The following is a 72,089-nucleotide window of genomic DNA, read 5'->3' as shown; positions in this document are numbered from 1 at the left end:
ATGGCCTCCTTGATAACTTCGCCATCATTGAATGGTTTCTTACGTTTTGCCAGCAGATGGCTAATGCGAAAAGACGCCTCTGTGCTAGCCTTGACTTTCGCCACAAATTTTGGAAAGAGTGGCTATTGAGCTTTCAAAATTATTTTTAACTCTCCAACTTTCTTCGTCTGAATTGCATTGTTTAAAGGAAAATTTTCTGGAAATTTTGCATGCATTGTCTTATGATGCCATTCCAAATTACCTATTTTACTCAATGTTCTGCTCTGGTGACAAATGATAGATGTTCTTGTGTTGGATAGTTGTAAAAAGAAATTCACTTTTCCATTCCTGGTGGAAATTGTTGGTTTTTCCCTCATCTTGGACGGACCTGGCTCCTCACTCGTCATTTTGGCTTTAGGAAATAAATCTTAGAAACAAGAAAAAATGAAAAATCCCAGCTTATTCCATGTTTTGGGGAATTGACAACAGGTAATGAGCAACTGACAACTGCACGGTGGGCACAGCAGTACAGTGACTGCGTCACATATGGATAATTGACTTGTTTAAACACAAATCATTTCTGATTAGTCTGTGCACCGACATTTAGCTCTTTTATTTTAAACTCTCCAGCAGCCTGTATTTGCAACTCACAGCAACCACAGTTTTAAATACAACAACCGTACAGAATCTCAGCTTTTTCCAATCTCTCACTGTATAGAAAAAAAATGTAAATTTTTTTATTTTTTTAAGATCGACTGTTCAAGACTCTGGGATTGATCTATCAATCGTGATCGATTGGTTGGAGACCACTGGGTTTGAGCATCTGCTCTGAATTCAGGAAGTCAGTGGTTCAAACCCTGTCTGAGTCATACTAAAGACTCTTCCTTGGTATGATGTGGCCAGGGTTTGAACCACTGACTGTGCTGCTTCCTTGCTTGATTCTCAACATTTAAAAGGATAGAGCACAAAGAACGCTGGGAAGGCAATGGCAAACTACCCAGTATAACCCTCATCCTGGGAACCCTCAAATAACCAACATCAACTCATCCTGGGAATTCTTTCAAAGAAACTTGCTCTCCCTCATGCACAGATTTATCCCCTCTTTTCTTCAATTGTCCTACCCTTCCTCCCACCCTTGGTTCACTGAAGCTTGTGGTGAGGCAGTTGTCATGAAACAACTTGCCTTTGCTTCATCCCAACTGCGGGTAATCTCAGTTCCTTCCATAAAGCTCGGAACAAGTGTGTATCTATCCTCAGGAGAGCCAGAAAACAACATCTTTCTAAGCTCAAGTCTGAACTTTCAAACCTCTCTCCCTCCTCAAAATCCTGGTGGCATCTAATTAAATCTGTTTCTGGTGTATGTTCCCCATCCATCCCCTCCCTTACCTCAAACGGCAGCACTGCTGATACCGCACATGAAAAGGCTTAATGCCTAAACTCGGTGTTTGCAGCTAAATCTTGTGTCCAAAACCCATCGCTTTCTCTACCCACCTTACCCAGTCGCACCCAACTGTCCCTGGACTCTGTGTCCTTTTCTCCAAACAAGGTGGAGAGCTTGCTGTCAAATCTCGACTCAGATTCTGCAACCGGTCCAGACAGCATCAGCCCACGTGTCTGAAAAACCTGATCTTCTGCTCTTGCTCACCCTCTCTCTGTTCCATTCACCCTCTCATTTGCTCAAGGTCATCTGCCATCTGCTTGAAAATCAGCAAACATTACTGCCCTGCATAAAAAGGAGCAAAAACAGATCCCTGCAACTACAGACCAATCAGCCTTCTCCCAATCATCAGCAAGGTTATGGAATCCATCATCGCTTCAGACATTAAATCCTTCCTCTTCTCCAATGGCTTGATTTCCGATCATCAATTTGGTTTCAGACCAGGTCACTCTGCCCTGGATATGTTGCTTCTGCTCTCCCAACAATGGATGGAGGTCCTCAATTCCAGACATGAAATCCGAGCCACATCCCAGGACATATCACATGCTTTTGATATGGTCTGGCACCCTGCCCTGCTCACCAAACTCTCTTCCTATGGTATCCAAGGCCATCTACACTCATGGCTCGCAGACTTCCTCTCCTGTCGCAGTCAACGTGTGGCCCTAAATGGATTTCTTTCATCCTCTCTTCCTGTCCAGGCTGGAGTTCCTCAAGGTAGCGTTCTGGGCCCTGTTCTTTTTCTGGTTTTCATCAATGATCTCTCAGACTCTGCAAAATCCTCTCTATCTCTTTGCTGATGACTCCACCCTCTGCCATACCATATGATATGTCATCCCTCAGACTGGCAAGCAGCAGCTTCTTCGCACACTGCAGATCTGGATAAAATCACAAACTGGTCCAACACGTGGAACATGTCTTTCAATTCGGACAAATCTCACACTCTCGCTATGTCTCTCTGAAAGGACCGTTTAGAAAGCCCCCCCCCCGTCCACTTTCTCAACAATCCTCTGGAAGAAGTCCTTTCTTTGAAGCTTCTGCGTCTCACTATCTGCCATGACCTTTCCTGGGAAAGCCACATTTCAAACCTCGCCTCTAAAGCCAGTCGCCGACTGGGAATCCTCCGTCGTGCAAAGTCCTTCCTCGGCCCACATGAGCTCCTGACCACTTACAAAGCTTTTGTCCGCAGCCTGATGGAGTACTGCTCTCCCCTCCGGGCTCCCACCTTTCTCGGCTTCATGCTGTCGAAACTAAGGCATTTCTGATCATTGGCATCTCCCGCAATGAGGCTGAGTCTTTGGGCCTCTCACTCTTTCACTGCAGGCTGCTTGGTGGTCTTTCTGTCTTCTACCGGCCCCTCTCCAGCTTCACCCCCCCCCCGCCGCTTTCTCTCTGCGATTTGCCCCCACCACATTTCCGCAGGGCGCTCAAGGTCCGCCAACAACCCCCTTCTGGTAAAACTACCAAAATCACGAATCACTGCTCACCTTCACTCTTTCATTCCTCTTTTTTCCCGCCTTTGGAATGAACTCCCTCACTCTATTCAATCCCATTCTTCCCTCCAGGCCTTCAAAACAGCTGTTCACCACGACCTCTTATCATCCCCCATCCAAATCTTCGATCTTTTCTACCCCCGATAATGCACCCAAGCCCACCTCCTTCAAATTCCCTGCTTTCCTTCCTGAAAGTCCCTGTAATGTCCATCTTGTATTCTCCATGTTCCCCACCCCATCCCTCTCCCTTCCACAGATCTCCTAATGTCTGTTCCCCACTGTTTTGTCCGTCCCACTCCCACCCCTCTTGTCTCATGCCCCCCTTGCTGTGCGTTGTGTGTTATCTCTCACACGAGCCTCAACAAAATATACAAAAATTAAAAATAACCCTCGCCAAAAAACTACTTCAGCAGCATCATTGCTCTGTAAAGAGTATGGTTCATCATCATCATCATCATCATCATCATCATCATCACAGACAGGTGACTGTCTTGGTGGCAGATAAACAGAGATATCTTGCTTTGTCAACGAAGTTTATGGCCCATTCATCAGCATTTAATGTGCTTACCTTTTCGTGGCATGTGGCACAGCCCGTCACATGTTGCATTTTAATTGGATCCTATTGTTTGCCCCTAATTGCGTATGTGGAAGGTGCTGTATTGAACGCACACACACAGAGACACACACACACACACACACACACACACACACACACACACACACACACACACACACACACACACAGCATTATTTGCTCAAGTGGAAAATGGAACATCGCATAAAATGTCACACTTCTGTGCGATTTCAGCATCACTTCATGCTTTAGCATCTTGACATTTCATTTGATCGATTCGCTCCGGGGAAAGTCTATTTTCGGGCAAATGTATCGAAGTGGGGCATGAGGAAACAGCTGCTAAAACAAAGGAGGGATGGTGGGGTTCGGGGTGGGATGGTGGGGTTCGGGGTGGGATAGTTACTGGATCGCAAGTGTGCAGACAATATGTAAATCAGAATCAAAATGCACAATGAATGTCAAAAATATCTACGCAATTAATGTTTTGGGTTGGGGGAGGAGGGTGGGGTGGGTGGATGGTGGGATTGTGGAGGGGGGATGCGCATTTATTTTGAAAATGATTCAGCGAATTGGTGAAGCAGCACAAATTACAGTAAAAGAGGGTCCATCCAAACCAGTCGTCTCATAGCCATGGCCCATTAAGGTAATCTACTGGAAGAATTAATATTGCCAGGAAACCAGCCGGAAATCTGCAGCAACATCTTTTAGGCAATGTGCGACAGTTCTCCACGGTACACCGCCCCCTGCTGGCACCCAAATATGATTCCATTCTGCTCGAGGTCGAATCAAGCTCGTAGCATGATAGCTCAGCTTCATATCACCAATTCGAGCAAGCTACCAACTGAGCTCTCCCGCCTCTCTGACTAGCCATGCCGCTCCAGTATTTTGTGTCTGTTTGCTGATGCAAGCAGATCATAATGCAAAGTCTGCATCTCAATTTCCTTGTAATTGCAGGAGCATTATCTCGCAACGAGTCTTTTTGCGGCAAGAACAAATTATAGATTTAGCATATCATAATACAATCTACTCTGATTCTCATCAAACATATAGCATAGCAAAGAGCTGGGATGAGGAACATGAAAAAGAACTAAAGCATCCATTGTTTCATTTCAAAATTGTATAATATGAAAAAGAAAGGGAAATGCAGAGCTTCAAAATGCATATATTATAAAGTCATGGCGGATCTAAAACAGAATGGTTAAAAAAAAATGTGTGTCCTGATCATGTATCACAATTGTCCTTTGTCGTTGAAGATAGTCGTTCACACGTGATATCTGAATAACCTGGGAAGATGATTTGTTCATAGCAGGAGCTGCTCATCCAAACAGCCACACTGAGATAGCAACCAGTGAAACCTGGAGTCAAGGGATATCCAAAATAATTAGACCACTTGCTACCCACAGTTTAGGCAGGAATTTGTAATTTTATCAGTGCCAAGATAACTCACCTACTTGTCGCGAAATACTCCGTGGGATGTAATATATTACTCGTCCTAACTTGTGAATGCTTCATTCACAGGGCAAATTGTGCTTGTGCATAACAGAAAGAACAAGAGCGCAAATTGCTTTTCAATACATGTCCCCTACCGATCTGATATTTTCTAAGTCCATAAAGGGCATAACTCTGTGAAAAATTGACGAAACACCCTGAAACTCGAACTTGTTGTGTAACTTGTCATAATAAAGTCATGTATCGAGTTTCAGTTGAATATGTCAAAGAGGATGGGGAAAAGACAGAAAAACCACAGATGGGATGGACAGGCTGACGAACGGACGGAAAGCAAAGTCCCCTCTGTTGAAACTGGTAGGAGACTAATAAAGTGCAACCCAGGTTTAAAATTACAAACGATCCTTTGAGCTGCGAACACTTTTCCACGAATGGATGATCGTGCCACCATGCAGCACACTTAGTGCCTCAATGACCTTTCTCTGACCACTAATATCATCAAGCCTCAAAATCGTTAGCAAATCCTGCCTTCTGGTGTGAATTGCCTCATGAATGGTACATGTTGGATAATGATGAAACTCGTTGTAGGTACAAATTTACAGTAAATTGCAAAAAGCTAATAACAAAAGCTGGGAATGCCAGAGCATCGATTATTCTGTCACAGTTTCAAAATGCTCACAATATTTTACAAAACAATTATCGATGATATGTAAAGAAACAAATTGTAAAATAAAATTGACTTTTCAAATAAGCATCTGTTTGCTCTTTGGATTTGATTTAATGACTGACAATCTGATTTTAGAAATTATATTGCATTGTGACATCACAATATCGGTGACTCCACGAAACCCACCATGATCCAAACCCCCAAAATACCACCAGTTTAGATTTTGTCCTGTGGATTGCTCAAATGTCAAAATAAAACAAAAACTGTGACTTCAATAAAAATGGAAAAACAATACAAGTCATAGTTATTGGTTTGCTGTATCATCAGCTAGCAACTCATGGAGTCGATTAATCTTGGTCTGACACCAATAAAACCTGCATCGAGAATGGAACCTTCTCCCTTCATTTTCACGTTAAAAAAACGTCATTTTTGCTTCATTCCAAAATTATTTTACCATATTTTCTCCAACCAATCAAATGACAGAGCATCGGTGCTGTTGAATCAGTTCCTGGGCTGAGGTTTTATTCAACTGGGCTGAGCGACTGCCTTCCCAGCAGTCACTCAGTGCAATAATTTGTAATTAATTGTTCAGGGTGTGGGTGTTAATTCACCTACACTTCGCGAATGACACAGTGGGATCTTTAATGTTCACCAACAGACAGTGTTGGCAGACAGATCCTCCGGTTTGATATACATCAGATGGACAAAAATCTCTTTGCATGTGAAACACCAGTGATGACTTACAGCTGGGCTGAGATTCAAACCCAGTTGAGATAACTCAAAGGCAAGTCTGTCCACCTCAAAGTGATCCTGCCAACCAGCAATTCTCACGATGTACCTCTAATGTTCTAAATAAATTCATAGCAGTTTTAGGACACAAAGCATTTTTTGAAACTCCTGGATCAGCCTCTGACCAGGTGGATATCTCATGACTATCAAAGTAATGTTAATTTTTTTTGTTTGAACAGAACAGCAGATAAATTATGAAACACAACCATAAAGCCGTCGTATTTCCAAAAGGTTTGCAATATATTTTCAGAGATATTCTTTTCATTCATGTTTGCAATGTTGAAGTTCTTTATGACAAAGAGCATTACAATTTATCAACAATTGATGCTGCGCTTCGCTGACGGGTTTAATCAAAGAGAGCATGTTGTACTTCACAAACATATTGCATGTCTGTCTGTGTGTGTCAATGATGATGTAAAATGAAGTAAAACACACAAAAATTATCTTTTTATAACAAGTGATTGTTGCCACTGTGGCTGATGTAATTGGTGTTTGAATGCTCCTTCTGTGTACTTTTATATCATTTTCTATTGCTTTGAGAGGTATTACTATATTTCCTTTTGTCCTATTACACATTGGGAATTTAAACTGCCCTGACTGAGCATTCTCTGAAATTGTTGAAGATTATACAATAAATGCTCAAAACGCTTAAAATAAAAATAAAATGTTATACAACTCCCAGTTGGGGGAGCACCAAACAATCGCACATCCAAAAATACTCAAAAAAAAATGACAATGGAAATAAATACAAGTAATTAGGTGACAACAAATACAACTGCCAATTAGTATGGTAAATGCGCAGTTTATAAGCAGGGTACTCACTGAGAATTGAACAAAGTGATCCATACTCATATCAATACATAGTCAGCAACCACTGCAAAAATAAGTATTTTAATGGTTAGATTTCAAAAATTCATGCTGACAAAGGTTGAGTGAGTAGATGGACTCGTTTTGATTATTCAGTTGTAAACCACTGAGAACGAGGATTCAATGCCAAAGTGGGGGGTGGGTTCGTGGCAAAGCCAAGCGGAGTTTGTACTGCTGCTGTCTCTGCAGCAGCGAATGCAATGAGGGAGCAATGAAAGAAACATTGCATGGGAGGTGTGTGGACTACACCCCACGAGAGTTCACAGCATTGAGCTGTGAGAAGGGAAAATACATTTGTCCAAGGTGGAATGACCTGGGTGGAAGTCAAAGTGACGGTCAAGGGTCATCGGTGTTCGAGAAAAGATGAGTTTTGTTCGACAGGATGGTGCAGAGGGAACGCATTTACCTTTGAACCATCAGGCTTGGGTCCGACTCACATGCCAACGATAAACTTGGACTGAAAACGTTACTTGGTCTACTCCACAAGAAGATGGGAATAATTTGGGATGTGAAAAAAGAAGTAGAAGTAGAAGTAGATGTAGACGTAATAGTAGTATCGAGAAAAGATGAGGCTTGGGGTTTGTTGCAATTATGGATTCTATAACCATACTTTCCTGACAGTATGATGGGGAGATGGTTGGTGGTGGTGGTGGTCGTATGGAAGCTTAGCTGCCGGGGTAGCTATCATTTCTTGGAGCGCGACTGTCATTGATGCAGTGCCCCTCTACCAGTACACACACTGGAACTGGTACTCATTTTGCCGACCTCAGAAGGATGACAAGCTGAGTCAACCCCCTGGTGTATTAATTCAGAGGCCGACGGGACATGAACTCAAGACCCTAGGACCCCAAGCCACCACCCTAACATCTGAGCCAACACTAGGCTAGGGAGATGGTTGACAGGTCTATTGTTAAGATGATCAAATGAGGCACCATTACGATAGATTATGAATTGATGCAACATTGGTGATTTACATAATGCAGGAAAATAGCCCTCGGAAAATACTCTTGAAAAAAACACAAAGGGAAACATAAATAGACAACAATGACACTCGGTACGGCACATACATACCGCGACGCTACAACCGGCTGAACAGTTCACGTTTTGTATGCCACTCATAAGCCTGATCTACATCATAAATCATCCACAACATTTTGATATATCTTATTCTTCTTCTTCTTTCGGCTGCTCCCGTTCGGGGTCGCCACAGCGGATCATCCGTGTGATCCGCATAGTGATTTGGCACATGTTTTACGCCGGATGCCCTTCCTGACGCAACCCTGGTCGCCTCTTACGAAACAGGGATATGGTACACCTATTTTAACCGGGATATACACCGGCCCAGTACACTGGTACTCATTTCGCCAACCTCGGAAGGATGACAGGCTGAGTCAACCCGACGGTGTATTAATTCAGTGGCCCAACGGGGCTTGAACTCAGGACCTTTTGGATCCCAAGCCGCTGCAGGAACCACTGCGCCAACACCAGGCTAAACATTTTGATATATCTCTCAATGGTGAAAAATCACTTTGAAAATTCGAGTATCCAGATCCGGAGCATTACCAAAGTCTAATCAATTTATCCTTGTCACACACCAAACTGTCAATCAAGTTTCGTCCGAATCTGTCCACAACTTTTTGAGATATCACTCGCAGACAGACAAACAGGAGTGAAATCATCATCTTCATTGGTGGAGGGTAACAAGGCAGATGAACAGTTTTTAGCTTACCAGAACATAGTTCCAGGAAGCTTATTGAATGGTGCATTGTCTGTCCGTCCGTCCACAAATACTTGCAACTTCTTCTCTGAAACTACACACATGATTTTGATAAAACTTCACCACATCGTCATCACCGTGTACGTACCAAAGTTTGGTCATGGCATTAATATATATATATATATATCGGCCCTTAAGAGGGTCTATGTGGGTTGCTCCCAAAATAGGTATTTGCTTTCTTCTCAGAAACTCCACATGCAATTCTCATGAAACTTGACCGCCACCTTCATCAGCTGCAATGTACCAATGTTTGTTCACCCCATAAAAAATATCAGTCTAAGGTGTCTATGGGGAGGGGGGAGGGGGTTGCCCCGTAAATATGCATTTACTTTCTTCTCTAAAACCACAAACACAATTTTAATGAAACTTGACCACAACCTTTATCACCCGTGATATACCAAAGTTTGTTTATGGCATTAAAAAAAAATCCACAGGTATTTACTTTCTTCTCTGTTACATATCTTGGGGGAGTTGTGGATCATCCTTGCCTACCAATGGTTCCCTGGTTATCTTATCCAGCCGCTACCAGGTGAGCACCCAGGAGTATTGCCCCTATGCTTGAGTAATAGGATAATGATGCTGTCAGCACCAGTAGCAGTGGAACATTCAAGAGAGGCCAGTACCTTGGCAGGAAGGAAATTCACAGGATTTTTTTTTCACCGGAAGATCTTTCCATTGAGGAGATGTTGGATGCATAAAGGACACCAAACAGTCCTTTTCTTTCCTTTACTGATTGCAACTGGGTTTCAGTGCACTTCTTGAGACCCGGCTTTCACCCTTATTTGACAATTACTATCCTCATGTTGTGGTTCATCTGATTTTTGTCATCACACTGTTTTACCTTTTTCCGAATTTGGCTGTTGATCTATTGTCCCCTGTCGATCTGCTCTTCCATGTGCCTCAATACTTGTGTGTAATACTAACTAACTAATTAACTAAACAAACAAACAAACGAGTAAACAGCACCAATATCAGTAGATTAAATACAACTAGAACTGCCATTTTAAACTGCTGGCAGTAATGACCGGGTACCAAGACGTCCGGCTTTGATACAAATACCACCCTCTTTGACACAATGCGGGACTGATGAGTTACAGACTGAATAACACGAAGTGTTCAATCTATTTATTTACGTATGCAGTTGGCCCTTTTTCCTGGGGACATTGTTGGTATGAATTGAATTGGTATTTAAATTACCTGAATACGAAGTAATAAATGTGCGGAAAATGTCACCATGTGTTCACAGAGTAAACCGAAACTCCACCGAGCAATACAAGGCCCCCCAATGCATCTCTCTACTACATGGGACTGATGACTTATGGACCCAGTAACATTCCGCATTCAATCTATTTATTACGTATGCAGTTAGCCCTTTTTTCCTGAATACATCGTTGGTATCAATTGCATTGGTGTTTAAATAACCGAAACACAAAGTAATAAATGTGGACACCATCAGTGCAAAGCGTAAAGGGGGATTCCCCTGAGTCAAATGAGGCCCTACATGTTTCTCCACGATGCGAGATTCACAAGTTATGGACCGAGGAACAGGCCACGTTCCATCCATTTATTATGAACATAGATGACCATTTTTCCTGGGGCCATCATCGGTATCAATTAAATTGCTACTCCTCTACCCTCAAATGCATCCAGGCACAGCCAAGTGAGCCTTATGCAAAAAAAAATTCTAAAAGTTCTCAGATTCAAATAATTAAATAATTTGAGCTACCATACCTTGCGGCCAATCAGGTTTAAGTTTGAAATGTACATTCCACATGTTCGCTTGATCATAAGTGTGAAGTTCACATTGAATGATGAAGCAGTTCCAGAATAAACATTATTTAATATTTTTCCTTCAATCCAATATGGCTGCCAAACCACGTGACCTATCAATTAGAAATTAACAAACTATATCTCCTTGCCTTGTAGAATATATGCCTGGTGTTGGCTTAATGGTTAAGGTGGTGGGCTTTGGATCTGTGGGTCCTGAGTTCAAATCCTGCTCAGCTGTTGAATTAATACCAGGTGGGGTTAACTCGACCTGTCATCCTTCCGAGGTCAGCAAAATGAGTGCCAGCATGCTAGTACACTGTGTTGGAGTGGCGACCCGTCCAGGATTGTGCCCAATAGCCAGAGACTGCTTAGGCAGCGCCAAAGCTCTGCACAGAGTATGGTCCCAATCTCCTCGTCCTCCTTGTAGAATGTGTGTGAAGTTTCCCCTTGAACTGACCAGCCATTCTGGAGAAGATGTTTGGAGGTTTTAGGGTAAATTCAACATGGCTGCCAAACCATGTGACCTATCAATTAGAAATTAGCAAACTTGTTCAAGCATGTCTGGGGGAATATATGTGTTAAGTTTCGCCTCAATCTGCTCAGCCATTTCGGAGAAGAAGATGTTTAAAAGTTTTAGGGTATATTCAATTTGGCCAATAAACGATGTGACCTATCAATGAGAAAATAACAAACTTGCAAAATAATGTCTTGGGGAAAGGGTGTGTGAAGTTTTGCCTCAATCTGTCCAGCTGTTCTGGAGAAGAAGGTTTTTTAAAATTTTTAAATTTTCAATCCAATATGGCTGATGAACCATGTGACCTATGACATCATAAATTTAGATTTTGCCTCTATTGGGGTAGGGAATCATGCTTGTGAAGTGTCGTATTAATCGGATGAGGTGAGTTATTCTATCCAAGATGGCCACCAAACCATGTGACATGTGATGTCATAATTTTTTGCCATATATGCAGCCAGGGCGGTAGATGATAGTTGCAAAGTTTTGCTTCGATAGGTTAAGTGGTTCTAGAGAAAACATTATTTAATATTTTTCTTCAATCCAATATGGCTGCCAAACCATGTGACCTCTCACTTATTCATGAGCAAAGTTATATTTCCTACCCTTGAAAAATGTGCGTGAAGTTTCCCCTTGATCTGACCATCCGTTCTGGAGATGTTTGAAGGTTTTAGGGTAAAATCAATATGGCCACCAAACCATGTGACCTATCAATTAGAAATTGACAAACTTGCAAAAGGATGTCATGGGGAATTTGTGTGTAAAGTTTCGCCTCAATATGTCCAGCCGTTCTGGAGAAATGATTTTTATTTTTAATTTCAAAACAATATGGCTGCCGAACAACATGACCTATGATGTCACAATATTTTTTTTCTTCAGTGAATGATGCTCAATAAATTTCAATTTTTTCTGATGCAGCATTCTCCCTGTCGAATTTTCACTGGGATACCACTTCACCGATGATGTCATGAAAAATCGTACGTATTCCGCATGAGGAGTTCTTGCCATGTGCGAAGTTAAAAAAAAAATTTCATTGTGCAGTTTCAGAGATACAAAGCTCCAAAAGTTTTGGGTTTTTCAAAGATGACCTATGACATCATAATTGTCAATTGAGTATGCTACCAAAAAAGATACATGCGAAGATGAAAATTTAGTGTCGATTGGACTTACAGTTGCGATAAAACGAGTTTTAAAGCAAAAAAAAGCATGCAAATTGCTGGCGGAAGAAACATAAATAAATAAATCAGTAAATAAACAGAATTAAAACAATAGGTTACCCAGCCTTGTATGCTTGGTACCCTCACAAGTCAGACTGATGCTAACACAGGAAGCTGCAGTTTGCAGATTAAAACAAGTTTTCTTTAAGATCATAAAACGACACCAACTAGAATTTGTGAAATACAATACAAATAGTAAAATATTATGTACAAGATATTTATATAAATACATTATTTTTAAAATATATGGAAACCATTTAAACCAATTTCAGTGATTGCTAGGAGACAAGAAAGCAAGTAAAAAAAAAAAACGTTTAGAAATAACCGTTTGAAAATTTGAACAGTTTGGTCCAGAGGTGAGTGGGGTGTTCATGTTTGTTGGTGGACATGTTATATTTAACGTAAGATGTGCTTGATTTAATGAATTATCAAATCATACAACGTGTGATGGGAGTTTTAACTGTGTAATAATGTTGTGGGCCGGGGTTCGGTGGTGATAAACGACCACTAGGTGGAGCAGTTGAGCCGTCTTCCACCAAACACCTGGAATTAAAAGTTCGTCACCCCGGATAACTCCGGAGTCGACGGGCCACTTAAAGGACCGTGATCGCCAATTCTCTGACGGCGTGGGGTAGGGTCAATAGCCAAATTTCAATATACCTAAGTACCCACGTCGTCAAATTACCGGGGAAATCACACCCTCGGCCAACTCTGTCCGAACTGAGTCGTAAGTACTGACTCAGATCCGGCGTAACCAAGTGGAGTTACCAGAGCCGCGCCGGTCCCATGACATCTTACAGCACCAACGGCCTTACTATTTCTCAATACGCACCTTGCTGGGTCAATGGGAGAAAGCACAGAAAACGAGCTGGTACATTTAACAGGGGTTTATTACAAACAATAATCGGGGAGGAGAGCACACAAAGAGCAGAGTGATCTGAATAAGAGAAATGCAAGCAATTTACAATGAGCGAAAAACACTTAACAGTTCTACTTAAAAGACTGGCACACACACACACACACACACACACACACACACACACACACACACACACACACACACACACACACACACACACACACACACACACACACACAGAAATGGTGGCCGCAGCCTTTATTGGGTCCTATTCTTGCACCTGTCTGCCTCGTGCGGTCTGGTCGAGCTTTTCCGGTGGCGGGACTCGAACCCGCTGCCAACAATGCAGCACCAAGCACCAGGGACCAGGAATGACGCCACGGACGCCAGCCAGCACGGGAACGGACCAGACGAGACGCCAGCAGGCAAGACGAGGCGCTCTCTCTCTCTCTCTCTCTCTCTCTCTCTCTCTCTCTCTCTCTCTCTCTCTCTCTCTCTCTCTCTCTCTCTCTCTCTCTCTCTGACGACGGAGCAAACCTTCTCTTCTTCTCCACGGCCCGCCACCTCCTCTTATCCTTCCCCTCCCCCACGGGTCGAGGGAAACGCTCTGAGGTACTTGCCTCCAGATTGGACGTGGGGTTGTCGGGCGACTCGTGGCCGCCGTTGATTGGACGAGCTCACCGTGGGCGGAGGAAACCTCACCCCTGTACGTGACACGCTGCACATGGACGATGGTGCAAAAACGAAGGATGAAGATTTAAAGACATAATAAACCTGACTATAAAAGTAACCCACAGCGCACACATGAAATACCATTAGACAGAAGGACGGGACCCTGACTATAAAGTATAAACACATACTTATCGAAATAACTGAACTGCGGGGCTACTGTCTGTCTGTGTGCAAATGGCTTCCAGATTTGTAACAATAATACATTCAATCCTCTAGCGAGTAGACTATTTATTCATCTGGCGAGTAGAGTCTGATTAGTATTGTTGCATTGATGGGTTGACCCACTGCCTGAACACAACTGAGGTTGTGGATCTCCTAACGTAGGTAATCTACTGATGTGGATCCATGACCAAGGTTGTGGATCCACCATTTGGAGAGGTAGACCGGTGCCCAGCTGATGATCAATGCAGTCGGGAAACCATTAATTTGCTTACAGAATACAAGTTAAGGTTCTTACTTTATGTAAGGGGACTATGTTTTGAGGTTAACTTCATTTACAGCAATCCTTTAAAATATATTATATTTTAGGAATAGCCAATACTGTACAAGTGTGTGTGTGTGTGTGTGTATATGTGTATATGTGTATATGTGTATATGTGTATATGTGTATATGTGTATATGTGTATATGTGTATATGTGTATGTGTGTATGTGTGTATGTGTGTATATGTGTATATGTGTATGTGTGTGTGTGTGTGTGTGTGTGTGTGTGTGTGTGTGTGTGTGTGTGTGTGTGTGTGTGTGTGTGTGTGTGTGTGTGTGTGTGTGTGTGTGTGTGTTTTCAAGACATCTTGAAAGCAGTAGCGTGTCGAATTTGCACCAGTGATAATTGGAGCAGCAGGAATAAAAAAGATGGACCTCACTGAGATTTTTAAAACCATCCCTGGCAATATTACCACAAACGAAGTACAATTGGAGGCAGTCTGGGGTTTGGTGACGATCCTGAAAAGAGCCCTCGGAACAAAATTCTGAGAACAACAAAGTTGAAGAGCTTGGTCCATGAACTGTGATCCCTTACTGAAGCGGAGGTGAATACTTAGAGGACTTTGCTCCATCTCCTGAAACCCACAAATGGAGATAACAACCAATGACACACAAACACACACACACACACACACACACACACACACACACACACACACACACACACACACACACACACACACACACACACACACACACACACACCAGTGATGAAAGGATCCTTTTGAATATAAAGCACAATTTGAAAGACTCAAATGTTGAAACTCTTCTGCAAGCTCCAAAGTAATAGGGTTTGAATAATTTTGGTAAATGCGGAGAGAGGAGAAGCTTGAAAGTGATAGATACAGATAAAACATAGATTGCTATGAAGAAGTTTAAATTGTGTTTGTGTTGTGCACATTGTGGTGTGTGTCTGTGTGTGTGTCTGTGTGTGTGTGTGTGTGTGTGTGTGTGTGTGTGTGTGTGTGTGTGTGTCTGTGTGTGTGTGTGTCTGTGTGTGTGTGTGTCTGTGTGTGTGTGTGTCTGTGTGTGTGTGTGTCTGTGTGTGTGTGTGTCTGTGTGTGTGTGTGTCTGTGTGTGTGTGTGTCTGTGTGTATGTGTGTAAATCAGGGAGTCGTATTCGTGATTTGATGATATACTTCAGCATTGAAATCAAGTTTTGTTATTGATAGGTTAAATCAGGAAAAGAATGCTTCAACACTGTAGATTTATAATGAAACAACGAAAAGCAGAAAATAATGAATCCATTCCATTCCACATGCATTTCGTTTAAATGTCAGGATTTCCCCCATTTTTCTTGACATGCAATTTGTCTTTGGCCATTCTTCTTTGAGTTGAGCTCCAGGCTTTACGAATTCCTTTCTATTTGCCAATGATAAGTAGTAAGTAGTTATGGGTAATAGAAAAGGAGCATAACCATCACGAAAAGCCAACAAATGGGGTGAATGAGGAAAAGTGTGGGTGGACAGAAGAGTCGAATCACTGAGAATAGAAAAGATCAAGAGTATGAATAGGACGATGACATAAGATGGCGATGACTCACAATTTTAAAGGAGTTGAAAGGGTGGCATTTGAGTGAAGGTGAGCAATTATAGCATGGATTTGGGAAGAGTACAAAGCCTTGAGCGATAAGCTGAGGGAGTGTTTCCTTGTTGAATTTGTAAGGTGCAAATGACTGAGGCCACGTGGTGCAAGACCATTAGGTGAATTAAACCTGCAGGCCCACCAACCTGTCTGAGGTCAGAGAAGAATAGGCCTTGCACCTCAGCTTCTATTGAGTAACTCCAATTAGTCTCAGTGTCTTTAATTCCACCACTTCCAGTGGCACAAGGTGAGATTTGGTGGCACCAGCTGACAGAAGCAATCTATGTTCTATGTCATTGTGGATGAAGGCTGTGTACACACTTCAGAGCCAAAAGTAGCTGAGGAATGACTTGGCACTGCAGAGCACTCCAATGTGCCTCCCTACCCTGGAGGTGAGCATGGATATGTGAACAGCCCAGGAAAAGTCAAAGCAGACTTGTTAGTTCAAAGAGCTCCAACAGAGGTTAATTGCAGAGCGAAATTGGAGGTCTAACCATTTGGTTTTTATGTAGAGACAGTGCGTGGGACTTGAAAGCATTGAATGACACATTCTATGTGATTAAGAAATTTTGCAATAATTCCGAATGGTTCTCTTCCCTGCATCTCTGTTATTGTGAGGCAATGCTGCCTTTGCTTTGCTGGTCATGTGATGTGCCATGAAGAACCAACAAAGAACGTCCTTCTCTGGAGGCCGAAGGAGCATCCTTTCACAACCCTTTGTGACATCATCAACAAAAGATACAAGCCTGAGCTGCATCGATCAGTCAACATTACGTCCAATCAAGAACACTGGAAAAATATCGTCATGTCAACACATTAAATGGTTGACATAAGGAAGGAAAGAAGGTAATTCGAAAAAAAAAAAATCAGCAGACAATGATGGAGCTGCAGCCTGTCTGTAATTCGTCTGAGACACTTTCAGGCAAAGAGTCATTTGCAAAGCAATATACAGGGTTTTTCAGAGGCCATGTAATCAATGCAAAAAAAACTTTGATGTCATGACGTCACCAGATATGCCACCACCCACATTATTACATCATTTATACATACTTGTACCAAGTTTGATTTAAATCCCTGAACCCAGATTCAAAACATTAAATAATTCTGGCTGCCAGACCATGCATCTGATCAGGCTAAAATTTAAAATATAGATTTCTCCATGACTACTTGGTCATAAATGAGACATTTCATGTCGATTGATAAAGCAGTTCAAGAGAAATATAAATTTTCAGATTTTTGTTAAATCCAATATGGCTGCCAGACCACATGACCTATTAATTATTTGTGAATATCCTGGTATCCACAATGCTTGGGGAACATGTGGGTGAAGTTTCCCCTTGATATGCCAAGCCATTCTGGAGAATAAGAGTTTTAAAGGTTTATTCTTCAAAATTTTTTAGCTGCCAAACCATGTGACCTACAGTATGACGTTATAGGTGGAGAACTTTTTGTTCCTCATGGATAGGCGATCATACCTGTAACGTTTCGCCTTGATCTGTTCAGCCATTTCGGAGAAGATTCTTGAAGCTTTGTTTGTTAAAAACAATATGGCTGCCAAATCACGTGACCGATGATGTCATCAATTCCCCCCCCCCCCATTCAATTTAGCCCGAGATGACCTTCAAAATTTTCTTATTGATCGGATAAAGCATTTGATGTATGCAATTATGATGTCATATCAAAGCCATCTATGACATCCTCAAAATAAATCACACTTGTTTCCCATGGGGAGTACTTGATATGTGTGAAAGTTTCATTTTATCCCCACAAAGGAGTGGTTTCAGAGATAGACGTCCAAAGTTTTTCCTTTTTTTCAACATGGCTGCCACAACACATGATGTAGGACATCATAATTATCATTAAAACATTCTACATGAGTAGTTGCACCGATGGTGAAAATTTTGTCAATCGGATAAGCAGTTTCAGAAAAAAAGAGAAAATTAGCATGGACGGACAGACAACCCCAAAACAATTTCCTCAGGAGACTTCGTCAGCAGAGGCATAAAAAAAAACACAAGGATCGGTCCCAAAATAACACCTTAAGGTACCATTTTAGCAGGAATAAAAATAGAGAATACCATTTTGATTGCGAGTGTAATGATCTCTGTATGTTTAATTTGTATGCCGTGTATTAGTTCGAATTGAGGCCTCAATTTCTTCTTCAATTTGCAACTTGCTGTTTATCTCCACATATTTTCCTCCCCTAAATTCATCATCATCATCATCATCATCATCATCATCATCATCATCATCACCATCGTTCTACAGAAGTGTAAGGTAGTTTTGGACTCTTGTTAAATCCTTCGATCATTTGATATCCTCTGAAATAAAGATGAGGCATGGTGATGCTTTGTGTAGTAACTTGTCTTAGCCATCGTAAAGACAGACTGCTATGCACACAGCCTTCATTAAACTCTGGGTAGTTCTTCATTTCTTGACCTAATTAAAAAAAAATAGAATAACCTCATAAAACGATAAATAAATATACTTATGTTCATTTCATTTAAGCCCATATTCGGAACAATTGGAAAAATATTTACCAGCCTATTGAGATCATAGACAAAAAGAAATAGGACCGCAGGTCCTGAAGCTCACCTGGATCAGGAGCACCAGTCAATCACCCCCACCACCCGCAGACCCCTTCGGGCTTAGACCTTGATCATTCTTTTATGCGGTAAACAAACTTTGGTACATCACGGGTGATGAAGGTTGTGGTCAAGTTTCATCGGAATTGTGTGTGTAGTTTCTGAGATAAGAAGCAAGTACCTATTTTTGGGGGCAACCCCACGTAGACCTCCTTTGGGCCTGATTTTTTTCTTTGTGCCGTGAACAAACTGTGGTATATCATGGGTGATGAAGTTTGTGGTCAAGTTTCATCGGAATTATGTGTGCAGTTTCTGAGAAGAAAGAAAATACCTGTTTTAGGGGGGGTAAAAGCTGGACCCACTTTGACCCCCAGTAGACCCCCTTAGACACAGATTTTTTTTAATTGCCATGAACAAACTTGCGTTGCAACATACCAAATGTCGTTCTGGCCAAGTTTGATCACAATCCCATCAGCAGTTTCGGATAAGAAGTTGCAAGTGTTTACGGACGGACGACGTGCCATCATCCCATAAGCTCCACGGAACTACATTGCAGGTGAGCTCATAAACTAGAAAGATTTTACAGGTATTTGGTACAATGCAGAAAATTTTGTTTTTCACGAGTAATTCAGTACAGTGAACTTCCGGCCCATGTGCAATAGGGTTGTACTGTATGTGGAATTCCTATGCCGTGTTTTAGTTCGATTTGAGATGTCGATTTATTTTTCAATTTGGAACTTGCTGTTTAAATCCCAATATTTATATTTTACCCTAAATCAATAAAAGGAAGGATATGCTTTTTTCTTGTTTTTTATTTTATTTTCTTTGCCCTCAAAGAAATCCTGCCCGCCTTGCCCTTCTACCACTCTGGCATCCCTGTCCTCCATGAACGGCTCAGGCATTGATTTCATGACAGGTGGAGTGCTGTACTGCTGCTTTACACTCATTACAAGCAAACCCTCAAAAACTCTTAAAATATTTCATGCACCAGGATGAAATCCATTGATTGTGAATACATCATTGTTCAAAAAAAAATAAGATGCCTTAGAGAATCTACAGCAAGTCATTTGATGTTGGCACAAAACCTCGATTCCCCATTATTATAACAATTAAGCAGCCACTCATGACCGTGAAAGGATGTAAAGCCATCACAATCCTTTAAAGGGTCACGAGCAGCTACATACCAGTACACACTGTGGAAATTTGTTCAATTTGTCACTCCCACAATAAATAAAGTGAAGATATTTAGTTCAGGGTACGATTTGTGACAAGGCTATATCACAATGCCTCCATCCTCAATAAACAGTAGAACCAAGTTATTCATAAACTGTTTATTGAGACGGTTAAATATGGTCGGTTGGCTGTCTCCTTAATTGGTGTGTTAAATGATTTTAAAGGTTGTGTTGCATGATATGGGTTGTTTTGTTCTTGTGTTGGGACGGAGACATGGCACGAGTAACCGTGGGCCATAATTGACTTTTTCTGCATCTCTGTTTCCTTTTCTTACATTGTAGTTAATCATGAAAGCCTGCATTCCGCATTTGTTGCACAAGATTATTTCAAACAGCATGATGATCTGAGCTTACTGTTTAACTGTATTTTCAGTTTTTGACAGCAATGATGACATTACTCATATTTTAAATAGTAGTTATAAATAAGGTCTGTAGATAAACACTTAGGTGTCTCTAAAGATACTGACTTTTATGGTTCCGATCTTCTCCCATGGATTTTCCTCAAATTCATTCATTCATTTATTGTGCAATCTGCAGCTCCCCAGTTGCATTATTGCTGGGGTCAGAGCTGGGTTGCTGATGCAGTGCCCCATGGAGGTGAATGAAGGAATTTGTAATTTGGCCATGGTGCAGAAGATAGTTCATCAACTCTTCATGAAGGACACCGTGTGAACTTTAAAGACTATCAACTTAATGCTGGCAGAAGGGACACCCAGTTGAACATACACACATTGATGAATGTCTGTGAAATACCGGGATGATAGCTTATCGCTGGGCCGAGATTTGAAAAGAAAACCTTTTGAAATTTGTGGACAATTTGCTCATGTCCAGTCATGCATTCCTCTTTTTCCTGCCTGTGGAGTCAACCTCCACATTCTTTTCAATCTCGTTCTTCCCTCCAGGTCTTCTGGCCAGCTATTCGCCACCGTCTAGGATCGACCCCATCCAAAACCACGATCTTCTATGCCGATGTTGCTCCCCCCTCAATCCTGCAAACACACCCATTCCCCACCTCCGAAGCAGCCTCTTTCTAATTTTATAGTTTTTCCTTCCATGGAGTCTGCTTCTGTGTCCATTTTGTTCACCCTGTGTATCCTCCGCACCCCTCTTTCCTCCCCACATTCCTTGTTTGTCCAAGTCTCCCTCTATTTTTCCTTCAACCCAGCTCTTGGTGTCCCCCCCCCCTTTCTATTGTTCCTTTTGTTCTGTTTAGTCCTGATCGATCGGTCCAGTGTTCTAGCTCTTCCACGAGCCGAGACTTTATATACAAAAAAGTGTCAGTGAGCGTGGATGTGTGGGTGTGCATGTTTGTGCATGTGTGTGTATGTGTGTACGTGTGTGTTGTTTTACAGCAGGGCAGATAGGATTATAAAGAGCAAAAATATAATGGCACAGCAAACTAACAGGGTGTCGTACGTACTGCACTACTCTCGTGATTTTGAAACACATGGTAAAGAGCACACTTACCCTAAGGAATCATGAGATCTTATGTTCATGATTTACAAGTTTCGTCAGGCACCTGTTCCAGCTTTTGCCATTTTATATCCCATTTGCAATGCATTTCCAGATATTCGCAAATGCAGGGAGTTAAAAGAGTATGAGACCTTGAGCAAGCAATCATCATCGGTGAACGACTCACTCAGGCATCTCATTTGATGTGATCTGGAATTATACGGATGTGCACGAGCACTTGCGCGAACACGTCTCTGCTTATTTTACCTCCAGCGGAGCACCGCTTTGCTTTGCCCTCCTTTCTCGGTTACCTGGATGGTGGAACTTTCAGACATCCTGGCAAGCTGGTGATATTGTAAAGGATTCGGCGGTGGCGGGACTCGCACCCCACTCTTGACAGCCAAATGTTGAAGATTCGCAGTCACTTAACAACACCGCCGTCTCCGGGGTTATAACGCCGGCTGGCTCGGCACAGGTCTCGGGTTACACGCCTCAGATCATGATACCAAAGTACACCTGTGCCTTGCCAGTTGGGGAAATAGACCCCGGTTACAGACTGGGTTTGTCAGAGACAATATACCAGAGACAACACAATTACTTTGTACTCCGAGCGGAGTCTGCCAGTCCGTAACCATTTTGGTTTTAAATACAAATTAAGCGAATTGTTCCTCAGCATGGCATGAATAAACTCAAGGTGGCAACTTTCATATGAATCAGCCAGATTTATTGGGGACACATCGGGGAAACACAACACAAGCAAAGCATTCACGACAATGTTATAATTAATCTATAACCCGCTCTTAACTAGGGAGCTACGGATTACGGGTTTCAAAAGGAACCCTAGCGAGATAAACCTTAGACAACATGCAGACAAGACATAGAGTACTTGGTGATGCCTCATGGAAGAGAGGAAAAGTGTCAAAGGCACAAATACGACTCGTGACAAGCCGATGTCAACGGATTCGAGCACCCAGCTCGAGCATGCGGCGTGGCAAAATGGTGCTTGTTCTCCTTCTCCCGGCACCGCTTGCGCACCAGCGTCAGCGCGTTCAGCCCCTGTAAGGTCGACGGCACAAGAGCGGAAGATCCATGGTGTGCTCCAGCTGGCTTTTCACAAGGTCCAGCATACAAATCCAGGCCTGGCCTGCTCACCAGACTCGGCCAAATCGGGGTGATGGGCTCTGCAGGCAGATCGATGGGATGGAAAAAAAAGTGTCGATCCGTGCCGGGAGCAAAGACAGTCAGAGGCTCCGCTCCGTGTTTGGATTCAGGATGAACCTGGGGACGACCTCATGCAGTTCCACCTGCCTTTCGGGGCGGCCTTCCCACGAAAGCTGATTGCAAAAAAACCCTCATGCAGTTCCTCTTATTGCCGATCGCCCGTGTTGAGGCTTCAGGCAGTTCCACCCTTGCCTTCTTGGGGCGCGCACCTTTGGACACTCCCCCGGGGACCCGTGATTGGTCCATCGCTCGAGCTGCCCTCCACCAATCGGCTGCCAACACGTCTCGCCGACCGACACTCTCAGAGCGCTGGGCGGGGAATGGTTCGGAGGGGGGAAGGAAGAAGAAGAAAACCGCCTCTCGGCACACCACCACTGTATGAACAATGGACAGCCTGCTACATCTCCCGACACACATGTAATGTCCAATTACCAAACAACCTGGCTAAACCTGCATTTAAGGGGGGATCTGGGCTAATCCTATATTTAGTAACACACGAAGGGCCATTTCCGCAACAATATAACTTTTGAGCGAACAGGCTTGAATTTTGAGTGAGCATGAGCATTGTTGTTGGGTGGTGTGCCTGCGACGTGTGTCGAGGCTGTGAGGCAGCATGTTGGTGTGGTATGATGTGCCTTTGCGGAGGTATGCCAGTGAAGGCGGTGGCGTTGTTTGCTTGCCTTGTCCATCAGTTCCGAATTGCAAGAACTCTTTCTCGCCTATATTCGGCAGACAAGGTTCGGTCTCATTTGACCATACTGAATATTATTCAGGGTTTAGTCTATGCCGAACTACATGTGGTGCTGCCCACAGTGAGATTGCCTCATCGATAAGTTTCCTTCCTGGACGTTAAGTTGGCCAGGATAACCAGGTTCATCTGTCTTGGAATAGCATGGTTTATTCCCCTACAGGTTGATAGGATTCTTTTTTCTTTTCTGTTTCTTTATTGGCAGCTTTGAGAACAGGTCAATAACTGGGGCACTCAGTAGAGTGCATACCTTCACCATGCAATGCCTGATCCACAAGAACATATTGGGTCCATTTCATTTTTGAGATATCATGCTATGTATATATAATATATACATATATATTTATATATACATATATATATATACATATATATATATATATACATATATATATATACATATATATATATATTGTTGCGGTCTTCGCGCCCGCCGGCGTGCGACGGCCACGTAACTCGAATCGCGGCGCGTCGCCCACCGGACGGACAATCCAGTCGTGACCCTCTCGGACTAACGCCGGGAACCAGTCACGGGTGGACCTTTCGGTCTCACCGCGATCGAGCAATCAGCCCCCGCGTGGGATAGGGTTGCTCGCCACCCGAACTACCTAAGTACCCACGCGGAGGGTAGACCGGCGATCGCACCTCGCCGCAGGTCGACTTCGGACACGGGCCACTTAAGCGACCCGTTCCGTACTATCAGAATAACCGGCGGTGTTATCGTCGACCTCGACGGTTCGATCAATTATCGGCGTACTCAGCCCACTACCAACCCTTTACGTGAAGCAAGATGGGGATTCCAATGGGGAAAAGACGAAGCGAAGCGGGAGAACAGTTCAACAATAAAGCACATTTATTCGCGACGAACGGAAAGCACACAAATACAATTCCACCAAATGCACACAAAAAGAAAACACAATTCCATTTACACAAAAGCAAACATAAAAGTGAAAACACAGTGCAGAGCTAATACCGACTACCGAGCACGGCAACACTTATACAATTCTACTTCACAGACGGCGCCGACAACACATACCCAAACCAAGGAAAAGAAATACCCTCAAGAATGAGGTAGGCCTGGGGCCGAGACCTGGTCGGGCCTACCCGTCTGGTGATGAGACGCGGAGCGGCGATGGCCCCGCAACCCGCGGGCCTCGTGGGCAGTGCCTGGCAGGGGGTGGGAACGGGGCCCCTTGGTCGCACTCATCTCAGCGCGGGGAAACAGGAGGGGGTTGCTGATGCCGGGGTATAGAGGATCTTATTATGTGCGACGAGCGTCTCCACCTCGGCCAGGTCGCGCTGCCGGCTCCCTCGGGCGCGCAGCTCCTTGCACGACGCGAGCACCCTTCGTCCGACTCGCCGCCTCCACAGCTCGTCCCCTCCGTTCCGACTCCAACGCACACGACGAGCAGCTCCACCGCCCGCAGAAGTCTGACTCTCTGTTCCGACTCTCCTCTTCTACTCTCCGACCTCGTTCTGCTGACTCTCCCTCGTTCTCTCTTGCGACTCTCCGACCCCTCGTTCTCGTTCTGCTGACTCTTTCGCTCCGACTTTACGACTCCTTTGACTGACGAACACCGTCCTTTTATCCCCCCCGTAACTTCGCCTTTGACCCCCTCCCTTGACCTTTCACCTCGCTCCCCATTGGCCCGAGAAAAAGTGGGCGTGAAGGCTTTTGATCCACAAATTTGCATATATCGATCGCCCTGGGGGCGGGGCCACCGCCCCTCGCTCACCGATTGACGGCAAAAAGTGGGCGTGTGTCGTTTTCGATCCGTTTTTGAAGCAGAAAATCCGTGATTTTGTACACGCGTTCATTCAACGTGCGCCCTACGAGTCCAGCATCGGTGCCCATGAGTGGCGCGAGATGACGGTGATGCGATGGTGGCGAGTTGTGACGGTAAAGGTCATGGCGGTTGTGGTGAAGCGGCGTTGTGGTTGTGATGGTGGCGATTGGTCCAAAATAAAGATAGTAAAAGAAAAACGGCTATCCTGAAGAGTCGCAGCACGTATAAATGACATGTATTCCCTCTAGACACTGGTTTGGGCCTAACTACACATGCACTTACCGAGATACCTCACCTAAGGGACCTGAATGGTGGTTTGCGAATCTGGTAACCACAACAATATATATATATATATACATATGTATATATATGTATATATTTGCATATATATATTTGTATATATATATATATATATATATGTATATATATATATATATGTGTATATATATATGTGTATATATATATATATTATATATACATAGCATGATATCTCAAAATATCATTATATATATATATATATATATATATATATATATATATATATATATATATATATATATATATATATATATATAGATCATATATACATATATATATACATATATATATATATATATATATATATATATATATATATATAGATATATATCATATATATATATATATATATATATATATATATATATATATATATATATATATATATATATATATATATATATATATATATATATATATATATATATATATATATATATATATATACATATATATGTCGTTTTTGGCCCTATCTCTTAATAGTCTAGAAGCCAAAATCTGTAGCGAGCCTAGAAAATAGGTTCGCTGCTGATTTCATGTTAGAATGGTGCAACTGGTGTTTTTGAAGAGTCTAGGCATGACCAAGTCTAGTTCCACTTGTTTCCAAGTCTGCATCTGAATATTATGGCCGCCATGACAGTAATCAAAATGGTCGCCATCAGATTTAGTCTTTTTCTTACTGCAAATTGTACTAGCCAGAAATTTGTCATGATTGTGAAATACTATGTAATCTGACACGAGGAACACTATTTTGTGCTTTATTTTTGTACTGGATCACAACTTTTCACATAATTGACAACTTAAAGATGAAATTGAAAATGCACATACGAGCAACAAATGTGAAAAAGAAAATGTTTAGCACTATTGATGGAGATGGGTTTACAGTCAGTCAAAGGTTATTTCAACAGCTGTCAGATCTGGCCAAGATCCAGGCAAGCTCCTGAGTGTTGGCTGCTTTGATTTTCTGTTCAACGGGTGAGTACCATGTATGCTGCAGTGGTTCAGAGAAAACAGGTTCTGGCTTCAAGTTGGTCATATTGGCCTCTTGGACGCTTGTCATTTCAGGAGGGGCACTGAGAACTTTGGAGCGGCCAGGTTTAATCTGAAGGTCCATCACTGGCTCTTGTTCTCCCTTGCGTCTGAGGGCCACGCACTGACTTGCATGAAAAGTGCTAGACCCAGTCAGCGTCTCCTCAATTATGTCAATGTTGTCATTAGAATATCTCAAATATCCTGTGGTAGTTGGGATGTTGAGAAAGTTCCTTGGGATCATGACATTTCCATTATCTTGGAAGCATTGTATAACATCATTGGCAATTGCTGTGTCAATGCGCCTCACTGTATCGTACCCAACTGTGTGTGCAGCTGCATGAAAAAGATTGAGAAGCTCTTTTGAGCGTGTAGCCTGGTGAAGAGCAAGGCCAAGGCCCAGGTGTTTGGAGGTCAGTTTTTTGCCTCCTGAAGCCACATGAATAATGTCTTGGCAGATGCTCAGAACTTTGTTCTTGGTATCTGTCTCATCCGCTTCTTCATTGTCCATCTTGTCAGTGCTGTCACCACCACAAAGAAGCTTTACAAGCATGTACAGGGTTTCAGGTACAATTCGCTCTGCATTTTCTGTGTTCAGTCCACCGATAATGCTATGCCCTGGAGAGTGTTTTTACGTCACTGTAAATCTTTATGCCCACTCTGAAGATCCAGCTAAGGATTTCGTTCTCATTATGAGGCAGACTGCACTGGGCCAATTCATCTTCTTCAGAACTTTCACCTTCTTCAGATAAATCATTCACGGCGGTTCTCATGGCAAACTTTGTCACAGTTGAGGACGCAACTATGAGGGGTTTTGTGACATCCAATGGCTGCACGAATGTCACCTTGTCACTACCAAAGTGAACCTCCACTTTCTGCTTGAAATTGTAGCTTTTGTAGGCTCCAGCCTCAATTCCAAAATCATTCAATAACAGCATGCTGTAGTATTCCCAGATGTTTTTCAGGGTAAACACATGTCCCTTCTGCAGCTCTTTCTCAAGCTGGTTCATCACATTTCTGAAACAGATGCTTTCAGGAGACTGGTTTTTTCTCTCCACTCTCCTTTTTATACTTTCTGCGAAAAGAAACATAACACTTGAGGTGATATTTACCTTCAGCTGCCATCAAGTCTGAAACACCTGCAAACCTGTGACGCATGGTGGGGTCAAATTGGGCCAAACTAAGCATCCTGGATGATGTGTGATCAAATTCAACATTTGTCAGGACACCAGCTTTTCCAGGAATGTCAGTCTGGCAGAAAGCGCATTTTGACCAATCCATAGCGCTGTGTGCGGATCTTAGTGACTTTGGGACATGGTATTTCTCTGAGGAACCTGATGTTGTGGGTATCTCTTCTGCGTAAGTCACAGATTGTAGCTGAATCCTTGACTTCAGTTGGTCTATTTTTTGTGCGTGAGTAAAGTCACTATAGCAGAATTTGTGCCATTGAATCTTTTCGACGTGCTCCGGTACAGAATATTTTCTGATTCTTGAGAATGAGTCAACATATTTAGCGTCATTATATTTCTCTCTTTCTTTGCAACATTCAGCTACAGTTTTCACACCAACGATTGTAGTCTTTCGAAGTGGCGCTGACTTGCTAGTTTTTGAACTGTCCTGGCAAATAAAGCATTTATTCCAGTCTACATGCTCTTCTTCTTCTCGATCCCTTGAACCCCCTGTGAGAAATCTTGCGGCTTTCATTTTTCAGTTAGTCCTGGGTAACAGAAAAACACACAGTTATGTAGTTTAGGTTCATTTTACAGCAAAGTTGTAAAATTCATTGATTAATGGTTTGTATAATCAGACATTCTAATTCGAGCCTGAACATTTCTTTAAAAATAATATAGTGAAAAACAAGTCATATTATTTTTAGAAAATGGATGGAGCAATGTTTTTTTCTATACTCCCATCAGCTCAGGCATGCTCAAAAACATGGAAATCGACCCTAATTTTGTAATTTCATGTCAATTTGCAGCTGAAATATGACGAAAAGTGTATTTAATGGCGACCATTTTGTAAACTGTCATGGCGGCCATACTATCCATATCCAGAGTTGGCAACAAGTTGATTCACGTTTCTGTGTGTCTGGACAGTCAATTTACACCTGTTGCACTATTCTAACACGGAATCAGCAGGGTCGTACACTATTCTGCATTGGGCCTCCTGACTATAATGGTGAAGAATCACGAAAAAAAATTCGGATCTTCACCAAAATTGAATCAATTCTTCCATGTCACACTCCCAACGTTTCCACCAAGTTTTGGCCGAATCCGTCAACAACTTTTTAAGATATCGTGCTATATATTGTTTTTGGTCTGATCTCTCAATGGTGAAGAATCACTTAAAAAATTCTAGTTGCCTGACACAGATCCGGATCCTCACCAAAATCTAATGAGTTCGTCCTTGTCACACATCAAACCTCTCCACAAAATTTCATCTGAATCTGCTCACAACTTTTTGAAATATCCTGCACATAAACAAACAAACAAACAGACAAATAAACCAATGTCACCCGCAGGGTGACCCGTATCTTGCCAAAAGGTGACCACGTGTGACTTCTTTAAGGTCACACTGAGGTGAACAGAGCTGCTATCCACCAGGAGTGACTCCTTGAGGAATATCTGCCTACGAGAGATTCCGATGAGAATCGTTCTACAGAGTAACCATGAAAAATATGTGTTTGCCTCATAATGTCACCAAATGATGTCATAATGTCTCAAGCTTGACATATCGAGAAAGCACTCATCGAGGTGTTCAATTTGAGGTACTACACGATATGGTTCCTAAAACTTGAAAATTTGACCTTGGGGTCAAATATGTTTGAGCTTAGGCGTTAACCATGAAGGTCAAGGCCAATTGCCACCAAAAACTAATCAGCTGAGCACCAGACCATGAACTATATTCCCATGAAGTTTGAAGACGATCCGATCAAAATTACTCAAAAAATAAGGGTTTCGTCGACTCCCCTGATTTGCGACAATGTGACCTTGACCTTTGACCTTGACCTTCAAAATGTTATGCACTGAAAGGGACCTCTATAGGCCTCTGATATGCGAAGTTACAAAAATTTCCAATGATAACTGTGCTCTGCAGAATTTTTTATACGTGATTACAGACAAACAAACAAACAAACAAAAAAAAAACATACAAGCTGACTAACATATATTGCAAAACTTCGTTTTGGTAAGATAAAAAACAGACAGGGGTGAAAATATAACCTCCTTCTGCCTTCGGTGGTGGAGGTAATAATGCAAGTCACTCATAATGAGGAATGAGTGTAAAATGACGTTTTCATATTGATGACTAACAAAACTCATATGTTGCCACAATGCATAACATTTGTGACCTGCATTTTTGTCCCCTGTACCCTCCGGCTCGGTCAGAGAAGGGGGACATTAAAATGAGCTCCATCCGACCGACCGATCATGCGTCCATGTACTTTTGTGTTCGTGATATTTCAAAAACCGTTGAACATTTTGCTTTCATATTGCAGATATCTATTCCTCATGACATTATCTCAACCTGATCAGATCATGGCGGTGATTGGCGGAATTGTGTTGCCATGGAAACCATTTGGGTAACTTGGCTTGTGTACGTGATAGTTCAAAAACCGTTCAAGATTTAACTTTCATGTTACACAGATCTATTCCTCATATCACCCAAAAGGTGTGGGACTTCGTTCTGGAGCATCAGCTCATTTTTAGTTTTGGTTTTTGGAATCACTGGGCAGTTTTACAATCTATCGGGTTCAGATATTCGGACTGATATCTGATTTATAGGTTTTACTTTGTACAATTTGCTTCACGTGTGAGATTTTATATACTTGTTTGGTCTCATGCTTGTTTTCATTCATTTTTGCTTTCAGCCAAATAGTCTGTATTAACTCAAGAGGAAATAAAGAGAACAGCGCTAATTGAAATGCTTGAATAATGCCAATTCAGTTGCCTTTGAAATACATAACCATTTACATCGACCTTCTGCCCACTCCTTATAGCAAGCACTAATAGTCCAATGTTGCTAATGGTATTTGTTTTGGGTTTAGTAAGCACAACATTTGGATCAAGTAAAGATAACGATGTTGAATATCCTGCACTGTGAATGAGTTGGAAGCAGTGATCGAGTGTATTTATTGCTGTGCAGTCATGTTTGCTAATTCTTGGGCTCACGGGGTAGCTTAGAGGAATGTGTACTCAACTGTCATCCTGATGTTTCACATGCAGGTCGTTGGTGGACATTAAAGATCCCATGGTGTCGTTCACGAAGAATAGGAAAGTTATCACCGGCACTCTGGACAAATTACAAATTCCTCCCACCTTTAGCCTAATATCAGGATTGGCCAGCCGATTGATCAGCAAGACTTGGGGCCAAAAACTTTTCCCGGCCTAACCCCACATAACATGCAAGGTGGGAATAATTGCGACCGTTTAACCGTAGCTGTTAACACGTTTGTTAATTTTATTAATTTTCGTTTCTTACATCATGTTTCAGGATTCTACCAAAACGGGAACAACAAGAAAACATTGTAGATTAGCTGGATACACTCCTCGTAAACATCAAAAATCCCTCAGGACATATTCAGAGGCAAAGTATGAGATTCACTATTTGTGGTGGTTGTTGTTGTTGTTGTTGTTGTTGTGCTGTTGTTTTGCGTGGGGGTTGTTCATTATATCCATTATTTTTAATTTGCATTTCTTTATCCAGTTGTTTATCCAGTTACAATATGTATGGATAGGGCCCAAAACACATCCAGTAATATTATTACATTTTATGTTATCAAAAAGAATCACTTTACACACTGTTGTTTGATCAAGAAACTAGAAGGCACATTCAACCAGTTAATTTGTTCAATGCTCAAAGAATCAGGTCTGACAGCCTTCACCTTGGGTGATTCCATCCATCCATTGGGACCATACTCTGTGCAGAGCATTGGTGCTGCCGAAGCAGTCTCCTTGGCTATTGGGCACAATCATGGACGGGTCGCCACTCCGACATAGGATACCAGCATGCTGGCACTCATTTTGCCAACCTCGGAAGGATGACAGGCAGAGTCAACCCCACCTGGTATTAATTCAACAGCCGAGTGGGATTTGAACTGAAGATCCTAGGATCCCAATCCCACCACCCTAACCATTAAGCCAACACCAGGCATCTTGGGTGATTGCTGCATTTAATACAGCTAAATGAGACTAAAGCACAATGTTATGATCACTTTTTTTTAATCTTTCTTACACTACCCCTATTTGTATGTCAGACTAAGTCACCTGACACAGGTTTGTGAAGAAATTCATTGTTATTGGCATAATTTAACTCGCACGGCACTCGGTACAGTGCATACCTCTGCAAGGCTGAACAGTTTACGTTTTCTGTCCCACTGATTGGTTGGATCTGTATCTGTACCTGAACCAAAATCGAATCAGCTTGTTCTTGTCACCTCATAAAATCGTCCATCAAATTCTGTCATAACCCGTCCACAACTTTTTGAGTTATCGTACTATATACCATTTTTGGCCACATCTCTCAATTGTAAATAACTACTTTAAAATTCTAGTTTCAGGATCTGAATCTGGATCTTCACCAAAATCTAATCAATTCGTCATTGTCACACACCCAATCTGACCACCAAGTTTTGTCCCAATCCGTCACAACTTTTTGAGATATCCTGCTCTCAGATAGACAGATAAACAAACGGGTGAAAACATAACCTCCATCCACCTTTGGTGGTGGAGGTAATAACTCATTTGTTGAGTTTTAATTGTCAGAACACCGATGTACGTATATACACAAGATGTTTTTTCTGAAATTGCAGCACAAAATGAACTTCATCTTGTATAAATCAATCAAGTCTTTACTCAGACATAACACGTCTGCCAGACATTTGTGACTACACTCCCGTAAAGCTGTTTATAGATCCACTTGTTCCATTAAAAGTTTTGCCTTATGTCAGGGGAAAGATTAAAGTTGCCTGCTTCCATTGCAATCACGTTGATCGAGGTCATGTGACTTCATCGAATGATGAGTGTTTGTCGTCTTGCTAGATTTGCTTGGATAGTTTACACCAGAAACATGAAGGCAATGCAGACTCGAAGAAAACTGCAGTGAAATTGTGGAAATCTCTGATGTCACATGGCTTGAGGCTTTCCAATCCACATGTGGCAAATCTCATTCTTCAGCACACAAGCTGTTCCGATTGATACTAATGCATAATGCATTGTGCCTTTTTGAAAAGTTCTATTGCAGATGATACCACAGCTGAATAATCTTGTTGTGTTGGATTACTTTCAAACAAAATCATGTGGTCAATTTACAAGACATTTGCAGGGAAATTGGTCATAACCAAATCCATTGAGGACCTCCATCCATTGTTGGGAAAGCAGAAGCAGCATGTTCAGGGTAGAGTGACCCGGTCTGATTCCAAATTGATGGTTGGAAATCAAGCCACTGGAGAAGAGGAAGGATTTGATGTTGGAATATATGACCACGCTCATGATTGGGAACAGGCTGATTGGTCTGTAGTTGAAGGGATCTGGGTTTGCACATTTTTTTATGCAAAGTAGTAATGTTTGATGATTTCCAAGTGGATGGCAAATGACATTGAGCAAATGAGAGGGTGACTAGAACAGTGAAGGTGAGCAAGAGCAGCAGAGAAGGTTTTTTAGGACACATGGGCTGATTCCGTCTGGACTGGTTGTCGAATCTGAGTCGAGGTTTGACAGCATATTCGACACCTTGTCGGGAGAAAAGGACACAGAGTCCAGGGACAGTTGAGTGCGACTGGGTAAGGTGGGTAGAGAAAGCAATGGGTTTTGGACACATGATTTAGATGCAAACACGGAGTTTAGGCATTCAGCCATTTCACGTGCAGTGTCAGCTGTTTAGCCATTTGAGGTAATGGAGGGGTTGAGGGGGAACATATATGAGAAACAGACTTAACTCGCATAACACCACCAGGATTTGGAGGAGGGGGAGATGTTTGAAAGTTCAGTCTTGAGATGTGAAATATGTTGTTTCCTGGCTCTCCTGATGGTAGACATTGACCAAAAGGTCAACATAGGCCAAATGTCTAAAATTCTCAATTTGGGATACAAAATTGTATCAGTGGGATCCAAAATCAATGGGCCCATCAGTGGGATACAAAATGTAAACTTCAGCCTGATGGAGGTATGTGCTCTTCCGAGTGCCGTTATACTTTGTTCTGTTTTGCCAAGTGTCGCTCTACGAGTGATTTTTCATTTTTTTGTGAGCTTGTTTGTGAACAAAATCTCTCAAAACGTTGCAGATGGATTTGGACGAAATTTGGTGGAGAGCTGGAGTATGTGCAAGGCTGAAATGATTAGATTTGGTGAAGATCCGAATCCGGATTTGGAGCTGATAATTTTGAAGTGATTCTTCAAGATTGAGAGATAGGGACAAAAATAACATATAGCAGGATATCTCAAAAACGTTGTGGAAGGATTCGGGTGAAACATGGTGTGCATGTTGGGTATGTAAAAAAGATGAATTGATTCGATTTTGGTGAAGATCCGAATCCAGATCCGGATCCGAGAATTTTTTAGTGATTCTTAACCATTCAGAGATAGGGCCAAAAATGACATAGACCAAAATTTCTCAAAAAAGTTATGGATGGATTCGGGCAAAACTTAGTGGATGAATTGGGTAGGTGAAAAGAACAACCCGTTTAGATTTTGGTTGAGGTTTGGATGTACATCTGGCCTTTCAGTGGAATACAAAACATAAAGTAATCAGCGTCACAGAGGTATACGCTCTACTGAGTTCCCTTCCAGTTAAACACTGAAACAATTCTTATTAATACAGACCTTCATTCCTGTAAGCACTTTTATAGTTGTGCAGCCAATTTCAAATGCACTTCTTGTATATCAGTGATTATTTAGTCAATCTTGGGCAGGCCAAGTCTAAATTAGCCAGGTAACGAAATGAGTCCAAGCCTAAATTAGACAAGCAACGAAGTGAGTCCAAGCTTGACCACTGGGTTTTCGCTGCCAAGCTTTGGATAACTGGACTCAGACGTATCTATAAATTGATTTGACCTTCTTTAATGTTCAACAACCTATGTGATTAAATTTTATTTTGCAGTAGAAGCTGGTTGGGGGAAATGTAAAGCATCGGGTCATTGAATAAAAAGAGCAACCTGTTCCTTTTTTCATGTTAAGATAAAATGTAGAAAACTAGATCGTCACTCAGTAGAGCGCATACCTCCGCCAGGCTGAACAGTTGACGTTTTGTATCCCACTGATATTTCAGATCTGCATCCGTACCTGAAACAAAATAAAATCAGCTTGTTTTTGTAACCCACCCAACTCATCCACCAAGTTCCGTCTGAATGTAACTGCTTGAGATTTCGTGTTGTACAGTTTTTCCTTTTTGTCCCGAGCTCTCAATGGTGACTAATCACTTAAAGAAAAAAACTAAAAAAAAACTTGTAGTATCCGAATCTTCACCAAAGTCTAATCAATTCTTCCTTGTTAAACACCCAACCAAAAAAACAGAAAACAACATCTTTATAAGCTCAAATCTGAACTTTCAAACCTCTCTCCCTCCTCAAAATCCTGGTGGCATCTAATCAAATCTGTTTCTGCTGGATGTTCCCCCTCCATCCCCTCCCTTCACTCAAATGACCGCAGTGCTGATACCGCACATGAAAAGGCTGAATGCCTAAACTCGGTGTTTGCAGCTAAATCTTGTGTCAAAAACCCATCGCTTTCTCTACCCACCTTACCCAGTTGCACCCAACTGTCTCTGGACCCTGTGTCCGTTTCTCCTGACAAGGTGGAGAGCTTGCTGTCAAACCTTGACACAGATTCTGCAACCGGTCGAGATGGCATCAACCCACGTGTCCTAAAACTTGCTCTTCTCCTCTTGCTCACCCATTCTGTTCTATTTACCCTCTCAATTGCTCAAGGTCATCTGCCTTCTGCTTGGAAATCAGCAAACATTACTGCCCTGCATAAAAAGGTGCAAAAACAGATCCCTGCAACTACAGACCAATCAGCCTTCTCCCAATCATCAGCAAGGTTATGGAATCCATCATCGCTTCAGACATGAAATCCTTCCTCTTTTCCAATGGCTTGATTTCCGATCATCAATTTGGATTCAGACCAGGTCACTCTACACTGGATATGCTGCTTCTGCTCTCCCAACAATGGATATAGTTTCCTCAATTCAAGACATGAAATCCGAGCCGTATCGCTGGACATATCACGTGCTTTTGACATGGTCTGGCACCCCGTCCTGCTCAACAAACTCTCTTCCTATGGTATCCAAGGCCATCTGCACTCATGGCTCGCAGACTTCCTCTCCTGTTGCAGTTAAGGTGTGGCCCTAAATGGAGTTCTTTCATCCCCTCTTCCTGTCCAGGCTGGAGTTCCTCAATGTAGTGTTCTGGGCCCTGTTCTTTTTCTCGTTTTCATCAATGATCTCTCCGACTCTCTGGAAAATCCTCTATATGTCTTTGCTGATGACTCCACCCTCTGCCGTACCATCTGTCATCCCTCAGACCGACAAGCAGCAGCTTCTTCGCTCACTGCAGATCTGGGTAAAATCACAAACCGGTCCAACACATGGAACATGTCTTTCAATCCGGACAACTCTCACACTCTCACTATGTCTCTCCGAAAGGACCGTTTCGAAAACCCCCCATCCACTTTCTCAACAATCATCTGGAAGAAGTCCTTTCTTTCAAGCTTCTGGGTCTCACTATCTGCCATGACCTTTCCTGGGAAAGTCACATTTCAAACCTCGCCTCCAAAGCCAGTCGCCGACTGGGAGTCCTCCGTCGTGCAAAGTCCTTCCTCGGCCCACCTGAGCTCCTGACCACTTACAAAGCTTTCGTCTGCAGCCTGATGGAGTATTGCTCTCCTCTCTGGGCTGGTGCTCCTGCCTCCCACCTTTCTTGGCTTCACACTGTGGAAACTAAGGCGTTTCTGATCATTGGCATCTCCCGCAATGAGGCTGAGTCTTTGGGCCTCTCACTCTCTCACCGCAGGCATGTCGGTGGTCTTTCTGTCCCTTACCGTCTCCTCTCCAGCTTCGCCCCCCCTGCTCTCTCTGCGATTTGTCCGCACCACATTTCCTCAGGGTGCTCATGGTCCGCCAACCACCCCTTCTGGTAAAACTACCAAAATCACGAATCAATGCTCACCTTCACTCTTTCATTCCTCCTTTTTTCCCCGCCTTTGGAATAAACTCCCTCACTCTATTCAATCCCATTCTTCCTTCCAGGCCTTAAAAACAGCTGTTCACCACCACCTCTTATCCAAATCCTTGATCTTTTCTACCCCCCCCCTCCGATAATCCACCCAAGCCCACCTCCTTCAAATTCCCTGCTTTCCTTCCTGAAAGTCCCTGTAATGTCCATCCTGTATTCCCCATGTTCCCCATCCATCCCTCTCCCTTCCACAGATCTCCTAATGTCACTGTTCCCCACTGTTTTGTCCTTCCCTCTCCTTCGCCTCTTGTCTCATGCCCCCTTTGCTGTGCATTGTGTGTTAGCTCTCACACAGGCCTCGGCAAGGTAAACAAAAAAAAACCTGTACACCAAGTTGTCAGAATCTGTCTCTAACATTTTGAGATATCCTGCTCACTGACAAACACACAGACAAACAGGAGTTAAAACACAACTTCCGTCCACCTTTGGTGATGGAGCTAAAACGGACGATAATATTGATGAACATGAACGTGGCACAAACAAAGTAGGACGTTACAGCTCTGCCTAGATTAAGGCCCGGTCACACCTTGACGTTTTAGCCAACGTATTCTGATTTTTGAATTTTTTTTCTAAAACGCTGGCACACGTTGAATACGTTATGGGTAAGTTTTGATAACATTGAGAGCACGCTGAAAAACACTGCCATACGTCGTTGTACGTTGGCTTTAAACGTTGTACTTTTCGGTTGTCCTCAAATTTTTTCATGCTTGAAATTTCACGACGTATGCCGGCGTATGACTCACACGTTCCGCTACGCTGGCCACAAGTTGTATGCACGGTCTGCGATCGTTGACAGACGTCAACACATGCTACGTGTAAGTTAATCATAAGTTGAGACACGCCGAGGTAATGTTTAGCGTACCCGAAACTTATTTCTAACCTATGATTAACATGTTGTTGGCACGTTACGTGATCGTTGCCACACATCGACAGACGTTACTTTTAAGTTACTCATAGGCTGAAAGACGTCGGTATAATGGATCGTCCTTGCGTCAGCGTCCACGGCCACGGCCAGGACACTTATTTGCAGCATTCTTCAAACTTTTCTTCGGCATGACGAGGATGTTCACACTTCGATGTCGAGCTTGGCTATGATTCCAATTGTCCATCGGCAGCGTCTATTTAAAATAGTCGAGTTTGAGCGTTTTAACACGTTCAGAAGAAACGCTTCAAATTTCAAAACCTCAGCGTCAAAAAACAAAGGCGAGTGACAGCAATTTAAATCGTTCATTGTAAACAATGAAACTAGCTGAGTAGTACCGTTTAAAAGTCGTTGAGTGTAAAAAAAATCCAATTGTTGAGTGCAAGCGTCTACTTTCAATAGTGGAGATGAAGCCATTTAAATCGTTGAGTGGCAGCCTATGAACCTACCCGTGGACACGCGGACGCAAGGAGGATCCATCATAACCCACACCCTCCCCCTCACACTCACCTACTACTGCCAACATGAACAAACTACTACTAATACTAATACTAATACTAATACTGATACTGATACTGATACTGATACTGATACTGCTGACATGGACATCGACTCAAAAAGGACTCGAAAACACTGTTGGGTTCCCTTTTATGAGCAGCATTTTTATATACCAATTCCCAAAACCGCTGGGAACACGTCTTTATATGGCAGTTGTAACCTAGAAACACGTTCATTTATTTTTTTTTTTGTCGACCGGAAGACGTCATTGGAATACGTCTACATACGTCGATGTGTGTTGGGACTACGTAAAGAATTGGTTCAAAGCACGTCAAACACAAGTTAGAAATAAGTTTCGCGTAAAAAAGACATTACCGCGACGTTTTTCGACTTGTGAGTAGCTTATAAGTAGCCTTTGTGGACGTGTGTAAGCGTCCACATATCGTGTGTAAAACTTATCCCCATCGCATGCGGAACGTGTGTCATACGCCGAGTACGTCGTAAAATTTTGAACATGTTTAAAATTTCTTGACGTACTCTACTTACTACGACGTATGATAGCGTACTTTAGCGTTCTACTCGCGCATACCAAACTTACCCATACCGTATTCGACGTGCCCCAACGTTTTAGACACACTTTTTGTTACGTCGGCATACGCTGGCAAGATCGCCAAGGTGTGACCGCGATGTTGACCCTTCCATTTCTACGGCAGTTATGATTCGAATCGTTGTGCGTCAGCCTTTTAATAGGCTACGTCACGACATCGTCGGCGATGCGTGCAACGCGCTATGCCTAAGTTAGACTATCGGTGGGCATCGGTTGTGTAGGCCGACAACAGGTTCAGCATTCGTTGGTATAAGTTATCTATAACACAACGAAACGTTCTGTGTTGTTACCAATGCGTTATACATAAGACCAAGTCGCTATGAATACGTCCGAATCTTTAAAAAAAAACATCAAAAGTTCAACGTAAGCCAGCGTTTTACATAAATTTTAACACGTTGCCATCGCTGGCTAAAACGTCAAGGTGTGACCGGGCCTTTACGAGCGAATGCTTAAATTGAAAAAATGGTAGCTCGATCTTAAACTCGCAAATAAATACACATTCTCCACATGACAGCTGGTGTTCAATGGGGAATCATTTTCAGCCCAGTCCTCTTCCCCATGGCTTTTCATATTGTTTTTAATACAGAAAAGTAAAATAGTCCAGAAATTCATAAAATCCCTTTGTTTTCAGGGCTTGTACATCCTTGAATGCAGAGTAATGTAGGGCGTGCCCCCTCTCCTATCTCCTATATTACCTCCATGGTCCTGGCTATCTACGTAGTATGTGTTCAGTTTCCAGAATGTCCACTCCAGAGGGTATGCTGGCTGATGGTAAAATATGTCATTTCAAAAAAATATGTTCAGTATATTCAATAAGAGCAGCGAGAAGAATGTATATTTACATTGGGACATCTTGCCGTACCTTTCCCGGCAGGGGAATATGAAACTAGCATTGAATTGAATGAAAATATTGATATACAGTCGGTATCCATAACTCAAAAAGAAATTGAGAAATAGATAGATAAATATATGGACTAATAAAGGCAAACAAAGCAAAATGTCCTGGGTCGGTATCTCTCGTGCCCTTGATATGGATTCTTCCCTCAAGCCTGGCTTTCTGACATTTCTGCAAATGGCAAGTCGGATCTCCTCTGCTGCTCTCTGGCCACTTTCCTACATGCACGTAAACAGCATGTTGCACTTTATGGCACGTTCTCTCTCTCTCTACCTCTCCCCCTGACAGCTGGTGCTTCTCGGGGGAAGCATTTTCATCCAATCCTCTTGCCCATGACCTTTCATCTTTTTTTGGACATATCCTCCATGCAACTTCACTGCCAATTCGGGTTTGTGTTACATTCTGGGTTAACCTGACAACAGTAGACAGGTTATCACTGCATCTGTGTCTGCAAATCTGGTAAAGATTGAAATCTGATTGGTAACAGATATTAAACTGTTTAGAAAAAAAATAAAGAAAGACAATACGTTTTTTGTTCTTTTTTATTTTTTCCCCCTTTTTAGCTGTGACAAGAAACAGCCTATGTTAACATGCCTACTCACTTCACTTCCTTCTCCATGAAACATCATTGAAAAGTTTGTTAAAGATGAATAAGATACAGTTATGGACATGTTTTGGCAAAGTGTGACGATATTTATTAACATAAACCAGTGACCTTATTATTTTGGCCTCACAGAAGAACCTTTTCTTGCAACCCTCTTGGCTCTGTACCTCCCAGGTTTCTGCAGGGTGCATATGTTCGGCCAGTAACCCTCTTCTTGTTAAACTCCCAAAATCTGGAGTGATCATAAAGGCGCTGTCACACCTTGACGTTTTAGCCAGCAATGGCAACGTATAAAAATGTATGTAAAACGTTGGCGTACGCTGAACTTTTGAGGTTTTTTAAAAAAGTGTTGGTCGTATGCATAACATATTAGTAACGGGCACAGAACGTTTCGTTGTCTTTTAGATAACTTGTACCAACGAATGCTTAGCCTGTTGGCGGCGTTCACAATCTATGCCCAACGAGAGTTTAACTTAGGAATAGCGCACTGCACGTATCGCCGACGAACTCTTGGCGTTCTCTGTTAAAAACCTGCCGCACGCCGATTTAAATCGTAACCGCCTGAAAATTGGAAGTGTCAACATCGCAGTCACACCTTGACGATTTAGCCAGCGTATGCCGACTTATGAAAAATGTGTCTAAAACGCTGGGACACGTCGAATACGGTATGGGTAAGTTGTGTATACGTTAGGAGCATGCTGAAAAACGATGAAGTACGCTGTCATATTCCGTGGTACGTCTAGTACGTCGTGAAATTTCAAGCATGCTGAAGATTTTACGACGTACTCGACGTATGGCTCACAAGTTCCGCATACGCTGGCATAAGTTCTCGGCACGCTCCGTAATCGTTGACACAAGTCGGACACACGTGACTTGTAAGTTACTCATAAGTCGAAACACGTCGAGGTAATGTTCAGCATACCCGAAACTTAATTTTTAACCTATGAGCAACGTGCTTTGAACCTATGTGCAACGTATCTCAAAGGCACATTGTCGTATGAAGACGAATTTGATTGATGTCTTCCGGACGACCACAGAACTTACTGAACGTGTTTCTAACTTACATCTACCGTATAATGGCGATTTGGCAGCGTTTAGGGGAATTGGTAGATACAAATGGGCTTCACAAGAGGAACCCGTCAGTGTTCCAGACTCCTTGTTGAGTAGATGTCAATGTCAGTAGTATCAGTAGTATTAGCATTAGGTGAGCGTGTCAGTAGTAGTAGTGGTAGTAGTAGAAGTATTGGTCAGGTCAGGTATGGGAGCATGTGCCAGAACAGCGCGCCGTTGCGTCCACTTTCCGCTGGTACTCTAGGGGCCTCCGTCTGGCCATCCCCCAGGCAGATGCCAGGCCCATCCCCATCTCCTTGAGATGATGGTCAACCTGCTGCAACCACGAGGCACGTGGTCGGCCCACTGGCCTCCTCCACTCACGAGACTCCCCCGCTGAGGGAATCTGGTGAGCAGGATCAGCGTCAGGAAAACGAGCCACATGTCCATACAGCCGCAACTGACGCTCACGGACTATGCAGGTAACAAATCTCATCTTAGTCTCTCTCAGCAACCGCTCGTTGGACACAAAATCCGACCAGCGATAGCCAAGGATTCTCCGAAGAAACCTGGTACCAAAGGAATTAAGTCTCCATCTCAGATCCTTGGTCAGAGTCCAAGTCTCGCATCCATAGAGCAAGACTGGAAGTACCAAGGACCAGAAGACTCGGACTTTCGTCCTCCCGTACAGGTACCGGCAGTGCCACACCCCATGATCCAGTGAATCCATGACTCCCCAGGCCTGACCGAGACGTCTATTGACCTCTGACTCACAGCCAGCAGAGGCATGAATATCACTGCCAAGGTAAGTAAATCTCTCCACGATCTCAACATCCTCACCACAAACAGACACAGACAGGACAGCAGCATCCAAGATGTCACCGAAAGCCTGGATCTTAGTTTTGACCCAAGAAACCCGTAATACCAGCGGCTCCGACTCCTCATTCAGCACCTCGAGGGCCCCCAAAAGGATATCTAAAGTCTCCGCAAAGATGACTGCATCATCTGCAAAATCAAGGTCCGAGATCTCGACATTCCCAAACGATGCACCGCAGCTTGATCTCTCCGACATCCTCCCTAAAATCCAGTCCATACAAGTGCTGAAAAGTGTGGAGGCCAGTACACACCCCTGACAAACTCCAGTAACAACTGGAAAGAAGTCAGATATGGTACCACCACACTTCGCAGCAATCTCCGTACCAGAGTAGAGTTCAGACATCAGATCGATCAGTTTTGGTGGCACCCCACGGAGACATAGAATCCTCCAGAGGACATCCCGATTCACTGAATCGAACGCTTTACAGAGATCAACATAGGCTGCAAGTAGCCCCTGCCGAAACTCTCGTCTGCGTTCGGTGAGGACACGAAGAGCAAGGATACGGTCAATCGTTGACCTCTTTGGTGTAAAGCCTCACTGCTCTGGACGCTGGTGCTTAAGCAGATGGTGGCGAACCCTATCAAGAATTATCCGAGCAAAGACCTTGCCCGCCACTGAGAGCAGCGTCACCCCTCGGTAGTTGTTGCAGTCTTGGCGATCACCCTTCCCTTTCCAGAGAGGAACAACAAGGCCCCTCTTCCAATCAGTTGGGATGATGCCTGTGTTCCAGGCAGAGCACAAAACTGCATGCAACGACACGAGTGCAGCATTTCCACCAGCCTTGAGAAGTTCAGCATGGATGCCACAGATCCCTGGAGCTTTGTCACTTTTCAACCGGTTCACCGCAGCCCGTGTTTCCACAAACGAAGGTGGACCACAATTGATTGGAGGGACAGCAACAGGGATTGTAACACCCTTGACGTCCAACTCGACAGCTGGGGGATCAGCCCAGTACAACCGCTCAAAGTAACCGGCCTAGCAGGCCTTCACTTCAGACTCCTCTGTCAAGAGCCTACCACTCTCTGCTCTAACTGCAGTGCTCCGAGGGATGGGCTTGGATGAACGCAATGCATGAATTCCCCTGTAAGCGGGACGAGAATCACCTGTCCACAGGTGATGCTCGACCCCCTCACAGATTCCTCGTACATAGGCCTCCTTGTTCACCCTCAGTGCACGTACAGTTTTACGCCTCAGCTCCCTGAACAGCTCAGCTCTGCCATTCAGCCTGGCCCTGCGACTCTCGTCAATGGTATCCAGTGTCCCTTGAGAGACAAAATTCTTCTTTGCCCTGCGGCGAGTTCCAAGACATCCACCGGCAACATCAAGGACGGTGGTCTTGAAGGCACTCCACAACTCTTCAGGACCCCTCAAAGCACCCAGACCCCCCAAGTGTCCACTCAGCCTGTTCGCAAACTCCTCAGCTACTCTCTCATCCCTGAGCTTGCCAACATCCAGCCTCGGCTGGGATGGTATCATTCTCCAGGATTTAAGGTGCAGCTTTAGAGTTGCTACAACAAGCCTGTGGTCAGTATTGAGGAACTGAGCACTCCGGTAGACTCTGCAGTTCTGGATCATCCTCCAGTGACCGTCAATGAGGACATGGTCAATCTCCTTTGCCACACCGCCAGCGTTGGAATACCAAGTCCGGCGATGAGCTTGTGGGCACTGAAACCATGAACCAGCCACCCTAAGTCCATGACTTCTTGCAAAGTCAAGGAACTTAGTGCTATTCTGGTTCATAGTTCCTGACCCATGGGGACCAACACACGTCTCATAACCATCCCTATCAGTTCCAGTCGATGCATTGAAATCCCCCAAGACTAGGAGTGTTTCTCGTCTGGGACACTGATCAACCACAAACTCGAGCGTGGCGTAGAATGCATCCTTCACGGTGAGATCACTCGTCTCAATCGGAGCATAAACAGAGACCAGGGAAATGACACCAAAAGAGTGACGAATCCTTAATCTCATAATACGCTCGTTGACCGGTGTTACCTCAATTATCATTGGGGTCAGCTTATTGGACACAGCTACAGCAACTCCTTGGGTATGGTAACTATCAGAGCGACCAGATCAATAGTAGGTGTTACCACCCACCATTATCTCACCGCAATCCGGTCTCCAAACCTCAGAGAGAGCTGCAATCCCGATGTCCAAACGCTTGAGCTCAGATGATAACAGAGACAGGTGATCATCCTCTCTTAGGAATAGGACATTCCAGGCACCCACCCGAAGGGACCGCCTCAGGTTAACCTCAGGAGACCGCCATCTGGTGGACGACACCTCAGCACAACTCTGACACACTCTCCCGCAATCTGACCCAGGGATGTTACCCCGTGGCTTCCCTCCTCTCAAAGATTGGGGGTCCCGAAGGCTTTGCCCCAATCCCGTCATCCGGTGAGCTGCCCTGCGAAGGGAAGCTGCTCAGTAGGTACTCCCACGGAGTGGGTTTTCAGATTTTTTTGCGTTTTTGTGTTTTGCAGAATGAATGGTTTTACGGTGGCCGGAGTGCAAATCCTGCCACCAACCTGCTAATCAAAAAGTAACCCAACTGCAGGAGGACGTCCTCAGACACAGTTGGGCACTAGATATGGATGGCCGTTGGCTCACAAGGAGCTCCTCTGCCCTTTGACAGGTTTTGTTTTTAATCCTGCTGGGTGTCCATATCCAAACACCCTCCTCACCAGAAAACCTGGTGGAGGAGACGGTTTAGTCGCAGACAACCCGACCATGGAACAGGTTAGTACAGGTTTACATGGTACCTGTAGCAGGACACAGATCTAACCTAACCTGACTGATAGTGTCGTAGTATTAGTAGTAGTAGCATGTCCATGTCAGTAGTAGTAGGTGAGCGTGATTGGGAGGGTGTGGTTGATGATGGATCCTCATTGCGTCCACGAATCGGATACTACTTTGCACCATTGTTCGATGTTCTTTTCGGCGAATTTTTTTTTCTCATTCCCATGATGAACTATTTTTTTGTTTCAGTTTTTGAAGTCTTCAAAACGACTTGGACAAATGCATAATGTACTAGTGATGAACACAGAACGCTTCGATAACTTACACTGGTCAACAACAAATTTGTTGTCTGCATTTTTTAAGCTGATTTAGGACGAATCTGATGCGCTGAATCCAAAACTCACATTAGTTTTGTTCAATCAGGTCAAGTTTTTGAGATATGGCTACATGTCGTTTTTTACATTTTTGTTCACATGTACGCATGTGTGGAGCATTTTAGAAGAAGTTGGTGGGGGTAAAATGTCATGTCAAATAATTGTTTTGATTGGAAATAATTATTTTAATGACAAGAAGTATTCAGGTACGATAGTTCTGGGTGATTATGTCGAAAAGGGATCAGTTTGAAGTCATAAAACCACAAAATCTTCCAAAAATTGGTGAGGCAAAGCATAAAGTTCGTGGATCAAAACTAAAGTTAATGGGGCAGATTTTGTAATAATGTGATACAAAAAAGTTGTGTTTCTTGAAATAACGAACTCTGAAGAATGTACAATACCTACATGCGCCAATTTATGACATGCGCTTCTGCTCAAGCTTGGAGTGCCACAGTACGAACCCAAAGATTGGAGACTGTTCATTGACAGCAGCAAGCGATCACTGAAATGTGTTCTGCTACACAACGGCAACCAGTTTGCCTCTGTACCCATCGCTCACTCGACTACACTGAAGGAGAAGTATGAAGCGGTGAAGTACGTGCTGGAGAAAATTGGTTATGATCAGCATAAGTGGTTTATTTGTGTTGACCTGAAGATGGTGAACTTTTTGTTGGGACAACAGTCTGGCTTCACCAAGTACCCATGTTTTCTGTGCATGTGGGATAGTAGGGACCGTGCTCAGCATTACACGAAGAAGGACTGGCCTGTGCAGGAGGAATTGGTGCCATGCAAAGAAAGGAACGTCATCAACGACCCTCTGGTGGACAGAGACAGAATACTCTTCCCACTGCTGCACATCAAGCTCGGCTTAATCAAGCAGTTCACCAAGGCTCTGGACAAAGATGGTGACTGCTTCACTTACTTGTGCCAGGCTTTTCCAGGATTGACCATGGAGAAGTTGAAAGCTGGCATCTTTGATGGTTCTCAGATCCGTCAGCTCATCAGAGATCCAGAGTTCAAAAACTCAATGAACGAAGTGGAACTGGAAGCGTGGAAGACATTTGTTTTGGTAGTGAAGAACTTTCTTGGTAACAATAAGGCCAGAAACTACGCAGAACTTGTCAACAACATGCTGACTGCTTTCAGAAACCTGGGCTGCAACATGAGCATCAAGATGCACTACCTATTTTCACATATGAACCGGTTTCCTGAGAACCTGGGTTCAATGAGTGACGAGCAGGGGGAGAGATTCCATCAGGACATGAAGGAGATGGAGACCAGGTATCAGGGTCGCTGGGACGCAGTCATGATGGCTGACTACTGTTGGAATCTGAAGAGAGACCTCCCTGCCGCTGAACATTCCAGGAGTTCGAAGAAACGGAAGTTCAAGCCCTGAAGTTTGAACAGTGGTGACGCAACATGCAATTTACTTGTACTTACCTTTATCAATGCCCACCATTCAGATGACAGTAATCGATGTTTCTCTCATGTAATCAATAAATGTTGTTGGCAAAACATTTTTTTTTCTTAAAAACATGTTTAGGATGATATGTGTTGACAAAAATCAGCTGATAATGCCACAAAAATGTAATTGATTTTGTCACAAGATCTGATTTTTTCAAATCAACTTAGCACAAAAACCTGACCTGATGGAGAGAAACGGATGCCATTTCCTGATTCAGCAGTGCCAGAATACCCTAATTCACTTGTAGAAATCTAGACAACATTCAGAAAGTAAAAAATTGTTGACCAGTGTTATAGATAAGTTATACCAACGATTGATTTGCGTGTTTTAGGCGTCCACATCCTATGCCCAACGATAGTCTAACGTATGCATAGCGTGGCAGCGTATCGTCGACGATTACGTGAGGTTTTCTATTCATAGGCTGCAACTTCACTTTTAATAAATGGCTGTCACTCGCCTATTGTTTTTGGACGCTGGTGCTCGGCAATTGAAATCGTTTCCATTGAACGAGTTAAATCGCTTCCACTGGACTATTGAAATGATTTAATAATAATGCTTGGTTATCCTTGGACCCACTCTGGCTGGAAGCTTGTCGAACATCGCTGGGGGCATTCGCAGGAAGTTGATAAAGGATGCATGGTCCTCGTTCCGGAGTTCCACCATGAGCTGGTCATATATGCCGTAATGGCGTCGCCTCCCAATCCATGGTCTGACCCAGTTCCTTCTCCTCCATTCACGTCTTCTTCTCCCGGCTCTATTGGCACGCAACTGGTGTAGTGTCAACTCGATGAGGTCATGTTGATGTTGGAGGACAGGTAGGTATTGTCGTCTCAGCCTTGCCGTATCCTCCATCTCTCGGAATGACATGGACATGTACTCACCACGAAGTCTAAAAAAAAGACGGGTTCCTCCTGCGAAGCCCCTTTTTATATACCAATTCCCCTCATTGCTGCCAATACGCCATTATACGGTATCTATAAGTTAGAAACGCGTTCAGTAAGTTCTGTGGTCGTCCGGAAGACGTCAATCAAATTCGTCTTCATACGACAATGTGCCTTTGAGATACGTTACACATAGGTTCAAGATACGTTACACATGCAGTGTTTTGCAGCGTGGTCTTAACGTATACAAAACGTACCAATAACGTATTCGATGTGTGCCAGCGTTTTAGACAAATTTTTCATAAATCGGCATACGCTGGCTAAATCGTCAAGGTGTGACAGCGGCTTAAGCAGAAACCAGATGCCATCACCGTACCAAGTCTCACTTTCACTTTATTCAATCTCACAAGAGTCAGTATGAAGAACAACAAGAGTAACAACAACTGGAAGCTTGCTCAGGATCACGACATATGACCTGGTATCAACACATCTTTGCCGTTAAGCAAATATTGCTGAGATTAGACATCAACTGGAAGTATGAAGTAAATCTTGGACACAATAGTATTGCTTGTTTAGATCGTGTTAAGAAACATATTCTATATCAATTAAGTTGACTAGTACAACAACGCTTAGCTAAATATACTCGTCTATAGAATGGCATTGCTACCATATAATACCTGGTGTTGGCTTAATGGTTAGGGTGGTGGGCTTGGGATCCTTGGATCCTGAGTTCAAATCCCACTCAACTGTTGAATTAATACCAGGTGGGGTTGATTCTGCCTGTCATCCTTCCGAGGTTGGCAAAATGAGTGCCAACTTGCTGACCAGCTTGCTGGTATCCTGTGTCGGAGTGGCGACCTGTCCAGGATTGTGCCCAATAGCCAAGGGGACTGCTTAGGCAGCACCAACACTCTGCCTGGAAACGTTCCACGTCGGACAAAAGCCGGCCGCATGGACGGCTAAAATGGCGGCAAGTGTTGGATGAATTCGGAACACGCGGGTTCCCACGTGGGCGCGTGTGCGGGGCATGACGTGCTGCATGCCGCGTGTTCTGTTCGCGTAACGCGCGGAGCAGGTTCCCGGGATGATGCGCTCATGCTAACCTGCACGGCAAGCCACACAAGTTCGGTGCGCGAGTGACGTCAGCGGGGATCTCGCGGCATGAATGCTGGGGAAACAGCGCATGTTGTCCTGCTTGGGGAATCCTGCGAAAGCGAGTGCTTGTTGGAATGTGCAGGTTGACGTCATGGCTGCACAGATCGGCCATCGGCGGGACGTTGGTGTCGCCCAGAGGGACGAACGGGCGAGCCGTAAACCACCACCGTGGCGATGCAGAAAAAAGAAAAAGAGAAGAAAAAAAGTCTCGCTTCCATTACACAGCCCGGTATTTGGGCATCGGAGCATGAGTTAGTGGGATGGGTTAGTTTAGCTCGACCGGCTTCATGGGGACATGGGTTGTCCCTCATGGAGCCTTGAATGGGTTAGTTAGAGGGATTTTAGGATATATTTAGAAAATGGAGCTTGAAGACATGGACATACATGGAATGTGTAGTGGGGTTGTAGTTTAGCGACGTTGATTAAAAGGGACGACGAGGGAGCACGAGAGAGCTAGGGTAACATAGTTAGAGTGTGAATTGGAAGAAAAGAAAAAAAAAGGAAAATTGAAATGTGCAATGAGCGAGTGTGGGTCAGCAAGCAGGCCCAAGCGTGTGAATGGAGCGAATGTGGTATGCATGGTGCGAATGAATGAGTGGGGGGAGGAGTGAAACCCACCCAAGTGATCCCAGGGTCAGTGTAATGTTAGTTAGTGGGTTAGTCAAATTTACAAAAAGGAAGTCGTTTTGTTGTTGGTGTTGAGTGAAGGCACGATACCCATTTGGAGGGGTGCAGGAGTAAAATTGACTGGCTGGGAGCGTGGCTTGTGAAGGTGAGTACTGAGTAGCGGGCACCCCGGGCACCGAAGTAGTAGGCCAAGGGTCCAAGGGACCGGGATAGTGTACTGGGCACGGGCGACCTGCGGAACGGGACCCGGAGCACCAAAGATGCCACGTGGGCATGGAAGAGGGGCAATGCCAGGAAAGGCAACCACCCGCATTCATGGGGAGCAGGTAGGCTCGGAGGCAGCCTCAGGGCCTGGGGGTGCAATGGTTAGAGTTCGGCAGAGAGGGAATCCCTGCCATGTGAGCCACGCTGCCCAGCCAGGAAATTGTGCAAGAGCACGGAGTAAAATTTGAGGGCTAGGCCCAAATTTATAATGGACACCAACACAGGCGACGGGAATCATGGTTTTTTAGAACCGATAGTTTAAGTGACCGGCGTTTTGGAAAGCCCCGGGGATAGTTTAAAGTGTAACAAATGCTAGGATAGTTAGAAAATGTACCCCTTCGCACCATCCATCCATCCCTTCACTCTCCATAGGCCGCTGGACCCACCTTGGTAGATTGCTGAAATCTGAGGAGGCCATTCTGAGGCTGTGTTGAGCCTCGAGACAGGACGCTAGTCTCTTCCTTATTCCCCTCCAGAAAGGATTTTAGGAGTTGGGGGTAGGCTAGGTTGACAGGATAGGTTAGCTGGACAAAGACGATAAAGGGGGTTAGGGAGACGAAATTATAAGGAGAAAAAAAAAAGAAAAAGGGGGGGGGAAGGGGCTAAGTTGGGTTGTTTTGTGTTGCAAATTAAGGCAGTTTGTATGGACAGAGACAGGCAAAGGCGATAGGTTGGGGGGAGACAGTAGAGTAGGTCCGAGCCTGTGTTCAGAGCGGCCGGCACAACCGCACTCTCTCCAGACCCACACGGAACGAGACCAGAGGCCAGCCAGCTTCACCTGCCCGCCTGTTGTGCTGTATCGCCTGTTCCGCATCTGACTTGCCATGCCTTCATTTGCCTACCATTGGCCATAACCCCAGTTTGCTACCCTTGGTTGCGTTGCCCCTGTGTCACCGTTCATCCATGTGCACCAGGATCATCCAGTGTTTGCAAGGACTGCCCTGCAGGTAGCTGCACACGGGGACTGCATTGGTGCAGGCCATGCATCATTTTTGTGTTTTGCATCCATTCACCTCCATTCATTTCCTTGAGCCAGAGACTGCACTGGGCAGCCTGGCTACCTCTTTAAATGGCCTGTGGGACGGCACATGGCATACCATGTTAGGGTGAGTTGTCTCCAGCAGCTGGGGGTATGAAAAGAATGAAAAGAAGAAGGTTCACTGAAAGGAACACCCAAGGGGGACCTTTTGAGCAGGCCCTGAGGACGACTGACCTTCAGCTGCTGTGCACTCACCCACACAAAACTGTTGATATTGCTGTGCCTTTTCTTTCCCACAGATGACAGGTCCTGGGCCATGGTTAGTATAAATCAGTGGTTCTCAAACTTTTTTTGACTCCTGCCCCTTCTGCTCTCTTGGAAAGGCCCAATGCCCCCTTGTCCTATCGTTCGTGGTCGGACACCCAGTGGGTAATAGGATAGTCCGAATTTATGTAGATAGGAAGCAAAAATAACAGAAGCCAAATATTTTCTGAATAATATTTTACTTTATTTTACTTTATTTTTCCTTTCCTTTTCTATTTTATTTTGCACTACCTACAATGTTTCAGCAGGACAGGTCCAGGTGAGGCAAACTGGGAATCTGTTATCACAGGCCCAAACACCGTTAGTGTGAAGGGTGGGCCTGGTGACTCGCTGCGAGTTTACGAACGTCTGGCTCCATCTCAGTGAGGTTGAGACGCAGATCGCCCCTCTTGGTAATGTCAAGGCGGTTTCGATACTTGGTCAGCAGCACCATCACGGTACTGAACCCTCTTTCAACGAGGTATGATGTGGGGAACGCCATCAGCAGCAGGTCTGCCTCTGTCCACATTGCTGGGTATTCGTCCCGCTCCAGAATCCAGAATTTGCCGTATTCATGCTGCGAGAATCTTGCCTTCACCTCATCATCATTCCACAAGTTGATAATTTCGTCCTGTAATTCGCGCTTCACATCTCGAATGTCACATTTTAATGGGTTGATCACCCATGCTGGCACTGACAGTTCTAGCATGTCTCTGAAATGCTGCTCCATATCTCCACGAATCTTCTCAAGGTGATTGCAATAAACGAGCAGCTCATCAGAAACAGCAGTTTCCTTTGCCAACCGGGGAAAGTGGTACATATCTCTGCGGCTGAGGGTTTCCCTGTGCAGAGTCGCCTTGGTTACGAACGCGCCGATCACTTTCTTTGCTTTAATCAGCGTCATATGGTCACCCTGGAATTGTTTGTTGACATCATTCAGTATACTGAATATGTCCGCGAGGTAAGTCACATCATGCTCAATCACATTCACTTTCTCCGATAACTCTGTATCAATTTCCGACAGAAACTCGACCACTGTCGAGAAGAGGGCATGGAAATGGGTCAAACAAGTGCCTTTGGATAACCATCGAACTTCGGTATGCAACAAGACCCTCTCGAATGGTTCATCATTCTCCTGCCAAAGCGGATGAAACAGCCGATCATGCAGAGATGACACCTTGATTTTATTCACTGCTTTGATTACTATTTGGAGTGATGTATGAAGTCTGGTGCTAAGAGCTTTTGCTACAAGATGCTGGCGGTGCATGACACAGTGAATGGCAAACACGGACAGTTCCTGGTTCTTCAGAAGCACAATAAAACCACGCTGGTGGCCAACCATCGCTGGTGCCCCGTCCGTCGCGCAAGTGAGAATGTTCTCCATCGGTATGTTCTTATCAGCAAAATACTTCTCCAACGTTTGGAAGATGGAAGAACCCTTCGTATCGGTCTGGAGAGAGCGGGCAAACAACAATTCTTCTACCATTTCCTGATCACGGATGAAGCGAACGTAGCAGAGTAACAGAGCTTCACTGTCACGCAAAGTGGACTCATCCAACTGGATGGCGAAGTGTGTGCTTCTCAGCTCACAACACAGCTTTTCTTCTACATCTGATGACCTTTCATCAATCCGCCTGGCCACGGAATCATTGCTGAGCGCAATCGACGAGAGAACTGGATACGGATCCTGGCCCATAACAGTTTTTATCACTTCCCCAACAGCCGGTTTGATCAACTATTCGCCGATTGAATACGGTTTTCCAGATCTGGCGATGAGCAATGACAGCTTATACGACGCTTCCATTCCTTTATCCACGAGCTTTTGGATGGCTTTGAACATTGTCGTTACCGTGGATCGCTTCTCAAATTTCTCTTTCAGCGATTGGAAATAGCTAACCTCTGCGCGAGCCTTATCACTGTGCTTTTTACTCCGGAGCTCGCTCAGTCGAGATGGTTTCATTGCTTCATTTTACAGCGTGATACCACACAACAAACACATCGGTAACTGCGTGTTCATCAGGGATGGAATGAATCCATACTTGATGTATTCAAGGGAATACTGACGAGACTTTTTCTTTGAGGCCGACATCTTGAAGCCGACCGGACGTGAAGCTTTTTTGAATAACGTAATCAATACGCCAAGATGTCGAAAGACGAACACCAGTGATAAGGCCAAACAATAATTATATATTTCCGGTCTCTATTTTTTTTTTTTTCGATTTTCACCCTGCGCGTCAAAAAAAAATTTCTTCACATTTCCAACGGTAGCTACAACAGCGCGCGCCTAAAACACAATGCCACGCCTAAAACACAATGCCGCACCTAAAACACAATGCCGCGCCTAAAACACAATGCCGCGCCGCTCAGTACTCGCGCCTCACTGGGAATTGCGCTGCCGGATCATAACACATGTATATGGTTATTCACACCATGTGTGTATTAAAAAAAAACACTGACTTGCATTGTTGGTAAACAAGTCTGAAATATGCTTGAAGAAGTTAATGATTTTCAGAACAAATACATTTTAAAATGTGTTCATTATTTACAAAAAGGCCTACCTGTCCCATTGTCTGTGTTTAATTTCTCTCCGGACGGCGCCACGGCAAATGAGGAGGACCGCAACGGGCATTGTATGGCCAATTTGCCGAATGGCGCCGGGTAACCTGTTCAGACTGCAGGAAGCCCAATGAGCGCTCGCCGCTGCTCCTCTAAATCGTCAGTGCCCCCCCCCCCAAATCATTGCCAGCGCCCCCCCTACCACTCATGGAGTCTGGAGCGCCCCCCTGAAAGTTCCCAGCGCCCACTGGGGGCGGTAGGGACCACTTTGAGAACCACTAGTGTAAATAGATAAGTTAAGGTTGTAAATAAGTTATTTGACCCACCTGTGTGTTTGTCTTGGCGCCAGCAATTTTAGTTAAGTTGTCCGTATGAGTCCATTAGTTAGGCCTAGGTCACATTTGCCACGGCGGCCGTGGGGTCTACAAAATCTATGGCCACTAGCAATTATACGGCGGCCGCAGTATTTCCACGGTCACACAATGTAGCAGTCACATATGTTTTTCTTTTTCGGGTAGTCGCACGGCGTATTTATAAATTGTGGAGACCGAAAACGTGGGGTTGCCGTACGGTCTTTGATTTGATGTCGCACGGTGACCTTAGGGCGTCGCTGCGGTGGCCATAGAATTTTCAAGGCAGACGCAAGGTGCCCGCAAGGCGACCGCAGGGGGGCCCTAAGGCGAACGTGCGGTCAGACGGACAGAAACGAGTGGGTATATATACCAGTTCATTTTTTTACTGAAATAAAAATATACCAGTATATATAACTGAATATACTATAATAAATAAATAAATAACTATAATAAATAAATAACTATAATATACCGTGGTGCTCCCAGAATCCGAACGCCCCATTGTTTGAACAAATTGGAATCCGAACAATTTTTTCGAGAAAATTTTGCCCTAAAAACCTAATACATTTTAAAAAACTGAACACAACGTGGCGTTCATGTTTGTTCACGTGTCTCCCCCACCTGTTCGAGCCGCATCGTCGCGATTTGTTCATTCAGTTCGTCGGTGGAAGTCCTTGTGAAAGCATCTCTCGTGTGTCGATCGATACTTTAGGCCTGTCACATTTGCTCTACGGCGAGGATATGGCGGCCGTACACGTCTGAATTGACAGAAACGTGCGACGGCCGCAGAGAAACTGAGGTGGCCTCAGGGTGGCCCTATGCCGTTTGGCTATATTTTACAGTCCGTAAGGTCGCCGTGGAATTATAACGTGGAGTTATAACTTTTTTCATTTCTACGTTCGCCGTAGAAATTAGACAAGCCGAAAAAAAAAAATTTGGGAAAAAAAATTGACCCATTTGTTACCGTCCGTCTGACCGCACGTTCGGCTTAGAGTCCCCCTACGGTCGCCTTGCGGGCACCTTACGTCTGTCTTGAAATTTCTATAGCCGTCGCAGGAACGCCCTAAGGTCACCGTGCGACATCAAATCAAAGACCGTACGGCACACCCACGTTTTCGGTCTCCACAATTTATAAATACGCTGTGCGGCTACCCGAAAAATAACAAGGACAAATGTGTCCAAGAGCAGCATCCAAAACCTAAAGGTTTTGTCGGCTAAAACAACAACAGCAACAACAACAACAACAACAACTTCCGATATTTCGTCACGTGCCTTCATTAAGCCAATAGCGAAACCCGTCATAATGTATTTACGTATTTACGATATATCGTGTATTTACGAAATATATAATGTATTTACGAAATTACAATACAATAAATGGAATAATCTTTAAATAGTAACGTCAACTTTTCGAAACTTTAAAGAAAATGTCCGAATATATTTAAAAGTTCATGATAGACGCTCTCAAAAGGCACCGTCTATGTGAGGATGTGTACTTGTGCTCAGTATTTAAGGCGATCCGGACCTCATATATATATATATATATATATATATATATATATATATATATATATATATATATATATATATATATATATATATATATATATATATATATATATATATATATATATATATATATATATATATATATATATATATATATATATATATATATATATATATATGCCGAGTCAGAGAGATTAAGGTTTTGTCTTCACAAGAAGAAGAAGAAGAAGAAGAAGAGGAAGAAAAAGAAGAAGAACAACAACAACAACAACGCCGAGCTCTCTATGACGCGAGACGCTGCAAAAAACATATGTGACTGCGACACTGTGTGATCGTGGAAATACTGCGGCCGCTTTATAATTGCTCGTGCCCATACATTTTGTAGACCCTCCGGCCGTCGAGCCAAATGTGAAAGGCCTTACCACGTGTTTTCACCTTCATTTGTGATGTTTGTTTTTTAATCATCTTGTGTTTGAATTAATAACAAAAAAAGCAATCCGATCACGTGGTGTGACGGACTGTCGGGCAAGGATTGAATTTCACAGCAAAACCAGTTGTAATTTGGAATGTCCATGATTACGTCAGCCTGATGCATTTGATGAAAGTGATTGTGGTTCTGCGGGCATCATGTTTGATGAGCTGCCCCGGGGGCAGCGCTCTCGCAGAGTGCGCGAGCGATCGGAACCCAGGCTGAAGCTCGAGCCTGTGTGGAACTTTGGATGTGGTGATTGTACCAGTTTACATACAATACACCGCCACCGAAGGTCATTTACTCATCTTATTTTACCTTAAACATGGGGAATTTCAGTTTAAAGTGTCTTGAAAGTGGGTTTTCTTTGGGTCCACGAACGGATTAATTCACTCCATTATTTCTTATTGGGAAAATATTTTTGGAATCCGAAGTTTTCGCAATCCGAACAGCCTCCTGGAACGAATTAAATTGGGATTCTGGGGGCACCACGGTATAGGCAAACACCTATACTCCGATCTCTCGCGGTAGCACACGGTGGACGCACGGTCGACGCAGACTGCCACGGAGGCCGTACGTAGGTGCACGGTGGGCGTAGGGGAACCGTGCGTCGACCCTGCATTGCCCGCAGGTAGTCACACAGACCGCAAGGCCATCGTACGGCAACCGTGGAAATAGTGCGGCCGCTGTAATTTTCTGGGGGTTGGGAAAATTCCTTTTTCATTGAGAAGAGCTTACGGCAGCCGCACGAATAACCCAAGCCCACCGTACGCCCTACGTACGGTCGACGTGGAACACATCTAAGTCATAGCTTGGCTTGTCGAATTGCTACGGTGAATGTAGAAATGAAAAAAGTTGTAACTCCGTGCTATAATTCCACGGCGCCCCTACGGCCTGTAAAATATAGCCAAACGGCGTCGGGCCTCCCTGAGGCCACCTCAGTTTCTCTGCGGCCGCCGCACGTTTCTGTCAATTCAGAGGGCGTACGGCCGCCGTATCCTCGCCGTAGAGCAAATGTGACCTAGGCCTTAGTTATGCAACACATTAGGTTATTTATTTTTGGGACATGTATGAAAAAATGTCACACTCAGGGTTCCGAAAGTAAAACGTACTAGGGGAGAAGTTACACATGCTGGTCACACGAAAATTTGACGACTCGGGACGAGTCTGTAAAAAGGGGAGGGGGTAGTGTTGCGAATCTGGAAGCTTACTGCACTCAAGATCCAGGTCCTATAGAATTAGGGTCCCCGTCCCGTGTTTAATGGGAGAATAAATGTACTTGTGCTGTGAGTTACTTTGATAGTCAGGGTTTTCTTTCATTTTTACACCCCTCATAACTACAACATCGCCAGCATCACCTTCACATCGTTCTGACCGACGCCATTCCCTATGTGCGTGTCAGCACGTACGTGGGCAGAGCCCATGCAGAATACAGTTCCTCTGGCTGTTTGGTGGGCGGAGCCCATGGAGAATAATGTTCTTCTGCCTGTTTGGTGGGCGGAGTTCAAGGAGGAGCCTCGCGGCGGCCCTCGACCAATAAGCGTGCTACGGGTGGGGTGACTGCCGCCCAGCCAATTAGATCCTGTGTCAGGGAGAAAGGGGTCCACGTGATGTTGCCACGCCCCGGGCCAATCACCGGACTTGCCGCTCGTTTTGGCCAATGACAGCACGACGAGCAATTCTGCGCGCCAAAACCATCCAGTAAGGGAGAGCGGGCATGGCAGAGGCGTTTCCCCCCGCCCCCCCCACCCCCCAGAGAAAGGGTGAATAAGGGTGCAGTGTGATTTGGACCTCCGAGGAGAACTTGAGAGACACCATCCCCCACCAGAACCGCAAGGGTTGCGCGCCGCGTCCCTGCTGACAACACCAAAAAATGTTGAGATTAGGAGATCCTGCCGCCGACAAGAACCAGGAGGGGTGCATGCCATCTCTCTGAAGATACCGAGGAGAGGTTTGGTTGTCAGCACGAACGCTGAGCGGAGCTCGGGAGGCCGCTTGCAGCTCGCTGGTGTCTGGGTCCGAATCAGCTTGAAGACCACACGAGGTGGACAGGTCCAAGGCAGGCTCTGGTCTTCGCTCGCCTTTCCATCCGAGATGGAGGACTCAATAAAGGCTGTGGCCACCGTTTCTTTTGGGTGTGTGTGTGTGCGTGTGTGTGTGTGTTTGTGGCGCCAGTCTTCTTCTTCTTTCGGCTGCTCCCGTTAGGGGTCGCCACAGCGGATCATCCGTTACGATCCGCATAATGATTTGGCACAGGTTTTCCGCTGGATGCCCTTCCTAATGCAACCCTGGTCGCCTCTTACGGCACAGGGATATGGTACACCTATTCTAACCGGGGCATACACCAGTCTCGTAAGTGGCGCCAGTCTAGTAAGTAATAAATTGTTAAGTGCCTTGCTGTACATACGTGCATCTCTATATTCGGATAACTCTGCTTCTTGCGTGCCCCCCTGCCCCATTATAAATAAACCTATGTGTTCAATGTATCGGTTCTTTTTGTGTTTCTTTTTCTTGGTTTAACATGGTGCGTGTTGGAGAATTGGCCAGACTGTTGCCGCTGTAAAGGGACATTTGGACCGATGGAGCTCGGTGACCATCCGCTCGGGTCGCACACGGTTCGGGCACGCTAGCGGCTCGTTCCGTACGAGCGCCGTCGAGGGTGAATTTCCCCAGTAGTTTGGACGACATGGGTATTTAGATAAATTGAAATTGTCAATCTACCCTACGCCACGTGGTCGACCTATTGGTGAACTTCGGTCCGATAAGGGACCCGTCGGCTCCGGAGTTATCTGGGGTGATCGGTGGAGCCGACTCTACTGCTCCATCTGGCGGTCGTGCTCGCAGCCGGTACCCGGCCCCGCAACAATATTCTATTCCAAATGAACCCATTCCCAAGCACTCCATTATTCCAGATTTATTGTGATTTCCCCCCCTCCCACCCCTTTTTGTTTGTTAATTGCAGGTTGATTTGTTCCTTTTCTATTTCACCCTCATTTTCCCCTTCCTCTTATTGCTGTGTGCTCTTCCACGAGCGTCGATCTGGCACACACACACACACACACACACACACACACACACACACACACACACACACACACACACACACACACACACACACACACTAAAAATGCACCCGCATGGTGAAGTGATATTTCGTTTCAATAACAAAAGACAGGATTTATTTAACTTATTATGCCTCAGCATCTCTTAATTATTGGTAAATATAAAAGATGCTCCATGTTTTGTTAGCCGATAAGCAAACGTCTTCCAAAGCCATGCCCTCAAGGCTAACTTCCTTTGTTAATGAAGTGTGTAATTCAGCACCAGGCTCCTGCTGCTGGGGTCAATTTGTGCTCACATTTCTCACCATGCCTCACGATTCCATGCTGAGCCATTCGCCCAAGTTTTTTTTTTCTGCTTCGCTCATAGTTGTTCTAATGCCACTGACTGTGGTTTTCCAATGAGTCATTTATGAGCAGTAGTCGTGTTAAATGGAGGTGCACCATGCTACCTTAATATGTTCTCGGTCTCAATGCTCATTGCACAATACAAGTACCACTGTGCAGTGTTGTATCAGAATCAAGCTTGTGCAGATGTGTTTAAGATCTCCCGAGCAAATTATGTTTCTTTTGAGATTGAGAAACGCTGTGCGTGAGATGTGCATTGGCTTTGACTTGCAATCAATTTGAAATGGTAAATTGAAGATGACATCCGTTGAATAAGCCAGCAGGTCGCGAATGAACGCGATATGAATTGTGTGACAATTTTAGAAAAGATGTTCGCTCAATTTGAGGGGATAACGCTTGCATGGGCGAACAAGACCAGAAATGATCAAACTTGGCAATACGATAACATGCCAAAACGAATTGTGAAAACATGCTGAGACCACACCGAAGCCACAAATTAACTGAACAGATTTCTGTCTTGGACCGAAATGAACATCCTTTTCTAATTCATGATCACTCAAATGACAATGATAATAGTCATCAAAATCGACTGCATAGGAATGATGTGATCTAGCAATGCGAACTAGATATAATATTAATATTATACACGATTACAGAAAATATATTGGAGATTATCTTTGTTGATCATGCGAGAGAATCCAATAACTGTGCGGAGCATATTTAATAACCCGCATCATCGTTGTCAATAGAAAACGAGCTGTGTTGAAGCGTGCTTGCCCCTGTTGCGACACCGAATCATGGTCGGTGGTTTTGTAACGTCTATTAAGGCAGCTTCACGTGTAACTGCACAAGGGATGGATTTTACAGTGTTTGGATGTATTACATTCTGTGGGTGTTGCGTGCTTTATTGATTGTATGCAGCAATGCTCCCACGCATTTCGGTTTGAATTCCAGTGAAGGTACAGTTCATGTGGCTGAAAGCACAGAGAGACATGTGTGTCGATGAGGGACCTGAAGCCAAGTGAAATTAGGAACAATTGATAGAATATGTTCGGCTCAGGAAGAAATCTACGATATTGATAATGCTGAGAAGCAATATTACAGAATGTATTTATTGAACGATCAGGGAGAAGGGATTCAAACTTGTATTTTGTATGTACATTACAAATGCAAAATGGAGGAATTTCTGGCTCATCTTCTCCTTCTCCCAAAACTATTAAAGATTCCTTTTCCCTCGAAGTCTTCTTTTCTCTCCCTTACTCATCCCTCACCCACATACCTTTTCTAAAAGAAAAATCTTAAATTATTCCCCTGCTGCTTTATAAAATGTTCCCAATCGACGGTATCATTGCAGTATTGTACAAAGCACTAAGAGATGAGCTTATACAATTATTACATGTAGGATAAAGACAGGAGACAATGGAGAAGTCAACACAGGGTATGAAATTTGAATATGGCCTCCCAGCATCATAAACTATCCCTTCAGAGGGCGCACCAAACCGACTAACCTAGTTTGCATCACATTAAGCTGACTTATAACGAATGTGGTATAAATGTGCATGATTTACAGGTTTCCATTTGAGTTCTCCAAAATTATGCATTAAATTCTGTATAATGCAATAAGACCTTCATCCGCAGCTTGATGGAGTACTGCTCTCCCCTCTGGGCTGGCACCCCTTCGTCACATCTTGCTCTGCTTGATGCGAGGGAAAGAAAAGCGAAATTGAGCGAACAAAAATAAAAGATTATTGGAATCTCCACGATAAAGCTGAGTCGATGGGCCTATCACTTCACCATCACAGAAAGGTCGGTGTTCTCTGTCTTCTACCACCTCCTGTCTGGTGTTGCACCCTCTGCTCTTTCCGTGATTTGTTTCCCCCAGGTTTCTGCAGGGCTCATGTGGTCTACCATCAACTTCCTTCTGGTGAAACTACCTAAATCCAGGATAACTGCTCACCTCCACTCATTTGTTCCTCTCATTACTCTCATCTCAGATCGTCCCCAATTCAAAACCATGATCGAGTCTACACTCGTTAACTCCACCCAAATCCCATCTCCTTCCAAATTTCCAGTTTTTCCTCCTGGGAGTTTCTTTCTGTATCCATCTTGTCCACCCCATGCATCCTCTCCTGCCCCCCCCCCCATTCCTCCCCACACCCAGCGTTTGTCCAAGTCTCCCTTTATCTTGTCCTTCAACTCTGCTGTTGGTGGTTCCTCCCTCTCTCTACTATTCCTTTTGCATCCTGTATTTGTCTGCTACATCCTGATCCATTCCGTGGACTAGCTCTTCCACGAGCCTCGACTATGTACACAAAAATGGTGGTAATTTCACGACCATAATAATACCTGCAGCAAAGGAAATACGAGTATCAATACCTTCTGTGTGTGGGCTGACCAAACTATAGTATGTTTTGGGAATCGTCATTTCCTGTTTTTTCATGCATTTTTTTAAACAAGGGTCTTGGCTCATGGAGGAGATAAATGACACCAGTCAGCACGTTTACAGAAGGCCAAAAGGTATTGGGTGTGGGGTGGGGGTGGGGGTTGACATATATTCTTTAACCACATGCTGTCCCCTCCCATTGTTGCACATCCAACAGGGAGGGGGCAGTGTAAAAACCCCGAGTTGTGATGTTCTTGCGGTGATGATGACGCTGCCCTCCCATCACAAGACAACTCTAATGGTTCTTACCCGTGCGCGCAAACACTCAAATATCCCGGCAGTCACCAGCAATCTTGCCACTCCTTTGTGCACATAAATGTTCCTCTGTTATGTGCGTATGTGCGAAGCGTTGTCCCACATGAGAAATGTAAAAGTGCAGGGAAGGAAGAATGGGAGGGGGTAATTCGATCGTCCAGAGGATTAATTGTTTTGAAAGGTGAGGGATTCGTTATCACATATGGGGTTTGATGTTGATTGGTGGTGACTTGAAGACTGCGGAGTATGAACAGAAGGTTGATTGTGAATAATAAAATGGTGAAGGGTCGGAATGGTGAGGGATGGATGAACATATGGATCGAATGTCGGACGATGGATTGTGGGATTAAAAGAAAGACCAATGGATTGAAAGAGGGATTGATGGATGGAGATTTTTGAAGCAGATTGATGGTGGATTGAGAATGTTGAAAGTGGGTAGAGAATGGGGATGAAACAGCTAATCTTGCAAGGCATTTTCTCCCAATCCCATGGACAAAGGGCAAGGATCCACCAACACACAAACTAATGAAATAACTGTTTGGGGAATTCCTATGTTCATGGATGTTCTCCCTGGGGTGCATTCCCACAACCACAACAATATGCACTTTCCCTCAATTAAATGTAGATGTATTATGCAGTCCATATATCACGCATGCGCGCGCACGCACGCACGCACGCACGCACACACACACACACACACACACACACACACACACACACACACACACACACACACACACACACACACACACACGTACTGGGTAAAATGATCGGGAGGAACATCAAGCCATTTGACAGTGAGAGTCTCCCAGTGAAAAGGAAAACTTCAAGCCATTTCAGATAAATAGCTTTTACGATGTTGAGAGCTAAGTCGTTTCATTGTTTGCTCATGATGTTTGTGATTACTGCAACCGAAGCAGTCTTTACTGCAGAAGTGGTATATCCAAAGTGTTTAACGATGTCACAGCTCCATTCTCTCATTCTATTAACCCTTACCCTGGTACTTTCCAAAGAGCAACAACTCCCCTAAATATGCCATTCTTGGGATCTGTATTTTCGTGGTACAACAGAAAAGCCATGACATGTTATAGTTGGGAAAGAAAATGTCAAGTTGAAAGTTTTCTTCCAAACTGTGGCATAGTAGGTGAATTTTCAACAGGAGGCATGACACCTTCCACTTCTGCAAAGCATGACCTTTTCTCATTTTCCTGACAAATCCTTCACAGCAGGGGCAAATTAGAAAGCGTATGGAGCCAGAGGGAAAAGGAACAAAAAGCACACATGTAAAAATGTTCTTTGATGCACATCAATGGCCATTAAAACACATGGTGTAGTTCATTCACGTCAACCGAGCGCAAATGCTCTCAGGATTCTTGTCATGGCAGAACTCTCTCTTCTCTCTCCTCTCTCTCTTCTCTCTCTTCTCTTTCTCCTCTCTCCTCTCTCCTCTCTCTCTCTCTCTCTCTCTTCTCTCTCTTCTCTCTCCTTGTCTACACAGAGCATCGGTGTTCAGATTCCTGAGCAAAAGTTATACAGGGTGCTTTCTTGGCAGAAATAGATTAACTGTAATTTACCATTACCGAAAACAATCAGATCTCCCTTCCTTGAATCATCAATAAGCCTGCACAGTGACATGAACTTGTAATGCTGCGTACACACTCTGCTTTAGAAAAATCAAAATCATCATGAAGTTGTCCACTGATTTAGAGAATAGCATCTCTCTATAATTCCAGCAATCTCTGTGTGTCTGTCTGTCTGTCTGTATGTCTGTGACTGCTGTTTCTCGACAACCACTGGTCCGAACTAATTGAAACTTGCCAGGTATATTGCTGGGGCCCTGTGGATGTGCCTTTTCAAGGTTTGATATTAATCGTACAAGTGGTTCCCAAGTTATGGCCATTTATTTACCAAACCAATGACAGGACACGGTGCTATAACATCACAAAGGACGTCATAATACTTTTTTTTCACGTACGGCCACGCACGTACGGTCACGCACGTACGGGCATGTACTGGTAATGGAAATTGCACAAGTGAATATGTGGTGTCGTGGGACAAAAGATATTTCAAAATAATCTGAAACACCAAGATAAGTACCTTGGTAATCGCTCCCTTCTTTCTGCCTGCATTTGAGCTTCAAAACTCCTTGCTCACTCGATGTATCTCTCTCACTCTTCTAAAGCTCTCATTCTTCCCTTCAGCCATTCTTCCTCCTCGTGGCCCTTTGTTTTTTGTTTTGTATGCTGAGTCAAGGCTCAGGGAAGAGCTAGAACACTGAATGGATCAGGATGCAACAGAACAAAAGGAACATCAGAAAGAGAGGGGGAAACACCAACAGCAGAGTTGAAGGACAAAATGGAGGGAGACTCAGACAAATAATGGGGAGCATGGGAGGATGCACTGGGTGGACAGTAGGATACAGAAGGAAACTCTCATGAAGGAAATACTGGAAGTTTGGAAGCAGGTGGGCTTAGAGATGGAGCTGTTTGGAGATGGAGAGGGAGGGGTTCACTCGGGTAGAAAAGTTACTGGTTGTGGATGCGTGATGATTCGAGATGGTGGAGAACAGCTGTCTTGAATACCTGGAGGGAAGAATGAGATTGCAGAGAATGTGGAAGTTGATTTCACAGGTGGGTTAAAGAGGAACGAATGAGTGGAGGTGAGCAGTGATTCTTGATTTTAGGAGTTTCACCAAAAGGGGATTTATGGTGGACCATGAGCGCCCTGCAGAAACCTGTGGGTGACAAAGCACGGAAAGAGCAGAGAGTCCAAGACCAGAAAGGAGGTGGTAGAAGACACAAAAACCACCGACCTGTCTGCAATGGTGAAGTGATAAGCCCATGGACTCAACTTCATTGCGGGAGATTCCAATAATCTTAATGGGCTTGGTTTCTACCGCGTCAAGCTGAGAAAGATGTGAGAGAGGGAAGCCAGCCCAGAGGGGAGAGCAGTACAGCCCAGAGGGGAGATATGAGTTTAAGTGTACGAAGGAAGATGCCCAGTTGGTGGTTGGCTTTGGAGGCCAATTTTGAAATGTTTTTTGCCCAAGAAAGATGATGGGTGACATTGACACCCAATAGTTTGAATGGCTGAACATCCTCAAGCAGATTGTTCAAAAAGTAAATGGAGAGGGGGGGGGAGGGGGTTGCCAGATGGTCCTTTCAGAGAGTGAGATTGTGAAATTTGTCAGAATTGAAAGACATTTTCCAAGTGTTTAACCAGATTCTGGATTTGTCAACGTCTGAAGAGGAGGAAGAGGCTGCTGCCTGCCAAACTGAAGGATGAGGGATGTCACAGCAGAAGGTGAAGTCATCTGCAAATATATACGGTGGATTTTCCAGAGTCAGATAGATCATTGATGAAGATCAGGAATAGAAAATGAAGACCAGAACACTGCCTTAGGGCACTCCATCCTTGACCGTAAGAGGAGATGAAAGGATTCCATTGACTTCCACATGTTACGAAAATATAGGAAGTCAGTTGGGCATGTGTGAAGTTGGCCTTGATGGCATCGGGTGGAGTGAGGTGGAAGCTGAGAGGGCAGGATGAGAAGAAAGCCAAGAGGGGTGGGACGAGGGGAAACTGAGGGGGGGGCAGGACGAAGGGGAAGGTGAGAAGGGACAGGACGAGGGGGAATCCGAGAGGGGGGCAGGGCAAGGGGTTAGTTGAGAGGGAGTAGTTTGAGGGAAAGATGATATGGGGCATGGCGAGGTGTAAGCTGAGAGGGAGTAGGACCAGGGGGAACCTGAGAGGTGGCAGAGTGAGGAGGGAAGCCGAAATGAGGCAGGGTGAGGGGAAGCCGACAGGAGGCAGGGTGAGGGGGAAGCCGACAGGAGGCAGGGTGAGGGATAATCTGAGAGGGAGTGACATGAGAGGGGAAGCTGATAGGGGGCATGACAAGGGGGAAGCATTGAAGGGGTGGGTATGGGAGAATCTTTGAGGGAGTGAGGTGAGGGGGAAAATTTTGATGGTGCTGTGTGAAGTGAAAGCTTGGAGAGAGTGGGGTGAGGTGGAAGCCGAGAGGGCAGGATCAGGAGAAAACCAAGAGGGGTGGGACGAGGGCAAGCTGAGAGGGGGCAGGACAAAGGGGAAGGTGAGAAGGGACAGGATGAGAGGGAATCCGAGAGGGGGGCAGGGCAAGAGGTTGAGAGGGAGGGAGAGGGAGTAGTTTGAGGGAAATACACTATGGGGCATGGCGAGATGTAAGCCAAGAGGGAGTAGGACCAGGGGGAACCCGAGAGGTGGCAGGGTGAGGAGAAGCCGACGGGAAGCAGGGTGAGGGATAAGCTGAGAGGGAGTAAGATGAGAGGGGAAGCTGATCGGGGTCAGGACAAGGAGGGAGCATTGAGGGGTGGGTTGGGGAGAAGCTTTGAGGGAGTGAGGTGAGGGGAAATTTTTGAGGGTGTTGTGTGAAGTGGAAGCTTGGAGAGGGTGGGGTGAGGTGGAACCTGAGACGGGCAGGCCAAGGAGAAGCTGAGAGGGGGCAGGACGAAGGAGAAGGTGAGAAGAGACAGGAAGAGGGGAACCCGAGAGGAGGGCAGGGCAAGGGGGAAGCCGAGAGGGAGTAGGACCAGGGGGAACCTGAGAGGGGGCAGGGTGAGGGGGGAAGCCGACAGGAGGCAGGGTGTGTGACCAGCCAAGAGAGAGAGTAGGATGAGGGGAAAGCTGAGAGGGAGTAATATGAGAAGGAAGCCGATAGGGGGGGGGGCAGAGCAAGAAGTAAGCTGAGAGGGAGTAGTATGAGGGAAAGAGTATGTGGGGCAAGACAAAAAGTAAGCCAAGAGGGAGTAGTATGAGCAAAATATGATGTGGGGCATGGCAAGGAGTAAGCCGAGAGGGAGTAGGACCAGGGGGAATCCGACAGGAGGCAGGGTGAGGGACAAGCTGAGAAAGAGTAGGATTAGGGGAAAGCTGAGAGAGAGTAAGACGAGTGGGACACAGATAGGGGGCAGGACAAGGAGGAATCATTGAGGGGGTGGGTTGGGGAGAATCTTTGAGGGAGTGAGGTGAGGAGAAAATTTTGAGGGTGTTGTGTGAGGAAGAAGCTTGGAGAGGGTGGGTTAGGGGAAGCTTAGAGAGGGGGAGGTTGGAGAGGGTGAAGTGAGGGGTGATGCAGAAAAGGGGGACATGAGGTGGAGTAATGCTAAAGAGGGGACACATATAAGGAGTTTGGTTGGAAGGACGCATGCTTGTAGAAGATGTGAGGGAGGGTAATGTCACAGAGGGGTTTGAACCTAAAAGAACGTGAAGGTGATTTGCTTGTTGTGCACAGACCACCTCTGCAAACTTGACCTCTCAAGATTCCCAAATGTAATGTTCTGAGATAAAGACGATGGGATGTGTGGAAGGAGTTGTTGAAGGCATTGATAATGCCCAAGCTGCAGGAACTGTAGGAAAGTTGACAGACCAAGTACTTCGTTGCGAGAAAGGTTTGCAAAATCTGCGTTGTGAAGGAGAAGAAGAAATTTAGATCGTTATGTTGTTTCTCTCTACCCTGCTTTTGGTGTGATTTCCCATCTTCCACTGTGATCTCGCTGTAATGGTATGCTCTATTATTATGTGCTCTCAGTCTTCCACAAGCCTTGACTTTGGATACAAAAAGTAAACTCTCAACAAAACAGTCATTGAGATGGATTTTTAAAACAGGGAAAAACTTCAATCACATGATTAACAAAACTTTCATTTTTTTTTCCAATTATCTTTTTAAAATCACTTTAAAAGACTGTTTTAAAGAGTCTGAATATATATATATGTATATATTTTTTTTTTACAGGCCGGGGGTCAGCCACCAACCGACCGCTCTGAACGGAGCCGCAAGTCGAGTCGGCCCGACCGATCGCCCGGAATATAGATCACCGCCCGGATAACTCCGAGCGACGGGTCCTTGTACAAGAACCGAAATACGCCAATCGGCAGATCACGTGGGGTAGGGTCGATTGCCAATCTTCAATGTACCTAAATACCCACGTGATCCAACTACCGGGGTATTCCACCCTCGACGGAACTCGTACGGAACAAACCGCCGAGGCGAGCTTCTCCGTGCGCGATTCCGAGCGGCGTAATCGCCGAGAACCGTCGGTCCAAATGTCCCCCTATTATGGCAAAACAACGGCTTTCTAACTCCCAACACACGAAATGCTCAGTCAATGAGGGAATGGACGCAACGAGCAGGTTTACATTCACACAAGGCCATTTATAATAATGAAACACGTATGCAATTAAATAAGGCAAAACACGTATGCAATTATACAAGCAACAAAAGAACTACAACCGTCTATAAGCAATTATTAATGGACAGTCACTCACACAGTTTTACTTACGGGACTCAGCGCCACAAACATTCATTCGAAAGAAAAGCAGGAAAAAGACCCCATCAAAGGCAATGGGGTCAGACTGGACCTCTTGGGTCTTTATGGCGTGGGACTTGGCAGACCGAACGAGTCCCACGAGACCGTTGCAGGTTACCTGCACCCTCGTGGTGTCTGGCTTGAGCGACCCACGATGCTCCTTCCCCACGGCAGCTAGCGTAGCCACGGTCGAGCTCGGGCCTTCCGTGTGGCAGGCGAGCTCTCTCCGGCTCTCTCTCTGTTTGCGAGACACAGCAGGCAAGGCTGCGCCTCCAGCTCGCATCTCCTTCGCGACGCCCGGACTTCCACGCAGCTCATTGGCTTCTGGCTTCCTCCCGACTCCCCCAACTGCCGAAGCAAAAAGCTTACTCCTCCCACGGGACTCAGCACACGAACTCTGCCACGGGACTCCCACGAACTCAGCCCACAAACTCAGCCCTACCACGGGACTCCCACGAACTCTGCCACAGGACTCTCACGAACTCTTTTGGGGCTCTTTTTCCATGAACTCTTTACGAACTCTCTTTACACGGGACTCCCACGAACTCTTTTTGAACAAAGAAAAGATGTCCTCTTTATCCTCCCCCGCACCCGGCGTGACTCATGCCCTCGTGATCCACCCCCCGCTCAACCACGGGTGGGAGGGAGTTGTTGACGTCACGGGATGGCAGGGTTATTCTTCCTCTTCGCAGAAGAGGGGGAGGGACGTCTCCATTGTTCACTCCCTAACTATTAAATCGATCCGCAGCACATCTAATTGATTTCCAAACATTTAAACAATGGAAGGTGAGCTATCTAGGGAACATGCACTTATCGACATTGCTGACTAAGGGAACCTGTATGTTGTGTGCAATTGAATTCCAAATTCGCAACAATATGTATATGTATATATGTATATGTATATATATATATATATATATATATATATATATATATATATATATATATATATATATATATATATATATATACATATATTGTTTGATAACATCCCGTACCCAGTGAGAAACATTGAAGCACCCATGACAACTCATGTATGTATCACAGAATTCACAGCCAAAGATTTAGCACTTGACAGGTTTTTTTTTTAAAGGGAGTGAGGCTTATGGAGGAGTAAGGTGTAACTGACTGTGGGACAAACATCAATTGAATGAATGAACAGAGGAAAAGGAGAAGGAGGATAGTAGGAAACACTGGAGCAAGCAAATAAGATGGTGGGGTTAGGAAAAATTAATGGGGACTAATAAAGATCATGAGTACGAATTGTGAATGACAAGCAATAACGGTGCACTGCTGGGTTGAAGCTCCAGTGGAAAGGATGAGGCAGAACAGCCTCTGATAGGTGGTGACGTGGACACGAGAAGCTTGGAATAAAATAGTTGAGGTGTGCAGACAGCCTGGAGTTTAAAAGCCTAACCAGGAGGGGGTTATTGGAAGAATCCATGGATCCTGGAATGCATAGGGAGGGTCAGAGAACTGAGAGCAAAGGGAGAAATATTGGAAAATAAACTATCGAAAATGCAGACACCTATGATCTGCCTGCTATGTAAAGGCCCGGTCACACCTTGACGTTTTAGCCAGCGAGGGCAACGTATTAAAATGTATCTAAAACGCTGGCTTACGTTGAACTTTTGATGTTTTTTTTTTAAAGATTCGGACGTATTCATAGCGACTTGGTCTTATGTATAACGTATTAGTAACGAACACAGAACGTTTCGTTGTGTTATAGCTAACTTATATCAACGAATGCTGAACCTGTTGTCGGCCTACACAACCGATGCCCAACGATAGTCTAACTTAGGCATAGCGCGTTGCACGCATCGCCGACGATGTCGTGACGTAGCCGATTAAAAGGCTGACGCACAACGATTCAAATCATAACTGCCGTAGAAATGGAAGTGTCAACATCGCAGTCACACCTTGGCGATCTTGCCAGCGTATGCCAACCTAAGAAAAATGTGTCTAAAACGCTAGCGCACGTCGAATACGGTATGGGTAAGTTTGGTATACGTGAGTAGAACGCTAAAGTACGCTATCATCCGTCGTAATAAGTAGAGTACGTCAAGTAATTTTAAACATGTTCAAAATTTTACGACGTACTTGGCGTATGACACACGTTCCGCATGCGATGGGGATAAGTTGTACACACGATATGTGGATGCTTACACACGTCTACAAAGGCTACTTATAAGCTACTCATAAGTCGAAACACATCGCGGTAATGCATTTTTTACACGAAACTTATTTCTAACTTATGTTTGACGTGCTTTGAACCAATTCTTTACGTAGTCCCAACGCACATTGACGTATGTAGACGTATTCCATTGACGTCTTCTGGTCGACAAAAAAAACTAAATGAACCTGTTTCTAACTTACAACTGCCATATGATGACGTGTTCCCAGCGATTTTGGGAATTGGTATATAAAAATGGTGTTCATAAAAGGGGAACCCAACAGTGTTTCCGAGTCCTTTTTGAGTCGATGTCCATGTCAGCAGTAACAGTATCAGTATCAGTATCAGTATTAGTATTAGTATTAGTAATAGTTTGTTCATGTTGGCAGTAGTAGGTGAGTGTGAAGGGGAGGGTGTGAGTGATGATGGATCCTCCTTGCATCCGCGTGTCCACGGGTAGGAGACATCTTTGCACCATTGTTTGAAGTTCTTCGCGGCTAATTTTTTTATGGGGCTTTTTCAACAATGAGCTATGGCTTGTTTTTACGTTTTAGGTGTATTCACAACAAGTTGGACAAATGCACAATGTACTAATAATGTACCTAGAGCGCTTCGATAACTTATAGATACGGTATAGCAACGAATAATTATCATGTAGCCGGCGTTCACAAACTATGCCCAACGATAGCCTAACTTATCCATATCGTGCGGCAGTTTATCTTTGCCGGTGACGTGGGGTTTGCTTTTCATAGGCTGCCACTCAACGATTTAAATGGCTGCATCTCCACTATTGAAAGTAGACGCTTGCGCTCAACAATTGGATTTTTTTTTTACACTCAACGACTTTTAAACGGTACCACTCAGCTATTTTCATTGTTTACAATGAACGATTTAAATTGCTGTCACTCGCCTTTGTTTTTTGACGCTGGCGCTCGGAAATTTTCAGCGTTTCCATTGAACGTGCTAAATCGCTCAAACTCCACTATTGAAAGTAGACGCTTGCGCCCAACAATCACAATTGTTTACACTCAACGTGTTCTTATCGGTGCAAATCAACTATTGTAATTGTTTACAATGAACGATTAAAATTGCTGTCACTCGCCTATTGTTTTTGGACGCTGGCGTTCGGAAATTTGAAGCGTTTCTATTGAACGTGTTAAAACGCTCAAACTCCACTATTTTAAATAGACGCTGCCGATGGACAATTGGAATCATAGCCAAGTTAGACATCGAAGTGTGAACATCCTCGTCATGCCGAAGAAAAGTTTGAAGAATGCTGCAAATAAGTGTCCTGGCCGTAGCCGTGGACACCGACGCAAGGACGATCCATCATCGCCAAAACCCTCTCCACCAAGCTCAACCTCCGACGGAGAGGATGCTGGCTCCAACGCCTCTCGGGCATCGTCGGTGGCATCGATAGCTGCGTGTGAGGCCTCCACGTCCCCTCCACAAGCCGTTGCGAAGAAGAGAGCCAAGAAGACACAGTATTGTCTCGATTTTGAAGAGGAGCAGCTCATGTGCGATTCCCTTCGCGACAATCCATGCATCTGGGACA

At 44.4% G+C, this 72,089-nt stretch overlaps 1 protein-coding gene and 1 pseudogene across 1 annotated transcript in view; one reads left to right on the top strand and one right to left on the bottom strand.

Moving 5' to 3' along the window:
* Window positions 1-26,429: 26,429 nt before the first annotated feature.
* Window positions 26,430-53,111, bottom strand: LOC147017232 (protein FAM200C-like; annotated as a pseudogene).
* Window positions 53,112-71,744: 18,633 nt separating this feature from the next.
* Window positions 71,745-72,089, top strand: part of LOC147017231 (uncharacterized) — a 1,675-nt gene continuing 1,330 nt past the window's right edge. Inside the window, exon 1 of the mRNA XM_085847926.1 lies at window positions 71,745-72,089. This exon is cut by the window's right edge and continues 248 nt beyond it. Within this exon, the coding sequence (XP_085704052.1) occupies window positions 71,786-72,089 (304 nt within the window). The 5' untranslated portion in view covers window positions 71,745-71,785.

This window comes from Eptatretus burgeri, chromosome 11 (genome assembly GCF_056783735.1).
Source record: "Eptatretus burgeri isolate ZD-2024b chromosome 11, Ebu_testis_v1, whole genome shotgun sequence".
NCBI classification, from domain to species: Eukaryota; Metazoa; Chordata; class Myxini; order Myxiniformes; family Myxinidae; genus Eptatretus; species Eptatretus burgeri.
The sequence above is the reverse complement of the archived record's forward strand: the minus strand, read 5'-3'. Positions and strand labels throughout refer to the sequence as shown.